Here is a 72,089-nt window from a genome sequence, read left to right as displayed (position 1 = left end):
TTGTGCATTTTCTCCATGATTGAAGCTGTTCTGAGAGCCAGGTCTTCTTAGTGCCTTTTCATCATTCATAATGGGTCTGTAAAATGTAATTTGGGAGAGTGATTGGTTTGTGGAGAGAGAGGGAAAGAACAAGAGAGAAAGAAAGGGAAAAAAAAGACCAGGACAAAGCTTAATGTCATGTTGAAGAGATGGCCTCTGTGCTCATGCTGATCCATAATTTGATATAAAGATGGAATCTCATCAATCCCGGTGGTAAGAGACACAGCAGACAGATCATACTGTCTGTATACTGAAAACAGCACACCTAGCACATTGTATAGGGGTGGTGTGGAGTTCAGAGATAACGCTTGAGGAACGGTTACTGGTGTGCATCCTCAGCCTGACAACAAGATTTAAAACAGGATACATGAATGTGAGATGCTTTTATTTGCCTACAAAGTGATATGGCACTGAGCAAGTATCTGTGAACTTGTCCTTGGAAGCCGCTTGGGGTGTGACAGGAAAAAAAATCTCTTCATGCCAAACTAAAAATTGGACCATTTCTTAGTTCGTCCAATCTGATTGATAATATTGTAATGTTTTCTGTTCTGCTACCTGCATGGTTAAGATATGGTGGCAACTAAAATGCAGGCAGCTAAAACTACTTTGTCAAGGTTAGAAAAAGATTGTACTGATGGTCAGAAAGGAACCAATTTGTATTGGTAGGATGCAAACCACAGTACCCCATGTCAAAGTCACACTATGACACCTGACCGTCTTTAGAGGTTTAAGATGTATAACACCATCACGCCACAGCTACCTTTGCTAGTTAGAGACATTGTATGTCAGGAAAACCTAAACATAGGACATGTTGCGTTTGAACCAACCATACATTATTGTTCTACTGCTAAAGAGCTAAGATATATGAATATTTTATGCCTAATAAGTCTTCCTTGAACAAAGGCTAAAACAACCATAGTACACACAGATGTTTTCAGCTAGCTTTCAAGTGATTGGCTGTCTGCCCACTACAACCTGAGCAGTGGTCTAATCAGAATAACTGAAAACATCTGTGTGGGTGTGCAAGGCAGTGTTGGGAAAGCCACTACTGCAAAAAAAAAAAAATTACTTTGGTAATTACTCAGCAGCAAAAGTAATGTATTACATTAAGTCGGACAGACGTTGTATGGATTAAGCCAGATTAAACCCTGATTTGGTCGCCCCCAGCTAATTTTAGAATCCAGCCAAATTTCTGCCAGATAGGTTGCTGTTTGATGTGCAGAAAGGCAAATTAAAACATATAGTGCGAGTTAACACAACTTATAAGACTAATAAAAATGCACAGTATCTGCCCAGCTTTACTCATTACATTGCTTTTGTTACTCAACCAAGCTCCGATGAAAGTTGCGTTAAAACAACTCTAAACTCTAAACAACTCATCTAGCAGCTATCTTAGCCCTGTTGACTCCACACAACTCTCCGGAGGCCCTTACCTCACAGTAGCTGAGTCGCATTTCTCGTCTTCTGGTAGAGACTAACCACTTGCCCCTGTTGTGGAAATTGTCTGAAAACACTAAACGCACATATGAAATAATACACAAAACATTGCTGGGTTGAAGATTAAAAAATATTATTGTACAATAAAGAGACAGAACACACAAAGATTTGCATCAGTTCGTCTCACGTCTGTTCTCACAAGGACATGCACACATTAACAAAGCAAATGATTATCCTTGCACAACTCTGCACATTAAAACGATAAGCCAACCCTTTGGTTTTTCATAACCTTTACACCCCCATCCCCTGTGCTAAGCTATCACACAGACCAGTCTGGCCACTGACCACACACAGACCAAACTGATATTAACCCTCCATCAAACTCCCAGTGAGGCAGTGAGAAAGCCAACTCAATATGTCAAAGTAACACAGTGCTACTACAAATTGTAATCCCTTACAACATGCGTTACTGAAAGAGTTATGTTATGCCCAACACTGCTTATGATTTAGTTCAGGACTCAATGCAGGATGCAAATACAAAAGGTGGTGAATTACAATACAATGTTCTAACAAAAACAGCAAAATGCATGTTTCATGAGGTTGGCCTCCAGGACTAAAGAGTGTTTACTTGATGTGGTTTGACAGCTGGAAATGTGAAAGAGCAATGTGAGCCATGACAAAAAAATAGGATTACAGTTTTAAACTGAAAGGTACAAGTTTATTACTTAACATAGCACTGAGTGATGAGTGGAGGGTGTTGTATAATGTTGAACCTATACTAGCAACACAGCTGAAGCCAACCAAACAAGAACATGGTGCTTGGAGGCTGGATGGAGAGAGAGAAAGAGAGAGAGAGGACTGGGGCAGCCAGGTCTTAAATACTCCTGGGAGACTGGCCAGGTGCTCACAGTTGCATTGATGAACTCCGCCTACCAGGGACCTGCAAGGCAACACAGACACACAAAGGGAAACACACACAGCAGACCTAGCTAAAGTAGGAGGGCCATCACTCATTGCATTAATATAATTTTTATTCATATTCCAGCTTCAATGTACTTATCAACGTAGTTCAAAGCACCTCACAATACCAATGAATGTGTTGTTTCAGCATGGGAAAAAATCCTAACCCTGGTAATGTGCAACCCAGATAGTCACGAAATTTAATCAATACATGGACACAACTGTTCCATTTTTCTGTGACATTCAGCATGACTTTCAAACTTACACAATATATTTCAATTGTGCCTGCATCATGTTTTTTTTCTGTCATTCGGGACTCGGGAGCACAGAAGCTGTACTGTTTTTTTCTCATTTGTTATTCATTTTATAACTATAACCTCTACATTACCCAACATTTAATCACAAGATTTTAATCCTTGTTTTTATTTCTTTATTTTAATTTGATCAATAGTCAATGGTCTGTGTCAGTCTGGTGGGAGGACCGGAAGACGTGACCTGTTATGTGTAGAACTACATTCAAAAATTTTGAGATTTAATATTGCTGTCCTTTTCTGAAAGTGGCTGCTCACATAAAACATGATAAAACCTGACAGTTTGACAGATCCACTGAATGTGAAATCAGAGTTTTTATGAACTGTGGAGTGTTGAGTGAATCGGGCTACGTAATATTTACAGCTTTATTTCTAGCTTGTCTGCAATGATGCATCAGCTAGTTTTGTTCCATTTCTTAGAAAGAGTTCCTGATTAACTTTCACACAGCTCAGCGGATACAGATTTAATAAGCTTGCCAGCTGTTTTATGTATTTTTCTCAGTAACATTGGTGGTAGCAGGTGCTAACAACCTAAGCCAACAGTGTGTAAGTGACAACGTATTAGCGGAAGAGCTGTACGGTTCCCACCCTGAGCGTGACATCACAGGAAAATGGTCACTGTGTGGGTCTACTGTATGATGGGTGGACTTGGCACGTTTGACTCCTGATTTGGCAAAAATATCTGAAATAAACTAACATCTTTACTTTTTCTTAACACATATCATCTAGATGCAGTGTAATTACTTGTTCGGCTATACTAGATATTTGATATATTCAGTAGATATATCTTTTTACGACCCTATTTACAACCCTAAACTGGAGGAACTACAACTGTGATGCTGATTTGTATCGAGCTACATGGTGCAGCCCTAGGGTATTGTTTTTCTTTAGAATTGTTTTTCCTAGAATTGGAAGTTGTAAATACTGAATTGAGAGTACACTGAGGAGTTTAAGGGGATGGTAAACACATTTGTGCAATCAGATTTTAAATATCTGGGTGAAAATTTATTTTAACCATATTTTACCCATATTTGACAGCACCCCTAGTTGTTGACTACATTCATCTGATAGCTGAGGTCACACAGTTGGTCCCTGCTGCCCCTTTTGTTGCTGAATTATAAGCCTTCAAACATGCACTGAGGTCAAGGTTCAAAGGTCAGTATTTCAAAGCAGGAGCCATGTAGAATCTTCCTACTGACATATGTTAATCTCCAGGCCGAGACCTTTCCAATGATGTATTTGGTTTAGTTCTACGTCAAAGTTTTAATTTTCTCATTTCATGGACACAAGCCATCCCAGGCCTAGTTTCAGAGAGCACTTTGAAGGCCCAATATATAAAATTAGGCTTTTTGTTTGTCTTTTTAGTGGAAATAGTGACCAAAATAAGTCACCTTTAGAGATTACAATACTGCTGACAGTCTAGGGCATTATTACAGGCTCGGAGGAAGGCCTGAAGGGCTTAGGTTGGGGTTAGGGCTGAAAAGACCAACCCATTCTCATTCCCAGGTCGTCAAATACTGACTCATGCATAGACTACTATTTACACAACCATGGTGATTTTTTTTGTATCTTTATGATTCTTGGTTTTAGGATTAACTGTCAGCATGACATAGTCCATTCAATTAGAATCTGTTTTATCTGCCAACGAAAGCATAAAAAGAATGTGTTTTGGCATTTGCTCCCAAAAAAATGCAACACAAAAGAATATAACTTGACAAAAGCTAATAATAATAATAATAATAATAATGAAATGGACAATCTATTTTCAGAATGGAATAGTAATAGTGTCACAAGCCCCGTGCTCTAAAGTAACACACACACACATCAGCAGCCCTCTCCTCTCTATCTTGTTGTTGTCAGAGATTTTTATCCAACAGCCTGTTTACTTAGTGTGTAGGTGTTTGCTAACATCGACTTGTACAATGCAGAGATTAAAATATTGTGGTAAAAAAAAGAAAACACATTGTAGTTGTGTTACAAGTACTCAGTTTATTGAGTTTAAATTGTGCTTCACCTGTTTTGCACTTTCTCTTCCTCTGTCAGACCCAGAACTGGCAAACTCAAGCTAGTGCAGTCCACCTGGTTAAGTAGAGGGGTTCCCAGGGGAAGAGACTAAGTGCGGTAGAGTGCCTCGTTTTGGGGATTTGAATGTTAAAGTACTCTTTTTAAGGAAAAACATGTTTTAGAGTGAACTTAAATGAATTTCTATTTGACAGTACATTGTTATTTAACAGTGCTGTCCTTGTGAGTGTTTTGTAAGAGATAATTGATATTGTCCTCTTGAGTCGGTGGAGTCCACCTGTATAAAAGGGAGAAGTCTGGGGTGACTCGAGGCTTCTGGTCATACAGACACAGACACAGCTTCAGTCTGCAGCTCCTGCCGTGGGCCTGATCTCAGGGGGCATAGCCAAAGTGCAGTTTAGAGTTGATTTCTTTTTGTGTGTGTATTCTCCTATTTTTGAGAAAAGGGTTATTTTTAGTTAGTTAGTTTTTAGGGGGGGGGTTTCTTTCCACTTTGGCCAGATATTTATGTCCACTGTAAATATCTGCACGGGACTCCACTGATGGCAAATAAAATTAACTCGGACTGCTGAACTCTGCCTGCAACTCCTCATTGGCTGCTCGGCCAACCCTCACAAATAGTTTTGAAATGGGAAATAAAATTTGAAATGAAATATTAACTGTACAAAGGAACAATAATTGAATGTGACATGTGCATAAATAATTAAATTATGTAACAGTCGAGGTTGAACGCAATACACAATCTAAAGTCCAGTTTGATGAAATATATTAAAGTGACAAGTGCAGGGATTAAATGAGGGATGTGCAATGTAAAGTCCAGTTTGATAAACCCGTCTTCAATGTGGCATTGATATGCACGCACACACACACACACACACACACGTTAGAATGCTTTGTTGGATGACATGGCTCAATATTAATTGAGGAAGACTATGTTTTAAGAAAGATGATTTCATATTGAATATTCTCAGCCACATATTCTTGGAAATATAAAATTAAATGAGCAACTTTGACGCCTTCGACGCTACCAACTTCAGACAACTGAAAACAGGAGTTGAACGCACCACATTTGCTCACAACACAATGCCCTCCCTTAGCCTAACCCTTAAAAAACTGACAAAAAAAAAAACATTATTTCTCAGAATCGAAGGAGAAATAATTAAAACTGATGGCCTTTACATTAACCTATCGTGTTGTTGAGGTTATTGAGGACACTTTTGTATTTCTGTGTTGACAAATGTTAAAGATAATAGGAAAATAGCCATGTACATGACTATTTGTGACTATTTCATGAACTGCCATGAGACTGGATTGTAATGTCATCATGCTGGGGAGGATTTTTCTTCCCTGCTTTGATCTCTTTTAGGTTCATTGAACTTCTTTCCCGTCATTTATTTGTCATTAGCGTTTACATTGATTCCAAAGAGAGAAGCTGCTGTGTGCACACAATTCCAAGAGTAATTCAGGAATACAATCTTCCCTGATGCACCATGCACTGCAATGTCTGATTGTATTCACCATCCATTATGTCACTTAACCCTACATGCCATAATACAACACTGGACCTCTGTTTGCATTCTATTCAATTTTGGTCAAAGTCGAGGAAGCTGAGCAAGCAGCCTCAACCATGGTTGATGCTGATAGGCTGAGACACCGTTAAGAATAACATACACTCCTATACAGACGGGTCAAAAAATGGCACCAAGTGACATTAAAAGCGAGTCCCTTCTCTGGAAAATGCCATCACTGAGTGCACTTAACCCACTCCTGATGCACACTGAGTGGTATTTAGGGATGAAACGGTTACAGGTGTCACCATGAACCACAGTAAAATCCCCAGTGGTTAGTATTACAGTGCTTTGAAAACTCAGGGTAAATACTGCACAGCATCAACCAAAGTTACATCAGTCTCGCAGACGCAGACGCAGCATGCAATGTGGGTTCGTTTTACATCAATGTAAACACAGCTGAAGGCAGTGAGAGTGCACCGGAGATTTTTCAGCCTTCGAAAAGGACTAAAGGCCAATTCATGCTTTCTGCGTTCTGCATCCACAGACAGCTGTGGTCTTGCGGACGTGCAGTGGTTCCAATCGTACTTTTCTCAGAGGTCCGCGGACACAGACACATTCCACATGTGCGCGCTAGTAAACAGCTGCAGCGTGATAACTTTCCAGAGTTGTAAAATCCACTCTGTGAGTATTACAAACCGCTGTGCTGTATAATCGCAATTATAATGACCAAATTATGGCGACCGTTTCATCTCTAGTAGTATTCAGAGCAAAGTGTGTCCTACCACCACCATTTCAAAATGTCACACCTGACTTTGGGGGTAATGCTCCTCAGACATGGGCAGTCAAATTTTTGAGACAAGTTTCTAATAAATCGCCTTTAGACTTGACTAGCAGCTGTAGTTCTTACTCACTTCAGACTCGTCTTGACAGAATAGGGAACATAATATCAGAAGCACCACAATAGAAAGCAAAGCAATTCAACAGGTCTCAACAACATGCTTCAACCTGTACAGTTTGGTGGCTGAAGATTATAACTTTTATGGACTTATGATTTATTTAAGACCTGTTTCATTAGACTGCAGTAGCTTTATAATTAGGTATACACAATAAATTTCTAACTGAGTTTATCTACAGAGATGATACCGCTTTTCAGTTAATCAGATTTTGTTTTCATAGTTCTCTAAACCCAGAGGAAAAGCAGAAGCAGTGCTCAATCAGTTTTTCATGCAGTAACCATAAAGTGCTTTCGAAGATAAAATTGAAGGTAATCAAAAAGAAATGTCACACCAGCATTCAAAACAGCCACATTTCACTTGAATCGCAGTAATAACCGGATTTGCTTGTCATGGTGACGACAATTTGCAAAAAAACTGTTCAACTTTAGTGATCTTCCAGATGTAAATTCATGCAATTGACCAATAGCAAATTGTGTCTAATGTGCTGACAGTGAGGGAACTTGCTGGTGAGTCCAAAATGAAGGAAGCTATTGGAGCTTATTAGTTCTGTTGCACCACCCACATTTATTTAACCTCTGTCAGAGTCCACAAAAACGGAATAATTTGCAGACAGTTATGAGACAGGAGTCAACGGCACAAATACGTCTTCCGAACAAACTGTGAGCTTATTGTCTCATTATCGTCCAAGCTAACAAGCTTGCTAACTGTCAGGTAGCAACCTTGTTCGCTTGGTCATTTGTTATCTGAGAGATAATGTGACTGACCAGCGCTTGCATATTGCCACCTTGCTAGCATGTTAGCCATTAGCTCTCCAGTTAAAGTAGCTCACCAACTAGTCCCCGTGCCACATATCCTCTAGCACCGCCTATTTTAGAGGACACTTTGAATAAACAGCGTGCTACTTTCTGGTGTGATCAGGCTTTTATTTGGCTGCTACTAATCATTGCTATACACACATGTTCTGATATTATTCATATATTGTTGTCATTGCCTTTTGTTGGCCCTAAATATATTAAGAACCTGCATCCCTTAAATTAAGTTTCCATATTTTCCATATATATTGAAAATATATGTAAATGAAAATACTTTTACCACCAATCCAAGTTTAGGAGAATACCATAGCCTATATGCACTGATTTTAGGTTGGAAAGAGCTTTACCAGTTTTCTTGTGGGCTTTAATGTGTCACTCTATCTTCCTCTTTTTTTGTCTTCCTCTCCCCTTCATTATCTGTTGCCTGGGGCTCCCGGCTGAGTGATACCGCTACAACAGTATAAATACTGGAGGAGCTGTCCTTGTTGTGTTGCTTACATTATCATTTCAAGCAGGTAAACTGTGAGACACGTGTGTATGTGTGTGTGTGTGCGTGTATCAGTGCTGTTGTACACCTCCTCCGCACCCTCTCCTGATGTGATGCCATCAATTCCAAGTTGTTTTTATTCATGTTACCTGGTGGAAAAAAAAAATATGCTGTGGAAAAATTTATGTAAACCACTAAGCCAATTTACACATTTACTAGAATTGTCAACTTCTCAAATACATCCGTACATGTTCAAGCAGAAATCCGATCAGAAATATGAGAGTAGACAGTGCCAACGACATATGGAAAACCTTAGCATCAAAGGCTATGGAACAGACGGCCATTCATGGGCATGCAGGACGAGCCGATGTCAGCTCATCTGCAGTGTAGAAAAAAAAGGTTGCAAAAGAAGCATCCAGGGCAGGTTGAAGCCCGGGTTTTTGACTTGCATGGAGCATTTTTACATATATTAACCTCAAGTTTTGGAACTTTGACAATGTTTAGCATAAGTATCCAACATCATAACAGTATATAAATAACAGAAAATCACAAAAAGCATAATATGTCCTTTTAAATACTACTAATTTGCAGCAATATTATTTTGAAAGGAACATTATGCCTGAGGAATTAAGTTTAATAAATTGGTAAATCCCTTTTTTTAATGAATGCACAGTATCTGTAAAATAAGAAAATGTTCATACTGGACTTATCTGTAACATATTCAATGACAAAGTATTTAATTGGTTGTCTCTGCAATATTTGCTTGTGTTTTCCCCATATTAAGAGTTGGTTAGAGTAATGGGCCTTTTGTTTTAAATTTGTTTTCTTTCTTGTTGTCTTTGTTTTTTTCTTTTTTGGCATTTATTTAAATTGGCCGGTGTGCAATATTTTTAACAGGCACTGTGCAGTCTTTGAGCTGTAGCTTAATTATTTGGGAGTTGTAGGCCACACATAAATTTGGAGACCCCCCTTTTGTCTGCTCATTTTTGAATCTTTCAGTCATTTGTGATTCTTAACATGTGCAGTGGTATTTGGCCCTATGGGATCTTATTTTGTTCACCACTGAGTGTGTTTGGTCCTAAATGTATCAGTAGCCTCTAATTTCTTCATGTGCATCTTTGCTATTTATATCAAGTGATTGTGTCAGTGTCTAGCCTGTTGCAGACTCTTAAGAACTGCCACTGTGTAGCTTTAGGCCTGCTCAATTCCTGCTCTTCTTTTTAATGTTTTTTTTTATCTTGTGCAAAATTTTATGTATACATTTTTTGAGCCATCAGCCTCCCATCCTGTTTATTCTGGACAGCCCTTACACAATTTTAATTTGAATTTTCTCCTTTCCTTCTCCAGCTGTTCCTGTTGTTGTTACTGTTTGTTGTTGCTAGTCATGTATCTATTGTTGTTGTTGCTGTTGTTGTTCTGCTTCTTTGTATCCCCACCCCGTTCTCTCTCTCTCAACCCAATCAGTCAAAGCAGATGGCCGCCCACCTAGAGCCAAGTTCTGCTTGAGGTTTCTTCCCGTTAAAGGGGAGTTTTTCCTTACTCCTGTCGCCAAGTGCTTGCTCATGGGGGAGTTGTTGGGTCTCTCTCTCTGTAAATTAAAGAGTATGGTCTAGACCTGCTCTATGTGAAAAGTGCCCTGAGATGACTTTTGTTGTGATTTGGCACTATATAAATAAAATGGAATTGATTTGAATTGGAAATACACGCTCCAAGCAAACCTGAAGTACCCCTGGAGTTTATGAGGAGCACATGAAGGCAGCATGTAATCCCCACTCCGAACACAATGTGGGTTGCAATGGCAGAGTGGCACTGTCTGTATTTCAGCTCATTGATTCTGCAGTAAGTGAAGACTGCAGAAGCAGCGATTCAAAGACTAACTTCACTGAAAGCTTCGGCCGAAACATGAGACATTCACAGACACTTGTTATGTTTGTGGTAAATGAAACTTGCAAGACTTTCCTTTTTTTGAGCTGATATTCATCTGCTGGCCTTCAGTAAGTTTGTTCTTGACATTTATTCAGCCGTTTCTCCGCTGTGTTACCCAATGAACGGTAAGAGACAGTGTTAATTGTTTTATCTGTGAAATTTTTGCCTTGTACTTCCACCTAAGCACTCATATTCATAAAGTATTTTCTGCACAGTTGGCGGTTTGCAGGTCAGATCGGTCAATTGTTGATTGATACACATTTTTGCAGGTCAGGCGATGTGGGTTGGCTCTCATAATGGGGTCGGGTGGATGCAGGTATCAAAAAACCCTGACCCGTGCATCACCACTAGAAAATGTCATACATGCTACAATGACTTCTATCACCATCCGCTCAGCTTTTACTTTTTTTTTTTCAAACACTAATACAGTCATCTACCATATACCCCAGTGAAATGTCAGGAAGTTATGAAGGTATGAAAAAATAAATACTACCCAAGCCTAGTACATAATGTAATTTCCAGGGGACATCATTGTCCTCAGAGGCAAAGAAAGAGAGAGAGAGATTTGGTTCAACGCTAGAAGGTGACATCAACAATACGAAGCTCTACAAGCAGTTGGAAATAAAAAATACTGTATATTTATATGGCAGTGTAAATCTATGTCTCTAAATTGGAAGAGAAGAGCAGAAAACTTTTTAGTCTGCTTTTGCTGCTGACAAAAAGTGCATCAAGCACATCCATCACTCAAAGTGAGAGTAAAGAGTAATTACCCCAGATCAGAAAAAAAGGAAGGATGACAGTTCTGAGTGCTTCTGCCTCTGACCTTTTTATTCAGCGGGATATGGAAATTCTTTTCATGCAATCATTGTCAACTTGAGTGCTTCATCTGAACATGACTGGGTGTCTTTTTGTTGCTGTATCTGCTCCAACAATAAAAGCACCTAAAAGCATATTGTTACTTTGTGTTGTGTTCCTAGGAAATACATTTTTTTGGGCACTGAAAGCCTGTTAAAAGCTAGACCTCTTCTAACAAGAATTTACATTTCTTTTTTGTATTTTATGTTGTTATTACCTGAATTCCAAAATGACCTAGTTCAGCTTTGTTTTAATAATGCTTGTAAAATGGCAGGTGAGGACAAAACCATGCCAGTGTTTGACCTGACTTTTACCAATTGTCTTGTTGGAACAAAATTTGTTCTCTGATTCCAACCCTGTGCTTGTTCTTCTCCCTGTTAGTGTTCATTTGTTGTGAGTCGTTTTACTAGACTGGGCCAGGAAAGGCCACAGAAGTTGTGCAAAAGCTTTGGAAAAGGCAAGAAGTGGTCTCCGTCCCTGACATATATATCTGGATCCCCAAAAGAAGAAGAACAGGAGTAGAAGTGAGAATACTGAAGCTGATCCAGCACCAGGATGGGTTGATGAAGATTAAGAAAAACTGGCTTCATAGACAGTTACAGTAGTACTGGAGTTAAGCTAAGGTCAACAGTCAACAGTGATGGCATAAACAAAGGAGTGAGCCTTCATTCTCAGCTTTTTATCACTTAATAGATACTTGAGTATCAATATTTGACTGTCAAAACAAAATATGATCAATGCCGAATATGAAATCAGAGACTTATTCTCACACTTTAAATTCACTAATGAAGATAGATCTAAAAGTTTCCCTTGTAATTTATACAACACTTGACTGCCAAAAGCACGTCAGTAAAGCTTCTGTCATGGTTTCAGTCCAAACACCATTAGAAAATGTGACACCTGCTCTTAATAAGTTGCCTGTGTGAAAATAGATGTCGGTCTAGTTTTAAAAATCTTGTCAATCACTGACATTCACTTAACAATTTACATGTTTCTAAACATAACAGGAGACATTTTTGACCTAGCATAGTTGTGGTGGTACACTTATCCTACCTTGATGGCAATTACAAGGCTCCCTCTTAGAAAAATTTGGTAATCTGGGGCGTTTGCCTTCATTGCTTGTAGATTGCATTTGAGAAAGAATGGTGACAACGTGTGCTTTCTGCTTCTTTCAGCTCATAATTAACAAACTCATACATTTGGCATTCACAGTACACAGGTAGTCTCTCACAACAGTGTTGTGAGAGAGTGGCATCAGTGGCTGATTATTAGATTTGTTTTAAAAACTACTCAAAGTTTTATGGTTTGTCAGAGTGCATTTCACTTCAACATGTTTTATAGTAGACTATTAATAAATATATATATGTGTATTAATCTTTTCAGGAGGGCCAAGCCCATCCTTGAAGGTTGGCAACCCTATGTCTGTGGCCAGGCTCCAGGTGCATTATGCAACAGACTTGAAAGACTGAAAGTACACAAGATAATGTCAAATTTTACCAATAATTTCTGCAAATGGACACTTGTGTTTACTAAACCTTGTGGATTTATGGTTAGGCCTACATTTGCAGCAGTATAAATATTGTAGACAGTACTGTCAACTATAACAACTGTCAAGTCATTAATATACTGAAGAGAGCACATGAAATGATGAGATGCTGTTTATTATGTCAATAGAAAATAAACATTACAGGAATTTCTGCCCATAAACCCTAAAGTAACACTGTTCAAAATGAGTTACTGTATAATTGCACATCCTGCAGAAAACTTTGGACAAGATCTACATGTTCTCTAGTCATTTTGTACTGTTACAATGCAATTAACAAAACAGTGTTACACATACAGTACAACGATTGCAAGCACAACCACATCATGAGGTCCAACAAAGTCTGTCTTTCTAAGTGGAGCAGACTAAGCTACGTGAGAGAAAATGTGAATTCAGTCAGAGATTAAAGCCGTGATTCTGATCTATAATACGCACATCAGAGAGTCAAAGAGACAGAGCAAAGAGGGAGTCAGTAATCAATTATAGCTGCTGCATGACTGTGTGTGTTTGTGCAAGTCTAGTGTATGCACACCAAGTAAAGTGTTTCTCTGCCTTGAAATACAGCTCAGGTCCTCAGTGACATAAAACAGTGAGTCTGCAGGGAAGAACTTTACAGAGAGTGTGTGTCTGTACCAAGAAAAATGTCACTCCACTTTGAAGTATGACTAGGTCCTTGGTGACAGGATACACTCTGTGCTGAAGAACTTTACTGTGTGTGTGTGTGTGTGTGTGTGTGTGTTGTCACGTTTCCCAGTATGTATTGTTGGCAGTCTACCAGCACGGACTTGGAAAGATAAACATCAAATCTGTGCTCATGTCTCGTCACTTTGTATCAGTCACTTTCACATCATACATATGTAATATAAAATTGCAAAGGTTAATTTACCCATTGATCTACAGTGATGATTATAATGGCTGGTTTTATAGCACTGGGTTATAGCAGTTAAATATTATTTTTATGTTTTGTGCATAGTTGCAGAGAATCCAGTGTTGATAGTAGAGTTGGTCTACTTATAATCAGAATTAGTTAAAGCCTGATCTGCAAACCCAGTTAGCATACGGAAGTGGGCCACTTCAGGCAATGATGCAGCACTGCTGGCCGCCTTCTGGCCCGGCCAAAATGGATGTGAGCCTAAAATGGCCCACATGTAAAATAACAAACATGGCCCAAGTATCCCAAATCAAATGTGGGCCTTTTTGGTAAAGATGTGGTGCTCTCAGGTATGTGTATTCTGGATGTGGGCCAGTTCTGGTTTATTCAGTTTGTTCTTGGTTGACATATGGCTTGCTTGTGGCCCAGAGCTGGGAAACAGGAGCGGACCACCCAGGTGGCATCATTCCACGTGGTATATGGGCGGGATGAAAGTGTCAGATGTGGGCCGGATCTAGGCCACAGCAATTTTGCAAGCCCCATTACTCGTATGATCAAACACTAAAAAAATAAGTTGTTTTAATGGACAGTATGGCTGTTGACTGAAGTTCATGTTTTGCTACAAGAGTGAATTTGGGATAAAACCATTGATTTCTATAATTTGCAATGCATTAAATGGTATAGTAGTTAAAGATTATCTAGTTCTCAAGGTACTCTCATAGACTGTACTTAAACGGTGCAAGAAAATGAGCTTCTGGTAGAAGAACTAGGGTTCCTCAATGTATGCTAAACAGCTATAACAGTGGTCTCAGTCACAGAGGTCCACTTACCAAATTTCCACCATATCGAAGGTCTAGTAAGGGTGCATTACATGATTATATTTCAATACAAAAACTCTAAACTATGTCCAGTAACTACAAACAGCATTTTTGTATTAATGGGAGAAGTGACACCTTCATTGTGTAACCAAGTGGACATAAAAAGGTGTGATGGCCAGGTGGTGACACTGGTGTAAGTGTTCATTAGTGACTTTGCTGCAGTATGACTTCTTTACTGTATTAAGTTGAAAATGTCGATTTTACAATTATTCTACTAAAGGTGTGATATGACGACCGAATAGTTCAGTTTTGTTGTTCTTACCTCTGTATTCAGAGGATAGTTTTGATCAAATTTGTCATGTTTGGTGTCATAGTGGTGTTTTACATTACAACTATTCATTATGGCCACTGTTTCATTGCAAATCAAGCACAATAGTCTTGTACCTCCCTTGGGCAAAAGTAATGCATATTTCTCAGTCCAGTCATCCTGAAATGCCGGTTTGCACTGCCAACCTCTCTTCTTCTATATTGAATAGTTCTGAATAAGCCACTTTTTCAACTGGAGCTCCAACATCAAACTGTGGCGACTAGCAGGTTGTTGAAATATAACAGGTGAGGTGGTCTGGATCAGGTTGTGGTTAATTGTTATTCGATCCGGACCCTGACCAGAGTCCATCTATTGAGTATGTATGAGCTATAAACATCCATGTATTCCTTTAGCAGCAAACCTACTTAGCGCTAACAGGTATCCTGTTGTGGCTGTTTGGAATGAGTGGATTGGATTAGACTGTGTTGTGTATTTGTGTTTGTGTGTTGCATGGGTTTATGTACTTGTTTATTGTTTTTATGATTTGCTTTGGCTTTTTATAATTAGAGCTGATCTACAGTGTGGTGAAGCTCAAAGCAAGCTTCCCCAAGGGAGCAATATTAGTTGTAAATATTTTGTAAATATTTCACTGTATATATGTATTAGCATGCAAATGGCACGCTGCATCAAATCAAAATGTGGAAAAAAGGGCAAATATTTGCACTTATCAGCTGTTTACACGGTGAAGATCTTAAAAATAAAATCACATGGTTTGTATAGTGTTCTCAGCCTCAAGGCACGATTCATACTGTGACAGTACTGTACATGTCAAACTTCTGTTCATATTGTCTAATTACACAGCTAATTCAACAACAGTTTCTAGCAAGGAACCGAACTATTTGTTGTTGTGTGTTTTTGATGATTTACTCCTACTCCAGGATGTAACAGATGTGGACTCCTATAAACACTGACACATTATTGAGTTTCACACCCCAATTTAAATTATTATAATCTATGTGAATGTGTGTATTCTTTCATGTCTAAGTTGTGTCATTTTCCTTTGTCACAGTCAGCCTGTCTGTGTGTTTATGCTTTTCTTTAACGTGTGTATGTGTGAGTTTCACAATGTACGTCTGTACCCGCAAATGAAACTGCTTCTGTGCTTTGAAGAAAAGGTTCTTAGTGAGAAAATATACTGTATTTAGAGAAGTACCTTGCTGCCTTGTGCGTGTGTGGGGGGGTTTGTGTGTGTTGGGGGAGGGAGGGTGGGGTAGTATATGAATGCATAGGGATTGTCTCCATGTGTCTCACTTATGGCTGGTGTGGATTTGGAAGGGTAAAAGTACAAACTGTTCTCTCTTGTCTCCTCACTATTTCAGCAACTCTTAACATGAAATCACAGAAACACAGTGCACCTCTCTCTCTCTCTTTTAGCCTGTGTCTCTCTCTGTTTTTCTAATTGGTTTGCTGCATCCACCCACCAGCTGTCAGAAGAGGGCCCCATCGCGAAGCTTCAAGCCAGCCAATTACTGTCTAGGCAGGCTTATGCCACGAGGACCCAGTCAGACATCCAGAACCTCCCGGAGGGCTCTGCCACGACCGCCCGGTGACAGGGAGGGCAAAGCAGGTCAAACGCCGGGGCGGCTCCCCCTCCATCCTCCACCGCGCCTTCCTCTTAATGGATCTGACAAACACGAACAGCTCACAGCCACGAGGTCTTGAGGGGGAGGGGAAGGGAGGGAGGAGAAGGAAATGTGAAGTGAGGAGGGCAGGGGAGGAGATGCGGCGAGGGGAGGGCTGAGAGTTCGAGAGGGACAAACAACACAGAGCAAAGAGAGTGCAGAGTGTGAGTGAGGAGTAATGTAGCTGATTAAACATCAAGCATGTCCACGTCCACATCCGACAAGAGAGGACAGTGAAATGAGAGGTTAAGGTTTACAGGTGGGGAACCGGATGTAGGAGGCAGGCAGCCAATCAGAGTAGGTGATAGAACAAGTAGCTGAGAAAGAGGAGGTGTAAGAGGTTGTAAGCTTTTCTGATAGGTTGTCAGTCGACACCAATTATGTTTCACTTTTCAGCACTTTGACAGCCTTATTTTGAGGTTGTTTTTTTTTTTCATTACTATTTTTTTGGGGAAGGGGGGGATTTTATGCACGCCTGTATCTGATAGATGACAGTAGAGAAATGTCAAGAAATGACAGGAGAGAGATGGGGAATGACATGAAACAAATGTTGGTGCCCTAACCCCTAGGCCCTCCAGGTCTTTGCTTAAATTTACACCTGCAACTACATGAATGTGTGTAATGTGTATTGTTGACTCTGTCAAAATGCTTGTGATTGCACAGCAGTACCGTGGCTGAAAAAGATCCACTGTAGACACAACAGATGACTGCAGCTACTGTTGTTGTGCAGGTGCTTCCACAAGTTTTTGGGACAGGACCTGTGATGCAACTCTGCCTTTTACTTCATTAATACTGCACAAAGAAATAGTCAAAGGTTCTGCATTTTTCTGCACCTTTAATCTCTTCATTATTTCTCTCAGTTCTGCACACATCCTTTGCTCTTTCGTGCACTTTCTTTGAAGTGTATTACTTTTTGGGCCCCGTCAAAAATATCTACACCAGCATGTCACTTTACAATCACTATTTGAAACGTCTTCTCTATTCTCTTTTCTAACTTTTTGTGTCACCACAAAATATGTTTAATTTGGTTTTGGAGAACTTTTCAAATCTTTTTTGAAACTGTGGTAACATTGAACAGAAATTAAAAATGTAACATTGGTACCTGCATGAAGCAGAACAAAGAAGAGATGACTTTGATGCTTCCCTGCTGTATCTCAAGGAATTAAAAGCTAAGCAGCACAAGGAAATCAGCAGCACACAGCAGGTTCAAGGGGAAGTAGCTTCAAATTGATTTAATGAGACATAATAAATGTACAATCATACACTTTTTTGTGTTCACACACTCCCAATTTGCTTTCCAGTGAGGGGAAAAGAAATGATGCATTATTAGTATGAAAAAAAACCAACTGCAGACTCACAGATGCAAATAAGGAGCAGAAAGTGAACAAATTAACAAGACCTACTATGTCTTTAAAATATATTCCTCTTTGAAACTGTTCTGTATTTTGCCACAAAAGGAACAAAACATCCAATTAGGCAGAATTCACAGTGGTTGTACAGAAAAAAATGCAAATGTTTTGTGGTAATAAACAGAACCAACTTTCAGAATTTGTAATTTGAGGTTGTAATTTTGCAAATATGTAGTTTCTGCGGTTCTAAAAACTTCTTGTTTGCCCTCAAATGTTTGAAGAGGAGAAAATACAGCAGCGGAGGATGTGGCTCTTCAAACAGCTGTTTATTTTTGCCTGCTAGAGAGGAGTGTGTGGAAGGTTCATGCCAGGAAATATCCCCACCTTCTGCCCCCAACTCAAGACAGTTGAGCAAAAATTAAGTTGATCCCTCACTGGCTTCCCATCCATGAACACTTATGAATATATTGGAAAGCATGATGAAACCCCGTGTTTCTGCTGTGGACACATTTAATTTGAAAAGTGCCATGTCAAGGATTATTGTCATGGGTGGAAGAACAGGGAAACTTACTAACTAACCTAAGAGAGCTCGTCAGTGTGAGGACAGAATGGGGAGTCAACTTCTGTCAGCAGATAGTTACTTATATTGTGAAGGAATTTTTTCATATAGCCAGCTGTCTGTCCTTTGAGTCAGGCTGACTTCTTTATCTGGTTGTTCTCATGGGAACCTGCGCTAAAGTAAATTATGTTATAACTCGGGCCGACGCCGTCTGGTAAACAAAGCCCTATCTGAAGTTTAACTAGACATTGCTCACGGCTTTCTGGCAGCCTTTTGGAGTTGCATTCACGGTGTCAAAACTGCACTTAGACTGAACCCCAAGTATCTCCTTAATTAATTAAGTATAAATACATTCTTGGCTTAAGACATCTGAAATTCCTGGCGTTTTTGAATTAACAAGCTCAAGATTTCCATAACATACAGACGATATATTTCAAAATAGGTCAATGTCCATTCCAGTCAATAATTCTAGTTATTTAATGCAGCCTCTCTTCACAAAGACCTGTGAAGTGCTTCACAAGCAGCTGTCGACTCTGCAGGGCACAGAAACATTGCACAACAAGTACATACAGTAAGTGCTTTGCTGGCTTTCTTCTGGCTAATTGCCTGATTATAAATGCTGGCATTTATTCAGCTGTAAACAAGTGGGATGGAGAAAAATACAAAATCACAAACATTGTTCTGCATGTTTTGAGACATGTCATTAACAGGGCAAATAAACTATTTTAGAGACATTATGGGTTTAATTAATGTAGCGACGCCTGCGAACTAGTTCAGGCAGCCCAACTAGTGTGTCGGTCGCGAATGAGTTGGCTCTATGAGTCGGCTCCTTTGAGTAAACAATGGGAGCCGGCTCCTGTTTGAGAGCCAGTTTTTTTTCTTTCTTTCTTTCTTTTTTTTTGTAAATTAACACAAGACAGAATAATAGGATGATCTTTATGCCACATTGCTCAGCCACGTGCACTCCATGCACTGATTTAACATCGTGTTGATGTGTTTGTGTGTGACCAATGAGTTGTGATGACAGACAGAAATCATACCATCAGGTTAAAAGCAGGTGGGGGGGCTGACGGTCTACAGTTCTGAAGCTACCCTGTGTTGTTTTCTCTTTGGTTTATTTAGTTCATTTACCATTTTTAACACTGGCCTGACAAACCAGGCTGAAAACTGTCAGATGCTGTTGTTTGTGTTTTGGATAGTTCAATATGAATAAAATGTTCAATACACATGTGTAATAGTGTTTGATGTTTTTACATTATTTAAGGTTTTCATAGCAAACATAATGTAAAATTATGGTATTCTGGGGTTTCAAAAGCAAACCCGCTGCATATCAGCCTGATCATGTTGCTTTGTGGAGGTTTGATGGTGCAGCCCCACTGTAAGCAAACTGACTGAACTCATTTGCTGCACAAAGCATGTTCGGATACCTGGTGATGTGGACCAAGCTGGTGGTGCGACAACAAGGAAGGAAAAATTCTCACATCAAGATAGCCAATCAAGCTATAGCACCGGCGACTTTCTGAACAGCTGTGTGTACAACCACAGCCCATGTACAGGAAGTTATGTAATTAAACACATGGAAGGTATAGATATTGTGGGCACAATGGAGGAGAGGTTAATCAAAGCCATTTCTGGCTTTCTTGAACTTTATGACCGCACTCTCCCCACATACCAGGATAGAAACCACAGAGAGGAAGGTGGCAGCTATTGTTGGTGAATCCGGTGGGTAAATAAGCAGCAGAGATGAGCTAACCAGACCTACACTGCACTCGAAATGTGATTAGTTGAGTTTGTCAAACTCCATGCCCCAGCTAAATGTCTTTAGCTGTTATGGGTTTCACACAAAGGGTTTATTAGCTATAAAATACCACAAACAACAGCCACAGAAATGACCAACACTTGTTGACACACTAAACAACTGAACATTATGAGTTACACAAAGCTGGTAATTATTGCAGAGCTCTGGCATTTTGCATATTGTTTATTATACCAACTATACATACTAATAAATCATTGAAGAGTCAAAACAAGCACATGTTTTTATATTTATTTATCTTATTTTCCAACATTGTTTCCATCCAGATGAAGTATGTAAAAGATGGAAAGATGGAAGAACCTCAGAGATACTTGAGAGAAAGGAGGAAAGAGAAGGAGAGGAGCAGAAGTGGTGCTTGTGCCACTGCCAAGGTGCCGTGAAGCTGTGATGGGGTTTCTTGCTCCCCTTCAGCTAGCCAGATGGGACCCTACCAGACAGCCAGCAAGGTTCCACCCAGCCATCAAATCACATAGCAGCTGCAGCTGAGAGAGAAAGTCAGTCAGTAGCTGGGTCAGCCAGCCAGACCGATGCTTTGTATCAGCTAGCAAGCCAGCCTACCCGCTAGCCTACCTCCCAGCCAGCAAAACAACCAGCAGCTGCATCTGAGAGAGCCAGCCAGTCAGTAGCTGGGTCAGCCAGCCAGGTCTGTGCTTTGTGTCAGCTAGCAAGCCAGCCTACCCTCCAGCTTACCTCCAAGCCAGCAAACCAACCAGCAGCTGCAGCTGAGAGAGCCAGCCAGTCGGCAGCTGTCAGCCAACCAGGTGATGTGTTGAGAGGTGCTCCGGTAACACCATGTTCAAGACGAACGCAGCATCCAGAGAGTAGACCTCCTGTGGGCAAGAAGAGAAGGTCACATGCAAATGAAATAACAGAGTTTGAATCCCAGCTTGTTAATGCCCTACTAAAATCTCCTGCTACAAAAAACAACCCCCCTGCTGCCACCAATACTGCAGTTGATGAAGATGAGTTGTATTTGAAAAGCTTGCTTCCAGTCCTGAAAAGCCTGCCAAAACCCAAAAGGCATTAGTGAACTTAAAGATTCACCAGCTGATCTATGAAGCAGGGTAAGAGTTGCAATGGTTATGTTATAGTTATAATGGTAACCAGCAGTACTTTGATTTTGCTTACAGCTTCATGATTGTATAAATTATACTGTGATGTCTGTTCCCCTGCTCACTTTTATGGATAACAGATTAGTTGCACTGAAGCTCTAAAATAACCATCAAAGTTAGACAAAAAAGTGGGACTGTATTGTAGTGTGTCCCTGCTGCGTCCGCACTACAATGGCTACCTAACACCACATTAAGTTCACAGTAAAATCACTTCTAAGCATGTTTGCTTTAAAAGTTATGTAAGACATCTTACTTCCTGTGTTTAATCTCCTGCAGATTAAACACAAGAAGTCAAAGCTATTAAGAGGGAGTAACAGAATAACACTGGGACAAAACAGGCAAATCTATTACCCATAGGCTGTCACACACAGCAAAGACAATTACCTATATAACCCTCCTTTATTCACTAATACAAAGTAGTTTCATATTCATAAACTACATTTAATTTAATTACATTTAATGTATTAGTTTCATATTCGCTGACCACAACCAGACCACCAAAATGTCAAGGAGCATGTACTTTTAACTCCCTGGCTGGCTAGTGTTTCAACCTAGACAGCTATTCTATACATTCTTGAAACACCTTGCTGCAAACAACTATATTACATGAGTACTGTGTTGAACTGTGATTGGAAAGTGGCTATGTTATAGAATATGTTCTTTAAATGAACTTGCTTTGTGGAATTTTGCTCTTTTAAATTATGTGGGTGGCTTTTAAAAGAGCATTTGGTTATCTAAGGACAGACTACAGCAAGTGCTGTCATGAAATGGGACCTTCTTCATTGAAGTAAGACTTGTAGGCCTCCCTCACCTTGAGAGCCTCCCTGGTAGCATTGTTGTGGGAGGTCCTGCAAACATCACAAAGAGCAGGAGGCTGCACTGCCAGTTGTTGTGTGGCTGCTCGGTGGTTGTCTCTCATGGCTGACTCTCGCAAAAAAACACTGTGTAGGACACAGGTGGCCTTCACATAATGCTCCACCTTGTCAGGGCCCACCTCAATGACTCTTCTGTACATCTGCGACAGAGAGGAGAGGATCCTGAAGCTCCATTTACTGTCAGCCAGCCTGGCACAGCTGAGGCCGTAGTTGTAGATGCTGTCCTTTTTAGTGATGTTGGAGCCAGGGAAAGGACAGAACAGGTGCCTGCAGAGAGGAAAGGCCTCATCTCCCACCAGAACAAACAGCATTCTCCCACAATGCTCTGCTCTAGGGATCTCAGCATCTTCAGAGAAGTCGAGGGTGCCGTAAATGAGACCCTCACTGAATCTGGAGTAGGTGCCAGGTGCCACTGTCACTATTCCGGCCATGCCAACCAACATCGATGACCTGGAAGCAGTATTCTGCATCCACAGCTGCAAGCAGGACGATGGAGAATGTCCCTTTGTAGTTATTGAACAAGGAGCTATAGTTGGGGATAACCTGGATGACCCCATTTGTCATTGATGGATCCAAGGCAGTTGGGGAAATTCCATCAATAATGAAAGCCCTCAGCAATGTGTAGTCTGTCCTCCTTGGTTGGCTATGGCATGAAGTCATCCACTGGGCACTCAAAGATGGCATCTCCCACCTGACAATGTGTCCAACTCTGTAGTTGAAGGATATGGTAGGTTGAAGGAATCTACGGTGGCAAGATATCTGTTCAAGCAAAAAAATAACTGTTGCCATGTCTGCATTATTTAGGCAAAACTCAATATAAAATCCCAAATCCTTTACAATGCTTGGCTTATTCCTTGTTGCCTCTGTATTAATTCCTCAGCTGTGCACAAAGCACAACAAGAGAAACACCACCACAGCTAGAGGCAAAGGGAAATATGAAATAACCAAATTATGCATTTTGTTATTATTAACAACTGTAATATATACTATTACCGTGTTTTATGAGAAAGTATTAATACCAAAACCTTTTTACCACCGCCACCCAAAGTAGAGCCATGATTGGTACCAAAACAGAGATTGATTAACAAAAAAAGAGAGAAAGAAAAACAAATACCCCCATGAATTTGGGATTTTATTATTTACTGCATAGCTGACTGTATCAGCCATTTGCTGCATATCAGGTCGATTGCTATATTCCCCTCATAGTTTGAGGTGCTTAGCAGGGGAATGGCCAAACAGCAACGGGTGCCTAGGCCGACACATAGCAGATTCACTAGACAGTATATTCCCCTCATAGTCTGAGGTGATTAGAAGTGGAATGGCCACACGGTGGCTGGTGCCTAGGCCCACACATAGCAGACTCCTCATAATGGGTGGTGCTAGGCTCTGAATGTAATGCGGTTTTAGTATTGTTCCCCCCCACTCCCTGCTGTGTGAGATAAATGTTTCCTTGCGGGGAACGATGAGGTCAGAGCCTAGACGCCAAACACTATTGTTGTACATATTCTACATTTAAATAATAATCTACTCCACATGAGCTGGCTGTCAGAACTGTTGATATGAAATCTTAAGTAACCTTGAATATTTCAAAGTAACGCATGAGATGGGATTCTACTGTTTGACTTTTAGGGAAGTAGTACAGTTTTGATTGGAGGACGATCTGCTTTCCCATCACCAGAATCCTGCTGCCCATTGTGGTTAACACTACACCAGCACCTAGCCCTTGAGCTGACTCTGTGAGCTGACTCAGTTTGGAGAGGCTATTAAAACAGGACTGACCTCCTGAATGCACTGTGTTGCTCTGGAGAGCCACCAGGGACAGCAGCAGTTATAGGAGACATGGTGAGAGGACCAAAGGGAAATTTAAATGGAAATCACCAGGCTGCGTCATGTCTCAGCGCAAACACAAGCTCACACCAATGCTTCACCAAATCTGACATTTTATCACATTTGTGTTATTGTTCAACAAAGTGCTTGTTGTGTTGCTGAGTAGAGGTGTGAATTGAAAATGTCACTCACTCTGTAATTGATTTATTTATGTGTAGAGTTTTACGCATGATGAGTACTAAAACATATTTTCATTCTGGCTGACTGAGCACAAAAAAGAAAAAAGAAAAAACTACAGTTGTTCATATTATACTATGAAATGATGCAGTAGTGAAGGATTCTTCTTTTCAACTTAACTGAACTGCCATCGTACAGAAACAGATTTTTTTTACACATAGAAGCCATATGTACCGTAAGTATTAAAATCAGTACAACAAACAATCTGACACTGGACATAGATGTGAAGGAGAAACTAATTTTATATCCAAGTCAGATGTTTTACTAAAAAAATACTTCCAAAGTTCCAATATGGACTTAAGTTACAATTTAAGACATTTCACTATAAGATAGGGTAATAGTTTCCATGAAATACCTGTTTCCATAATGTTGTATGGATGCAACAATTCCCCCTTTTCTCTTCCACAGAAAACAATTCTAGATGAATCTCACAAGATGCTGGTGAAATTGGACTGAACTTTTATGTTGACCAGGGGCATAACTTCAGTTAATTTCCTATCTTTTTCAATTTCAGTTAATTTCTTCTCTACGAGACTGTTTGTTTCAGTACCAATGGGTCACTGAGAAATGTGAGAACTTGTGCAACCTGTAAAATCAGCAAAATTATTGATAAAAGAGATAAAAGATCCATCATTTTGGAATGCAATGACGTGGTAGACATGCTAAAAAAATCAAAAACAAAAAAAGAAATATTGAAAATTGCTAGAGTAATGTTTTAAAGTTTAGGCATCCTGTCAACAGCCACACATATTCTTGTCATGGGTTCACCATCTTAGTGACTATTCATGTTGTTCACCTGCCTGATCTCTAACTCTCCTGTCATTGCAGATCCTGCCACACCCATCTGCCCTGCAATCACCTCATTCCCCTCACCTGAGTTCCCCCACCCATCTCCTCACCTGGATCCCATTAGGCTCATCAGTCATTCCCTATATATACTGGTCCATACTCACATGCTCATTGCCAGATTGTACTGTAACAACTCAGAACCCAAAAGCACAACCTCAGAGACAGGAGCAGAGTCCAATGTTCTTTAATCAGTCCAAAAAAAACAAGCAGGGGTCACAAACCAGGCAGACAACTCCAAGGGACTAGGCAAATCTCAAGACCGAGAAACAGGCAGGATCTCAGGTAACAGGCAAGCGAACAGGTAGATATAGAAATGCTGGAAAGCTAGGCAAACACACTAGACAATCTGACAAGGAGCATATGAATATGGACCAGTGTATATATAGGGGATGACTGATAAGCCTGATGGGATCCAGATGGGTGTGGCAGGATCTGCAATGACAGGAAAGTTAGAGATCAGGCAGGTGAACAACATGAATAGTCACTAAGACAATGAACCCCTGACAATTCTACTGTTGCAGCATGTATCTATCACTGCCCCACCTCTGGCACGATACAACTAGCAAGTGGTTTATGTTCACCATCAGACAGCAGCAAAGAGGTGGCTGCTGGTGGTGCAAGTTTCCAACTGAGAGCTAACAGTTTAGCACAGTATTTATTTCTGAGTCTTCAGCTTACAGCTCCAGGGATATGAACAACATCAAAAGCCTTTTTTTGGCACAGAGTTCTCTTACAAGTTTTCGACATGCTTTGTCAAGGTTTGTTTGGCTTTGGTGAAATTTTAAAAAAGGCTTGGAGGTAGATTGTCCTTAGAAGTCGCCAAAGGAAATGGTTGTATTAAATAATAAAATAACATATTGTTTAATCTTATGTTTAGCCTAGTAAAATATGTTGTGCATCAGGAAATTAAGTATAAAATGTCTGTGTACCAGTATATATGTATAAATAAGTGTCTATGTGCTCTCATGTCTTTGTGAGGACCAACTTAAGGTTCTGATGATATTTATAAAAAAGACTTGGATTTAGGGTTGAGGTTTGAATTAGGTTAAGATTAGTTCAAGGACTAGAACAATGATATAGTAGAAAATTGTGTGTGTGTGTGTGTGTTTAGGTACTTTATGCAGAGGGAGTTTTTTGCTGAGAAAACCGTGACTTTATGCCATAAATAAAGTCTGATTTTGAACACAGAACTGCAGATAATTACTAAAATGTTCTAATTTCAGAATCAGAATCATCTTTATTGGCCAAATATGTTTACACATTCAAGGAATTTGACTCAGGTTTAGTGGCTCTTAATGTACTTACACAGAATAACAACACAATCTTCAGAAATATATACAAGGAATGGCTATATACAGGTGAAGTACTAAGATAAATATTAAATGTTAATTAATACATTACTTTATATACATATAGTAGGTGGTTATGTACAGTATATAGAGCCTGTTCAGATATACAGTAGTGAGTCAATAGCACATTTTGTATTTTAGACTAAAATAAATATATAATTTTTAGGTACAGTGGGTATTAAAGTGTTTTAGGGTTACTGCACAGTTCCCGGGCTAACTGTTCATCAGAGTGACGGTGAGAGGGAAGAAACTGTTCCTGTGTCTGGTGGTTTTGGTGTACAGTATTCTGTCCTACCAGAGGGCAGAAGACTGTTCTGTCATCTGTAAATTTCAGAAGTTAAACAGACGGGTCTCCTGAGGTGCAGTCGATGGTGTAGAGGGAGAAGAGCAGTGGGGAGAGCACACATCCCTGAGGGGCGCCAGTGCTGATTGTTCAGGTGCTGGATATGATTTCAGCTAGCCTCACCTGCTGTTTCCTGTCTGTCAGGAAGTTTGTGATCCACTGACGGGTGGAGGGAGGCACAGTGAGCTGGGTGAGTTTGGTGAGGAGAATTTCTGGGATAATGGTGTTGAATGCCAAGCTGAAGTCTAAGGACAGGATCCATGCCCGGTTGTATAGGATCCTGTCCCCACTCCTGTAGTACTCCTCTTTGGCCTGATGAAGCTGCCTGAGATTTGCTGTGAACCAGGGCTTATTGTTATTAAAGGTGCAGAAAGTTTGGGTGGGTACACACATGTCCTCACAAAAGCTGATGTAAGATGTCAAAGTGTTTGCCCAGGGCTGTGGATTGAGCCTCAAAAACACTCCAATCAGTGCAATCAAAGCAGGTCTGTGGCTAATTTCCTGATGTTATTGTTCCATATTAATTAGGTTGTATGGTAATATGTTTTAAACAGAAACAGTTCCTCTTAAAATAAATAATGCCAATCATACAGTGTTTTTGATTCTTTTGTTGTTGTTTTTTTACAGCATGTGGCAGGGAAGGAATATCCGTCACAACAAATTTGACATATTTTTCTGTTTGCAGCAAGGGGGCAATGTGTTTGAACGTTAACTGGCAAAATAAGGGCAATATCTTTTACACTTAATGGGCTACCTGTATAATTCTCCTGTTCACTCTTTGGGATGAAGGCCTAAATGTCTGACCAAAGGGGAACTCCGCCAATTTTAGACATAGTACAAACCTGTCTGTTCATGGGTTTTGAGGAGTACTAATGCATATGTGAAAAAGTTATATAAAGCATATTGTGGCTCCAAAGGGAGCTGCAAGAAGTCTGATAAATTGCCTCTGGTGATGTCACTTGAGGCAGTGTTGGTTGGGACTGAAGTTCAAGTTTGAAAATGAAAAAAAATTCTGGGGGTGTGGAGTTAGAAAGAAGTGTAGCCTGCTCCTCATCTCTGCTTGAAGCTATCAGCTCGAGGCTACATCAGTGGCTATTAGCATAACCCGCCTGAATCTCAAATTAAATAGTTGCATAGTGGGTAATGTAGGCACCAGGTTTTTACAGGGACAAATAATATGTGTAATAAAGAAAACAATAGATCGATTTTGTCCACTGTGAATCTGACAATGTTATAGGAGTGCATATTTTAATATTTACAGATTTTGCACACACACACACTAAAAGTCCTGCATTTCCAGCCCTTTTTACCTGAGATAAGGGAGTAGATCTCAGCTATAATTTCGGGTCGGCCTACTGTAAACACCAGGACCTCAAATCCTTGCAATCATGTATGCATATGCACACAAGTATATAGGTATATGAAAGTGTGCTCACACAGAAAAACAAAGGAACAACACAGACACACACTGTGCTGCTAACTCACGGGAAAACACTTGTAATAGTTGCAAAGCTGGTCAGAAGTGCCAGCTTTTCATGAATCACACCTACTGTCCTCCTCCCAAAGTCTGTCCAAGTCATTCATAAGGAAACATCCCACCTCAACTTACCACACACAGCTCGGCAACATCACTGCCATGTTGGCCTGCACAGCTCCCTGGAATCACTTACCTTAACTTGAATTTAACCATATACACATTAGCATACCACAACGAAGATTAGCACATTGTAAATTGATTACCTCCACGGATATCTTGCGGTGATGCCCGCTGAGGCTGGCGGCGTAACTGAAATAAATGTCAGAATGAATGAATGCCTTTAAGACGCTCATTCTTATGCTCTTTCTCTTTCTCAAATGCGCACACAAAAGCATGGCTCTGAAAACATGGCAGAGGATGCCCCACATCTGGCTGCATGGTGCCTGGGCTATGATGAGGGAAGCTGAGTCTTTTGTCTGCTTAAACAATAAACCACCTGTTTTCAGAGCACATGTTCATTGTTGGATATTTGTGGATAATTACTCATGCCACTGGCTGTTTTTTTAGTCACTATTGGTGAGTGGTAGGCAATATCTCTCGCAATCAAGGCCTGATTATCTTCATGGTGTGAGAACATTTCAGGGAAATTGCTCTTGGATTGTGATGCACACAGCACCACCGTGGTCCCACTCAGAGTCAACGTTAGGCTGTGGGCGGTAATCTGTCATTCAAGGGGAGAGAAGCAGACAAACTTGTGTTTCACCCAAGAAAAACACATGCTTGCAGTGCTCTTCAGAAAATAAACATTTATAATCAGCAAGTGATTACTATTTTAAAAAGAAAACCTGAAGACAAAGACCATGAACTATGTCTTCAAGTCTTTGGTAAAAAATGTCAAAAATCAGTAAGAAAGAGAGATGATGATTTTCTCTTGGCTAGTTTGTTTCCTGCTATCTCTCATTTCTCCACTTACCACAGTGTCTATCACTCACCTGCTACTACCTACGACTATAGATCTTGCCAACATGGCAGTTTTAGTATTGACAAAAAAAAGAGCAAAAATTGCCAAGAATAATGTTTTGATACATCATTTTTCCCCGTTACGTGTTGCCAGATTTATTTATAGCTTCACACCAGATAATACTCCTTTCAATGGTATTTATTTTTCAACATGTTTTTTGAGCATATTCATATAATGACACAAGTTTCTCCTCGGTCCAGTTTGGGTTTTTTTTTTTCTTATTTTTTTATCTTGTACCAGCTATTTTTAATAAACACTATAAAAACAATAGTTTTGGATTTAATCAAGATTTGATCAACTTGAGTAAGAACATATCATTGCTATGATATGCTATTAGCTATTGCTAAATTAAGAGGTACAATACTGGTCAATGCTTCCTAATTGCATATGTGTTCAATCAGCATTTTTCCTGTATCAGTTCTAATTTAATTTCTAGCTCTGTTAACATGGCCTTTAATTTTATTTGTCTTGTCACAGCTCTTTTTAATTTAAGAAAATATCTTCTATTGAGGTCTGAATGTCACTGACAACTTAAGAGAGAGCAGTGATCCTGGAATTGATGGGATTGAAACTAAATTCATTAAATTAACGTCTCATATTCTTATGTATCAACTGAACTGAGTTACCAGCTATGCGGAAATTTCCATGTATTACTCTTTCACACTTGATCCAAATTAGAGACCTGTATCAATTATATGTTTAATTGCAAATTGATTTGAAAAGAATACCATCAATTATCACAGTACCTTAATAATAATAATAATAATAATAACATCAATCCATCTATCTCAATTTCAATGAAGATTTTAGATGCTTATTGCAAAACCAATAACTGCAACACTGTGTCTCAAGAGAAGTTGATGATTGATTGATGTGTGCTTGAATCGTTATACAATATATAACTCTAACCATAAACATCACCCACATGTACATGTGCCTTGGGTAGTAATGTGCTAATGGTAGCAAAAAGCAGGAATTGTGGATTATTGGACACGTCAGGTGCGCTTCAAGTCCACCTCAAACACAATCCGGACACACCAACCAGGGTCCCTTTTCCCAATAACATTAGATCTTAGTAGTTAAGAGTGTTATTTAAAATTGCTCTTAAAGTTTTATGCATTTTCCAGAGCAGAGTTTAAGAGTCAATGCATACTCACAGCTGCTTCCTTCTGGGTTTTTCTGTGTTTTGCCTTGTTCTTTTTGTTTTAATGAGTCTCTCCAGCAGCCTTTCTTTGAAGCCTTAAGCCAAGCAATTAACATTCAACAGAAGCTCGGCTAAATTCCTTATGAAGAAATTGGCAAGTGTATGTCAAAAATTACCTTCAAAACAATCCACACAACACAGCAAGCTCCCTTTACTTTTGAACAGTTTTCAATTATGTGATATTTTCTTTGCACTTGCAGACTTAGCTGTTTCACAGGAGGTAACCACAGCATCAGAGGAAGGATGCAGTTCTCGGAGGTCTGCGGCCTTTGTCATGGAAAAGTTTATCTTCAATTGAGTAATACTGAGAATTGACATAACTCCAAAGTTCCTAGAATTCACTGCACTAAAAATCAGTGTAGCCTTGCTGCTCTCAAGTGGATAATAATGTCTGTCTCTAACACAGCTTGTCCTCATACAGTAAGTCTCTATCTTTCTATCTCTAAAGCCCCTTTCACACATGCAGTCTATCCCTGAAATGTTCAGGACCATTTCCTGCATGGGGTCATGTGTGAATGCGAGCAGGGATCGATATTCAGGGAAATCTGTACCGCCAGTTTCCCACCTCAAGACCTAGTAACATTTCAGGGACAATGCTGGTACAGCTGTATTGTGAATGCATGGACAAGCATGTAAAGGGTTATGTTCATCTGACAAAAGACGCTTTTAGGTGAACCAATCACAAGACTTGACGTTTGGGTGACGTACTGTGATCCCAGCAAACATGCCCATAAGGCCCACTGTGGGTATATGTGAGTTTACTGTGGGGAAGTGTGGGATGGGTAAACCCACCCTAATCCCACATGGACCCCATGTGGGTAAAACTATGCAGGTCCCACAGCAGTTTTGCCCTTTGGGGCCCCTCTGTGGGCTTTCTGTTGGCAAGCCCACAGTTGGACTTGCCCATAGAAAACTCACATGGGCCCATGCAGGGCTCACAGCGGTCTTGCCCTTTTGGGTCCCCATCATGGTTTTCTGTGGGAAACCCGCTGCGGGCTTACCCACAGAAATGCAACATGGGCCCCACTGTGGGATGACTGGCAACCAACTGTGGGCTTGCCCACAGAATGCCCACACAGCCCCCCCTGTGGGTTAGCCTCTGCAGGGCCCACAGCAGTTTTACTTCTTCAGGCCCCAATGAGGGTTTTCTGTGGGCAACCCACTGTGGGCTTGCCCACAGAATGCCAACACAGGACCCCCGTGGGATAGTCTGTGCGGGGCCCAAAGCAGTTAACCAAAAGGACTGGAACGTAAAATTTAAATCTGTATATGTGGTATGAAACATATTGGTTTTTGTCACTTTACTTGAAGAGAATTGATTGGCTGTGGTTCCTGTCACTGTTTATAAAAAGTTTTGATCTGCTGAAGACCCAGTTTGATTTTTTGTTTGTTCTTATTTACTTTGACAAGTATTTAACATTGTGGTTCCTCATGAACAGAAGGACCAGAAGATAGAGATCTACTGATGCCCCTGAGGAGATTGATTTATTATGTACTTATTGTGCTCTAATGTGGCTCTATGTGGTCATTGTTCTGTTTTATAAAAATAAAGGTGTTTTAGCATTTTATTCAGGTTTCAATCCACAAGCTTGTACTCAATTTTCAATTTATTTTCTTCATTTTTTTTCTTCTAACCTGGCTGTGAATAAATGTAAGTGTTCTAAACATAAACTTAAACAGGGGCAGCCCACTGTGGGCCCTATTACTGGCCTGAAATGTGGGGCATGTGTGGGCCCACACCCAGCCGAAAGTTTGGGCTGAGTGTGGGGCCCATTTTGGGCCCACTTAGGGGCATACTGCAGGCACACTGTGGGCCTACAATGAGACCCAGTGGGGACACACACCCAGCCCACACTTTGGGCTGGGTGTGTCAATTAACAATCTTAATTACATGTGTGTTATAGTTAAAATCACCGATGCTGAAATCATTTTAAATAGGGAAATTATAAAGCTCTGAGTAATTTAGAATTAATCAAGTCATACTGAGCTGATATTGGTTACACAACACAACTGCAATTTGCAACCACTCTAAACGGCTTCCAAATCCACACAGCTGAGTGGCTCTACTAGCTCTGCTGATATTACATAGTACTTTCTTGCTGGAAGGAACCAGTATACTATATTAAGGCTAATTAAAAACACTTAATGTGAAAATAGAATTGAATGTTCTCTAAAGCCATCCAATCTCAAAGATTTGAGGGGGCACGATGCCATTGCATTGAACCTACTATTATATAACAGTCTACATTATGCTTCATTGATGAATGAATATGAGTATACTGCAGCATACAAAGTGAATTGGGAGTACTGTACTGGATTTAGGAGTTTTTTTATCGCCCAAGCTTTATTTTTTTTAATCTATTTTACAACACCCCAGAAGAGGACTGCCACCAACAATTTTAACTGTTAATTTAAATTAATGGTTAATTTAACAATTAATACAAATGGTTTAATGGTTAAATTAAATTAAATCATTAATTTAACCATTAATACCAACAAACAAGTAAAATAAAAGAAGCAGTTGGTCAAGGCGAAAAACACTGCTGCTTTCTGTCATGGCATGTCATGTCCATCTGCACTTACACACACATAGCTATTGCTGGTATACAAGTTTACATTGATTTCAGTAGAATAGGTTGTATTGACACGTGTCACATTCCTCCGAAGTGCCACTGATCCTTGTCATGTCTAGAAATCACCTCAGGTGTCAAAAGCATACAAGATTGTGTTTGGTGGTTTTCTGTCACAGTTGAGCATTATCCTATGACACTGACTGCTTTGGCATTTTAACATGACAAGTGAGAAGGATGTGAGTGGGAAGTGATTAAGTAGAATGGAAAAAGAGAAGAGGTCGAAAGAGAGACAGATTATGTTTGATTACCCGTGTCAGATCCAATCACATTCATATCATAGAGCTGATTAACTCATACAGATATTGAAGGCAGTGAAATTACATTTTGAATGTATTATAGTTTAGAGCTGAGGGTTAAAGTGTGTGTGTCTGCACATTCACATGTTTGGTCATCTTCTGTGAAGAGCTTCCCAGTGACAAATGTATGTGATTACTTTGACTTTGCTGGAATGTTTTAATTTGTTCTGAGATACACTTGCACACAAACACACATGTCCAAATAAACACAAACAACCTCGGAGGAACTGACTGAAACCCCCCCCCCCACACACATCTAATTAAAATGTGTGAGTCTTTAGGTGTGTTGTGCACAAAAAGCCCCTTCTAACCTACTTCACTAAACAGGTAGGGCAATGTAACTTCCATTGCTGCTTTAATTAGAGCACTTTTTCTAATTGTGTTGCAAACACCAAAGAGTGAAGTCTCCAGAGATGCTTTGCTCTTTTCATAGTTGCAGGTGAGAATTGAGCTAGCTGTAATACGCCTGTGTACTTTTACTGTACATTTGACTGCACTCCAAAATTGTGCATGACAGTTTGTCAGCAGCCATTTGGCCTTTGCTTCAGCTCTGTGACTCACAAAAGCTCACAAGGTTAAACTAAAAATAACACCTTTCCCACTTTTTTTCTCTCACTCTTCCTCCTTTCTGCTTTCCTCTTGCTCTCTGTCTCTCAAACTCCTGCCTCCTCCTCGATTCCTTGTCCTCTCTTCTAATTAGCTTTTTTGCCATCCACCATTCAGAGATGGGAGAACCAGCATTTAGCATTTGTGAGACTCACAACAACAATCATCTCTGGCTGACTGTACCCGACCCCTGCTTTTCACTGAATCGAAGTAGCTTTTCACATAGAATTGGAGAGTGTAACCGCTGCTATGCCCTTATGCACACATTCACAGATATGGAGGAATATAGATGCGGTGGATATATAGCACATAAATATGTATTTTCATACACAATGGACTCTTAAACATTCACAAACATACACACAGGAATATAAATGCAAGGTTGGTGTGTAAATATGCACACATAACCACAGACACTACTCTTGGCTTGCACTCACCACTTCACCATAATGTGGACAGACCTTTGGCCCTGAGGGCAGATGATTGTGTTAAATAGCATCACTGTCAGAATGCAGCCTGCGTTCTACATTCACTTTTCCAGCACAGTCACACAGTGCTCGTGCAGCAGTAATATAAATGCCCCCACACCCCCACCACCCTCACCGCTCAAGGCTATGTTCTACATGCTATCCTTGCTACGACCTCCTGTTCTGATTATGTCATTGTACGAATGGCTAAAGAGGAATGGCTGGAGAGTTATGGGTTGAAAAAGTAGAAGTTTGACACCAAAAGGGAATAAAACTTGTTTGAGCTGAGATGGTGAATGACATGATTTTCTGTAGTCAAGTCAAGTCAGTTTTATTTATATAGCGCCAAATCACAACAGAAGTTATCTCAGGGCTCTTTTCACACAGAGCAGGACTAGACCTTACTCTTTCATTTACAGAGACCCAACAATCCCCCATGAGCGAGCACTTGGCGACAGCTGCAAGGATACACCCCCCTATAATGGGAAGAAACCTCGAGCAGACCTGGGTTCTAGGTGTGATCGATAACCAGGTGGCCCACGACCATGATCCATAGAAACCTGTGAGACGAGAAAGCACAAAAACTCCAGGGAAGAAACCAAGTTAGTACATTCATTAATGGTACATGAATGCATACATTGGACTTAAACCAGCTTAATGCAGTTCATTTAATGCCAATTAAATGTTCCAGTGTCTGTAATAGGATGTGATGGTCACTGGTGTCAAATGCAACACGAAGTACAGAGAGAAGTCCTTTGTCTGATGCAATTAGGAGGTTGTTTGTGACTTTCACCAGTGCTGTCTCTGTGCTATGATGCACTCTAAATCCAGACTGAAAATCCTCAAATAAACTATTGTTATGTAGAAAGTCACAGGACTGATTGGCAACTGTTTTCTCAAGGATCTTAAAGAGAAAGGGAAGGTTATATATAGGTCTATAGTTGGCTAAAACGCCTGAACCAAGAGTAGGCTTTTTAAGAAAGGACTGTGGTTCATAGCCTGTTACTAAAGACACATTGGTCATATCTAGTAAAGAAGTGCTAACTAAGGGTAAGACTTTGTTAAGCAGCCTAGTTGGATGGAGTTTAAGAGACAGGTGGATGGTTTAGATGAAGAGATTGTTGAAGTTATTTCAGGATGGTCGATCTCAGTCTGCCAATAAAACAGTCTAAATATATATCAGGTTTTGCAAAGGCCATGTTAAAACTGAAAGCACTGTGTTGAAAAAAATGCAAGGGGTTGTGTTAGTAGTACTGAGATGAAATAAACTGAAGACAGGGTGAAGCTAAATGCCTGTAGTGCTTCTTCTAGACTGGATTTTATGCCAAGTCTACAGGGTACAGGCTACTGGGTTGCACCAAGGCAAAAGTTGCTGCTTGAGTGTATGCTTTTCTGCCAGATTCCTCTGTCCACTGTCACGCTCTCTGTGGCACTGGGTGATCTCAATGAAATGAACTAGCACATGAGAACATTCACTCCACTCGTTGGTGTCTCATATGTGTCTGGTGGAGGAGCAAGAATGTAAACACAGGAAGTAAGGTTATGAAGAAGATCATATCCAAATATAAAGAAGGCAACATATTTTGTTGGTAGTCCAGGTCAGATATCCAGCCAGTCAGGTCATTATCCAACTAGCTGCTTGCAACTGTTGATTTTGCTTATTCGCATCACAGTATGCAAAGCACACCCGGCTACAGGAGTGTCATGGATCTCACCATGATCCTAGTGTTTTCTCTCTGTTTCTGTTTTTTCCCTGTCTGTTTCTCTGTGTTTGTGTTTGTTCTTGGGTGTCCATGGTCACGGCCTCCTCCTCCTGCTCCTGATCAACCTGCGGCTGGCACACCTGCTCATCATTACCTTATCAATTCAACAGCACATGCACAAGTCTGTGGCTCTTGTTAGATGTTTACAAAAACAAGTCAATGTGCCTGCCTACTATAAAGCTAACAACAATAATTTAAAAAAACTCAATAAAATATATTTTCTCTTTGCAGAAAATGCTCCTGGCTACAAAATGATATTTTACAACATCAAAATAATGAACTTGAATTGATTCTTTACGTTGTGTAGCCTGGAAGAATCAAGCTAATTAGATTTAGTTAATGAGAATTAGTTAATAACAGAGTGACATTGTTCCACATGAGTTAGTTGGTATCACGCTCAATTTCCAAGCAACTCTTTCCCTGGGCTGTTACAGATAAGAACATGTTTATAGTCAAATTGAAATCGGTGTAAAACCAAAAGAAAAAAAGAAAGAGATGGACTGAGGATGTCTCAGAGTAATAACAACAAAATGGAAATTAGGGAAGAGGGACAAAGAGGGCGTAAAGAAGGAAGGAAGCAACAGAGCTGACATTAAGAGAGACAAGGATGGATTATAACAACAACAGCAACAAAAGAGACTGTTACACCGGCACAGGAGAGGAAGAGACAGTGTGGCTTAGTTCACCTGGATTCAGAGTTCTGTTCTTAACCAGGTTATTGAAGTAAACCAGTTTCAGGAGAAAGCATCTACACACCATCTTGAATAACCCAGTTTATTACTTTTGTTTTAGTTGCACATATGCCCTTAGCTTATGACATATTAAAAGAAAATTATTTGCCAAATACTTAAATTAGTAAATAAAGAGTGCACAGCACGACTTAGTTTTGCAATAAGGCAGCTGCCTTTCACTGATGAAATCTTTTTCACAAAATTAATTCTAACCTACAAAAAAAGTACTTAAATTGAGTATATCCCATGACTAGCAAACTGAAATTTCTTGAACAGAGGCTCAAGATATTCAATTTAGTGTCAAAACTTTGACCTTGAAAAATATCCATATACATATACTGTTTTGTTTTTGTTATTATTCAAATTAAAAGCTTTTAAATGACTAACTAATTGAAGACTTTTATTGTGAAGAATTTACAGGAAGTAAAAACGTGTTCCTCACTGACTTAGTGGAGCTTCGTTAGCGGCACTAAAATCCAGTCAAAACACATATGAAACATATGGAGCTGTTTGGAGTTATGTGTTCAGCGGATCAGTTAGACATAATGCAGGGAGGAATAGTACAAGCAGAAACAGCCACAGTGATGATGATGTTTTATGAAGAGCTGCAGACAACCAGCACACCTCCAACAGGTAAACTACTTATTTTACTTTTCTGTGTTGTGTAATGGCGTCGTGGCTTGGCGTAACTACTCACGGAGCGGATCAGCGAACTTGCGCGCTGTACACATAGCAGATGTCCATATAAAGAAATCTGAACTGACATCAGCTTGGGCTGAAAGTAGAAAAAAACATTGAAAACCGAGCGTTCAGAGCAGTCTGAAGCTGCTGCTTTTTGCTCACAGGGATTACTGCTACATACGTTTACCTTGTTATTTGACACGTCAGCCACTTTTAACATGAATATCCGATATTGTGACATTGTATATATGTCTGAAAATAAGGAAAAGCATAATACCTCCCTTTTAACATAAACTACACTAATGCTAAAATGGAGCGGTAACTGTCACTAATTTTACTTTCCGCATGTCACATAAAATGTGGATATACTGTACATAAGTTGTATTAGTATTTAGATGATGTTTCGGGGTATATTTGTTAGCAAATCCAGTGTTTGTTTTTTTCCCCCATAGCATTGGACCAATATTAACACCAACTATGAAATTAGCACATGGTAATCTGTAACTTAACTACATTTGTAACATGCATATTGCTGGTATCAAATATTTGTATTTAAACATCTTCAAGATGCAGTTACTACCCTTTAGCACAGGGTGACCACACTGTACCTGCACCCATTCTACCTTTGTATCTTTTTTGTGATTGGTGGTGCAGGTCATTTTTACCTTGAAAACAGTTCTATTTGGAGGGCAGTTCTCCTCTAAAAACAAATGTGTCTAGTTGGCCTTTCTTTTTTTGAGCCTTGCAATGTTTGGTATATGTCTTCTGTGACTACTTGACCTTGCACAGAGGTAATAGAAATTCTAAAAGAAAGTCTGATGGTGATCTGAATTTCAGTCTAAAAGGGATTTATTAAATTAGGTTGAAGAAGATGTTACCCGGTGGTTCCTGCATGTTTTATTACTTTTATTGTAACCAACTGGTCATGGGGCAGGGTTTGTTATGAGGGTTTTCAATCTCAGACATCCTTAATGTCCCACTGAAATTAAATTGCTTTTTTTTTTGTCTGCTGCAGCGTACATTTCTGCTCTGTAAATCACATGCCCTGTGTTCTCGTCTGAGAAACCAAAAGGCAGAAATTTATATTTGGTTGGTTTGGTTTTATGCTTGGTTTCATAATGGCACCCCCTAGTTTTGCATCAATTTGACAGAATACAGGTAATTATCCATCTACATAGATGGAGACCGTATTTTGATATAGAAAATCAAACTATGCATTAAGCAGTAATCTCAGCGATTTACATTTTATGTAGTCTTTAGGTGTGATGCTTTACTTAGCCTGATTGAGTTGTATGCTGTAGACTGTATTCCCATATTTTGTAGGAAACACACAGGTCACTGTGAGCTGTGACAGTGACCTGTTGATATTATTGCATGCGCTTGGTTATTGCCAGAGTCTGATAAAAGATGAAATTACCTAAAGCTTCTCTGACTGTAATAAAACCTTAGCTGGATAACAATCAATATCCAGGCCGTTCCATCATGCTTGAAAATGATTCATTCTGTGTATGAGAAAGAAACTGTGATACCACTAGAGAGAAACTGTGACAGTGGGTGTGAGTATGCACTGTGTGTTCCAGAGATTGAAAGAGAGAAAAATATCGAGAAAGAGACAGAGACACACAGCACAAGATCATGACATGAACACACACACACACACACCTATAAGTCGTTCCACCTTTATGCATCACAACCAAGTTGAAACTGACCAAGCATGGACAAGCCTCTTGTACCACCTCTACCATATAACTCCCATAATTTAGCATAAATAAAGCAAACCCCTTTTCAAATAATATTCATATGGAGTAAAAATGTATTTGCAGGTAATTTGCTTATTTTATTTAAGAAGAAAAATATATATAAAAGTGAAGAATGTCCTGTTTCACACACAGTGTGTAATGAGGCTGCAGTGGAAAGCGTTTGCACTTCCAAGATGTCCTTAACTTCAGCTCGACATTTTCCACCTGTCACATCGCAAAAAGAATTAACCTTCTACATTTCGGTGAATTTGCTCTATGGGAAGTCATGCTGTGTTAGCTGCAAGTAGTTCCTGTTTGCACCTATGGATGTACAGACAGCAATCACCTGGCTTACTTTTGATTCTGAAGAAACAGTCTGAATCCGATGATCATGAGGCAAGATCTTAAATTTCTAAGCAGATTTATGCAGATACCGCTATCACTGGAAAGAGTGAGTTCAATTTCCGAAGTGTGCAAATTGCTTGACGGGCAAGTAGGAAGATGTTCAAAGTACATTATCTGTTCATATCTGAATGATGTTTCTATATTAGGTTACATCCTGATTAGAGAATGTTTTCCACCGCCATCGTCAAAACACCAAATGAGCGAATATATTTTGGAAGAATGGAAAGTTCCAGAAACTTGTACAATATGACAAGGAGCACTGAAGCTGTTCTGCAGGCTTGTGGTTAAACAACACGGCACTAAGACACTTTGTTGTTTTTTTTCCCATTTGACAACCATCTGTACTCCGTCTGGTTTGTCATAGCTAATGAGAAATAGAAGTAATTTACTACACAACACAATGCATAGTAGAAAACTTTTAAAACCACAGGGAAATATTTGATAAGTTGAAATGTTATCTTCATTATTGACACTATACGTTATGGTAAACCTCATCCACCTGCTGCAATGTACAGTAAAATGTAAGACAATAAAAATGACTTAGAAATCACCTTGAATGTGATATATCATACATGATACATCACATATAACTGACAGGGTGTTCCCAATATGCAAATACGAGCTGAACAACGTGCATTTTGATGAGTTATGAATGTTCTTATAAACTAATTAGAAAAGGTTAATTTTATACAGAAGACTCTGTTTGACATGACTCCTCAGTGAAAGCACAACACATAAAAGCCAAACAATTATGCATGAAACAGTATCAACTAAACCAGAATGTTAATGTTGCATTACAGATGAGACATTATGCAAATATTAAATTACAAATAAACACAGTATGTAAATGTGATGTTATATTTAGAAGTACAATATCATCGGCGCTGTTTGGGGTGAGGGTGTTTGCCGACCTGGCTTGGATGTTTGTGTGAAAGAGAAGAGGGAAGGTGCATCGGAGTGTGACATTGGGGTTATGAAACAACCTTTTCCCATCACACACACTCTGTAAGATGAATTGCACACATTATTCATCCAGCCAGCATTACAATAACTTCTTGTATGTCACCGACAGATTTCACCAACTGTTTTATATTTTCGGAAATAAATAAAAGAGATGAAGTAAACTTCTGTGAGCCAGAACTGTCTGTGTTTTGTCTTGCAGTTATGACTTAACCCTCCTGTTATGTTCATTTGTCAGGAACAACAATGGTGTTCCCGGGTCAATTTGACCCAGTGCATGTTTAATTATCCAAAAGATGTCGGAAACCAAAAAAATCCTAACAAGCAGTGTGAATATTTCATTACTAACTCCATTACTAACTATCCTATCAATATTTAGTGCAATGGTGTTCCTTACCTCTAACAGGTAATGGTTCAATTAGGATAATTCACTCGTTTTTCATTTAAAAAAATGCATGTTCAAACTTTTTTTTTAAATGTTTCACCACTTTATTGCTTTTGAAAGACCAACATATGAAACACAATAGTTTTACATAACATTGAAACATAACATTTAAATTTTGTTTTACATGCATGCACTGTTTGTGAACCAGAAAGGAACAAAATCGCAATACAACAATACAACAAACAAGCAATCGCAATATGAACGTGTGTGTGTGTGTTTGTCCAGGTGTGTGTGTGTGTGATTGGGATGAAATATGTCTCACAGTTGCAAAGAAAAAAATAATCTGACATTTCTGACACCCTTTTACCTCCAGTTTGACTGCTGGGTCAAATTGACCCGAACAGTATCTATGTGATATAAACATGCAGGGGGTGGTTGCAAATATGTGAGATGAACCATTTTCATATTATATGTTGATTACACTAATTAAGGCAAACAGAAGTTTCATACTGAAAAAATACTTTTAACTGTTTTTCCTAGATCTTCAAACTTTAAAACAGGTCAATTTGACCCGGAACATAACAGGAGGGTTAAATGTTTGGTCCAGACCTCTTTTTTTTTTACCTGACATGAGTGTAGGCTCTTGTCTTGTTTTGGTTTTAACACAAGTAGTTGCACAATATGGGTTTTAAAGTCTGCAGCCTTTCTAGCAACCCCTTTAGGTTGCATTTTGCGTTTGAAATTTAACAAGTCATAGCCATACCATATTTGATGTGTAATATTTGGTGTGTAATTCACATTTGTAATCGACATAAGCCCTGCTGCTAGTAGGTCAAGAACATTTTTTATCCTGAGCTTTTGTTGGGTTAAAAGGCACTTACTTTTTAATATTTGATCTATGGAATGTCTTCTTCTTCTTCTTCTTCTTCTTCTTCTTCTTACTATTATTATTATACTAGAATTGTATCTTTCCCGACTTTATGGAAGTAAAACACTACCTTTCTGGAGCACACCTTGAGTCACAATTTCACATTGAATACAACACATAAAAACATACAGGGAAGGCTTTGCCAAAAAATCACCTTGGAACCTGCTCAGACAAGAATAATGACTGTTTTCTGGCAAATAGAAAAACTTTATTTATCTATCAACTGCAAAGGTTGACATATCATTACCATCCTGTTGCATTACCACACCAGTCTCCCTTGTATAAACATTTTTCATTGATGTAGGCTAGTAATTTATCTTGGCTCACACTGGCCAAGGAACGACTGCATCAACAAGTTATAATGTCTTTTCATAAATCTATACTATATGTATAAGTATATCTATATATTCCAAACACATATGGAAGATATTAATCACTTAGCCCTGAGTCTTATTGTGCTTAGTGACAGATCAGTTCAACAAAATTTACGACATTACGGTCTGTGAAAGATAAAAGTAGCATAATTAAACCAGACACAAAAAAACTGCAGTGAAGTTTCTGCATAAATCCTAAATATATCTCATTTCTGTCATCTGTCTGCAATTTTGGTTTAAAGAGGCACATCTGCTTTAGTAGTGCAGCGTATAAAAAAACTCTTAATTTTCTTTTTTGTTCTTTGATTTGCTCCAATATAGCAGTTTGACACTTCAAGATTTCTTCAAAAAAGAAATGATAAAAAAGCCAACAGTTGAGAGGGGCTGCAGAAGTACTGTACTTAAGATGAAAAATAGAGAATTTAAGAGGAGTTTATCTCGTCACATCCTATATATACTTACACTAGACAGCAACTGTATTGCCTCTGACTGTAGTTGTATGTTCTCTGCCTGAATCTCTTTTCTTTTTTAATATCTTTTCTTTGTCCGTCCGCATGCAAAATAAGCCGTTAGCCCAGAGATAGAGCGTAATTACTAGCAGAGAAAGTGCCTAAATTGACATTCTCACCGCCTCTCGGCTCGGAAAGGTCCTCCTAAGAGGCTTACAGCATGACAAACCTGCTGCGTTAATAGGTTAATCCTTAAGCCTCCCTGCCGCCTTCACTTCCTCCCCACCTTCATGTATTTGTTTTGAATGCATTCAGTCATTTTCCCCTAGTTTCTGAATACTTCCCCTTTCTTTCATCCTCGCTTTCATAATGCGGTGCCCTATGTGTTGCTTTTTTTGTCTCTGGTTAATTAACATTTAACTAACACATTGTTTTCTTTGCTTTCTTCTTCTTCTTCTTCTTCTCACTTACCTTTTTTTTTTTTTTGCTTCCTCATTACGTTGCCTTCCTCCCCTTCCTCTCGCCTCTCTCAGTGTCGTCTTTGATTTGAGCCCTGCGGCGAACTGGTGAGTCCTTGCCGTCCTCGAATGGATAATTAGAATTACACCGAGGCAATGTATAATTGTGGAAATGTTTCATATATGATTAATGTACTGCAAAGCTGCTTCTGTAACACTCATGCATGCAAATATTCACACAAACATGCTTTAACTTTGGGATTTCTCTTTACTTTTAGCCAAAACTCTTACATTACTTTTTCCCCCTCCATCTCTTGTTCTCTTCTTTTTTAGTTCTCTTATGGGGATAGACTTTACCCCTCCTTCACACATACACACACTTTCCATCACCTGCCTTGCTTTGTCTTGTCTCTACCTCTCAGTCTCCCCTCAGAGAGTCGTCTTTTCTACTGAGAGTAAGCTGCTAACACACATAAAGGCACTCACTCTTCCATGCATGTGCGCAGTTACACACATACACAAATGGTTGCTGTCATTTTTTTACCGATTGTTTCTTCTGTGCCTTCTCTCGATCTCCCGCTTTCTCATCCTCCCAGAGTTACTCCCAGAGTTCTCCTCTCCTAAGAGGATACGCCTCCATAAAAACACACACATACAGACATTCATGCATAGGCTTGCACAAAAACACAAACCCCTTTCTCTTGATGGATTGGCTCCCTCCATTTCCTTTCCTTCATCCTCCCCGCCTTGCTTTTTCTTTCTCCAGCTTCTCCTCCCAGATGAGGACTTACAACCAGCCAGCCTCCTCAGACTCTTGTTTCAATAATGTGATATCCATGTTTTGTAGCATTGTAGCCATTCCACAACCCCTGAGGAAGCCATCTTTCCGCCATCATGCCTCAGAAATCATTACAGCATGTTAGCCACTCACATGCGTACCCGTCTTATCGCCTTGCTCCGCCAAGGGCAGTAATGGCCAAATTAGTCTTTTATGAGGGAGCTTTTAGTTCCTGGAGATAGACGAGTTTCCAGACGTGTCTGTGTGAATGTGTGGGTATAAGTTCCACCATGGGACCTGGTTTCTAGTGCCATTTCATGAAACGATGCACTTCTGTTATTACACAATACTTCTCTCATGGACTTTCTGAGACATGCACCATTTCAAAATAGTAATGTTCTTTGTTTTTTTGTCATCTTTTCTCCCAGTTTTGTTATTGCTAATGCTAAATCCCTTGTGTGCTACATATCAGACTACTATATCATATGATTCCTTGTACATACAGTCTTCAGTGGCTTTCATTTATTTTTTAAATGAGAATGACAGATCACCAGTGCAGTCTTATGGTGCACTCCATTTGCAAAGGGAAGTAGGAATTTCTGAGTTCCCAGTTGGAAATTTCAACTGGAATGCCCCCTATAGTTGGATATCCGATTCGGAAAGTCAGAAGAACCTCACCAACCTTGTCTTCAAAATCCAAGATGGCTGCTCTGCACATCTACAGTAAGTGAAAGCTGTAGTAATATACTTATTATTGTTTGTGTCTCATTAAATCAGTAGTACACACAGTAGTGTCCAACTTTTACAGTATCTGTGGACATGTTGCCACAGTGTTTGTATGCACAAAATACGGTGTAATGCATTGTTATCTACTGGTATTACTAACAGTAATACAGCAAACCCCACTTCACCTACCCCGTGAAATAAAATTTTTCAAAAACTAATTGGAAGTCGAAAATCACGTCTTTAGTTATGTGGAAAATGTTTTGAAATAGTGTACAATTTATCTGTGACTGACTTTTGAACATGGAGAGGTAGCCTACTGTATTGTTCCAAAATATTTTTTTCAGGTAAATAAATAAATAAATGAGGTAAATGAATGACTGGATTAACTTTCCCAGAGCTTTATCATTGCTGTGGTGTTAATAATGTGTGTGTGTTTTTTTAAAAGTTTATTTGGACCTGAACATGAACATTTCGCGGATCCCCAAAGGAGCACTCCATTCCCCAGTCCATTATACCACAATGCAGCAGACTCCACCACGTACTATTTGAATGAGGACTTCACATTCATGGCAAACATGGTTGGAACTGGAGACTTTCACACCATAACAGGTTAGATAATAATAATAATCATAATAATAAGAATAGTAATAATGTTAACAATGTTGTGCATGCTAACCTGTTACTTTTATGTGTGTTTTAGACAGGAGACCACTGATGCCACATAAAGCCCAAAAACTCTAAAAGACCTGAATGCACAGCTAAAATCTGCCAAGGCCAATAAAAAACAGCTATGGAAAGATGCAGCAGAAAAGTTTGGCAGCCATTTCACACAGTCTTTCTGCCCTTATATGGTGGCCAGGAAATGGCTTGTTGATGCATACAAAAAGTGAAAGATAATAATAAAAGTAGCCATATGCTTCCAGTTTTATTCAGAGATAACTGGATGACTTTCTGGGAGGGCAACATGATGTGGCCTTCCCTGCTATTGGGACAACAGAGGGGCTAGAGGGGTGCAGACCTGAGGCACCAGGACATTGTATCAGTGTCACAGCATTTGCTGATACTGCATGTAGCCCAGCAACACCAATTGCCACACCGATGTCTCCTTAGAAGGGTGGATGATGAATTGATGAAATTCCTGCGAGAGTCAGAAGAAGCCAGACAGCGGCACCCTGAGGAGACTCCAGTACAGTTGAAGTCTGCTCAGCAGGCTTTTGAGGCTCTGATGACTAAACTGTTGGACAAGCTGTAATCTGGTTATAGAGCTAGGGTTAAAATGTCGTAACCTTTGTTCTATCTCACACAGGCTCTGCCTGATGAATGTTCGCCCTGCTGCGACATGTCATCACACTGCCTCACTGAGCCAAACCAGCTATAGGTTAGTCGCCGTGGCCCTCCTGCCACTTTATAAACTCAGCTGCTTAAGTGGAGCAGTAGGGGGCTCAACCCAGTAGCATGAACATGAATTTGATGAAACCATGGCCTAAGCTCGCAAGGGTCACAGGTCAAATGCCAGACACCCTGTACACCCCATTCCCCGAGTCATTACCTGAGTTATCTTGGATCACGGGAGAATGTGGGTGTATAATTGCCCGGGGGGGTGAGGTGTCCCACAGATGACACACACACCATCCTTTTCACAAGTCCTGAGTCGCACCTGCAAGCACAGACCTTGAAAAGGAGCCCATTATGTCCAAGAGATAGAACCTTAGGAACGGACAAAGTGTAGACCAAGACACTGTCATGCATATGTCCTCGACACTCACCCCACTGAATAAGGCTAAAGACACTGCCACATCACGTGTGGAATGTGCTCAGACCACAGTGGGGGGGTCCTTACCACCTGCCTGTAAGCTTGGGAGATGAACTCACAAAGCCAACTAGCTAGGTGCTCCCTCTCCACACACGAACAGCTGTTCAGTGCGCCGAAAGGAGGCCTTGTGTACAGCATAACATGCCAACGTACGTACAGGGCACAAGAGGTGCAGTTTTGCCTCCCTGGCATCCCCATGGGGTGGAGGACAAAATGCCTCTAGCTGAATAGTTCTCAACCTAAATGAACTCCTTATGTTCTAAGGAGCAAAGGAGAGGTTTGATCTGAGAGTAGCACCACTGTGGTCACCACAAAGCAGCAAACAGCTGGGGTGAACCGACAGGGCATACAGTTCACTCACTCTCTTAGCTGAGGTCAGTGCAAGTAGCAAAGCTGTCTTGAATGACTCCTTCAGAGAGGAGAACTCTAGAGGCTCACAGGGATCACTCACTACGGCCTTGGACTTTTATGATGTCAGGTTTTAAAAGGTTGCATTATTGAAGTACCACTGACATGTCTGTTTGGCCCTAGAGATATATCATATGGCCTGTCTTTATCATCTACGATACATTTTTTTTAAACTTGTGCAAAGGTGAGTCTGTGTTACTGGTAAACATGCTCTCTCTCAAATTTTACACACTTCCACTTGCCAAATGCATCTAATTACAAGTAACCCCCACTAAAATTACCAGAACACAACAAACATTGAGTCAGCAGTACATGTGCTACTGAGCTGCATAAGAAATGAAAGGGACAGCACACCTCACCCACCTCAGCACACTGCTGCTCAGCCTACTGCTACTGGGCCTACCAGCAGCAGACCTGCAAGACCAGCCACAGTGCAGCGGGAGATGCAAATGTAAGTGAGTGTTACAGTAGGGCTGCTTGATTTTGGCAAAAAACATAACCACGATTTTAACAGTGGATTTCAAAAACAATAATGGACAATACAAGACAAAACAGGAGAATCTTTGCAAAACAGAATGCAATGCAATAATTGTTTTACCTCAATTATCTTGTTTTAATAATCATTAGAAACCAAATTTTATGTTACAGTAAGATTAGAATAGGTAATGTCGTATTACCTTAACTTAATAAAAAAAAAATCAGTTACAGTGTGAAGTTTTCCTCTTCAACAGCTCAAAGCCTTTTTATAATCGTAAAAACATTTATTAAGGAATGTTTTGAGATTATAAGACATAGACTCCTTTTAATGGTCATGCTCAGTGTGAGCTAAATTAGGAAACCCAGTGCTTATCATTTATCCATGCCTTTTTTTTTGTTGCATACTTTGTGCTATATTCCAACTTTTCCAGGATAAATGGTTTGCAGCATGTGTGTGCATCAGTGAAGGATGGTACTGTATTGATCGTTAGAAAAATCATGTAGTTATCCCCCACTCCCACTAAAAAATGTAAACACATGGCAGCACCATTTATATTCACAACATCATTACACTGCATGTATATAAACTGACAGTGGATAAAATGCTCCTATTTACAGGGGTTTGGGGTAATGTAGAATTTTACAATGTAAAATATTGTAAAAGTTGCATTTATTTAAAAAAATTGGTCCTTTGATATTTAGATATTCACTAATTAATAACTTTCTGTGCTTCATCCAAGATGTTTCCCATTATTGTATTCTGGAGGCCAGAAATACAAAAGGAAGTCAGCAGATCCTCTATGCATGTCAGTGGTAAGGTTTATGGAACTGCAGTTCTGTCTGCAACCAGTAAACACAGATAAAACACCCAACAAAGAGGCAATGCTCCTGCAAGCAGGTCTTGGAAGGAGGAACATAAATGTGGCTGACAAATCAGATCACACAGACATAAGTCAACAATCAACTCAGGAAACATTATAGAGGTTTTTCAGCTGACATTTAAAATCACATGATCTCTGTTGTGGCCACCATACTGCCGGTCCAATTTTTATGGTCATGTCTAGAGCACAACCCCAGACTCGCAGTTTTCTGCAAAAGATCTCATGAGAGTGATCATTTTAACCCAAACCACTGTCTTTCCCTAACTCTGTGTTTTTGTGCCTAAACCTAAGCAGATCTTAGCCACAGTGTTTTCACATCATAAAATATCATTATTTTGTACAACACATACAATGAAGAAACAACACATACAAATCTCTCGAATCCTTTGGTGGTGAATCACAGCTCTGTGGTAACCTTCTAGACACAACCAACTTTTACAGCTTTATAGTGTGAGTTAGTGGACACACCGCTATGTTGGCGATTGATTTTTAGAGTCTTAAAACTCTGGTTATTCTAGTGTCCAACAGTGAATTTGATTTATTTCACAGTCCTTGGGTGATTTTGATGACAGGCTAGCAGCATACTAAGTATGAATACATAACTAATAGGCTACACTAATGGTTCTATCATCCTTTTTGATAGTTACAAATTGCTGAAATTAAGATTAAAAAGATGGGAATAACTAAAAACATGGTAAACAAAAACAAAGTAAAAAGCTGCAGCGCTTTTGGTATGGTGTTATGTTACTTAGAACAAACATACCCTCACACATACTTGTTGTACTCATCTCTGCCTTCAGAAAGAAGTGATCTTTGTTGGGTGTTTTCCGTACTGAACCACAGTAAATCAAACCAGCCTTGCAGTCATTCTTGGTGTACGGAGACGGAGAATCAGTCCGGTCGTTTCAGCTATCATTGTACACAGTGTCAGTAGGGCAGTGACCTGCAACTCGGTGGGTGAACCAAACAAACTTCATGGCAGCTGGTATGGATCAGACAGACTGTCAACATCTAACTTCATCTGATAACTGGCAGTCCAGTCATCATTAAGCTATTTCACCTCATCTAACACAGAAACACCGGTCACAAAGATATTAAAACCTGACTGAGTGTTGAGTGCACATGGTCCATGTGGTCATGTATCGACCACGTAGACTCATAGACTCAGTGTTGTTGAGTCTGAGTCTACGTGGTTTACATTTACTCATGTGGACTGTATTGACTTAAGTGCACTGAGTGCGCAAGGAATGCAGACCACGTTGATTCTGACATCTTGTTACAGCTAGGGTGTAAGTAAGAAACATGGATTATGGATTTAAACAACTTTTCCTTTTTCATTTCCAGCTTAGAAAGCATAGATCCAGAACTGGCAGCAGATCAATACAGAAGGCAATGGCTGTGGAACAAAGAAGATGAGCCAAGCCAAAAAATTAAAATAGACATCAGAGAAGATTTAGAGGGCTTTTTTTTCCCACTTCTTAAGACGTACATTTGTCATCTTTAATTTTAGAGTGTTTACATCCATAACAGGTGAACTATGTAGGAATTTCAGCGCAATTGATAGGATATTTTAATGGAATCTAAAATGATGCCATTATATCTAGGACTGCTTTGCATTTGATTACTGCCTGAAGTGTGAAACCCATAGATATGACCATTTGCTTCTTATCTTCTTTGGTGATGCTCTGCTAGGCATGTATTACAGGCATCTTCAATTCCTGCTTGTTTCTTGAGCTTTTAGCCTTCTGTCTTATCCTTGGTAAGCCAGATATATGTTCTGTTGGATTCAAGTTGCTTAGTTGACTTTAGAAGTCCAGGACATTTCATGTTTCTTGCTGGTCTGAGGGATCACACTGACAACCTTCCAGTTACAAGCTTACTTCTCCATCATTTAGGCTGCAGCTGCTCCATATCACTTGTTACTGAACTCTACAGGCTTTTCATAGTATTAACCAAAGTAATCTGACCATTTTGTTTTTGAGACTTAATCGTCATTTGCATCATCTGGTGAAGCCTCTGAGGATATACTATTGTAGTGTTGTCTTCATGTTAGTCTTTTACACATCTATACCTACATCCTGGAAAGTGTTCTTGATTGTTTTGAAAGTTGAAAATTATTTTTCCTTAACAATTGGCAGTATTGTAGATACTTAGGGCCCTATTTTAACAATCTAAGCACACAGTCTGAAGTGCATGGCACAAGTGCACTTAGGGTGTGTCTAAATCCACTTTTGCTAGTTTAACAGCAGAAAAAATGGTTGTAGCACCAGGTGCATGGTTCAAAGGGGTTGTACTTAGTCTCTTAATTAATCATAGGTGCGTTTTGGGAATAACATGCAATAAAAAAATCACAGTGTCATCTCCCATTCCCTTTAAAAGCCAGGTGCACTTGCAGCTTGGCGGATTGCTCTTATAATGGTGCATTTGCCAGGTAGTAAGAAGGAGGCTTCTCTGCAGAGGAATCGGATCTGCTTGTGCATGAAGTGAAAGCACATGATCCACAGCAAGAGCACTGGCCCCTGCTGCTCCCAGACCCTACCGTGGCCAGCCACATACCACCAGTTTAAGATCCTGTTCATTAATTTGTTGCAAATTTCTTTTCATTTTTTTTAAATTTTTTTAAATTTGAAAAGGTTTATTGTTTTAATTAAAGCTTTGCTTCTCTTTAAAATAATTTTGTTCAGTCATGGAGTAACAGGTAATCTCTAGTGAGCATGCCCCATGGGCACATGCGACCAATAGAGCATGTGCAGTATGTTTTCATCCAGGTAATTTCTTCACAGCAGGATGTGGCTTTTTTGGCTTCATGTGCGACTGAGCAAGTTTCATAGGAATGAACAGGGCCCCGCCTCCAACGCTGTATCCACTTCCCTTCATACACTTCCCTTCGCTGTGTCTAGCACACACATGGAGGGCTGAGCCCTGCCCGTTGGTGCTCCTCAGAGCAGAGGAGAGGAGACAAAGTAGAGGAGAGTAAAGTAGCATGGCCATTAATGACAGCAAGACACAGTAGAGACTCTCACACTGAGCTGAAATGAAAAAAGTGTACATAAATTAGGTAAATAACATAAATAAACATAGTCTCTACTGAATTTTGCTGTCATTTAGGGTTGTGCTATATCCTCTCCACTGCTCTCTTGTGTTTCAACGAGGGCTCCTTGTGTGTGTCTGTGTGTGCAGAGGACAGTGAACCAGGTGAAGTACTCAAGTTGACGACAACTACACTTGTTATGTTACTGTAAGTGCAGTTACCAATCAGTTCCTCTGAATATCACCATATTGTACCTTAATTGAGACGGGGGGGAAAATTAGGTGCAATTATCTATCACCTTATTTCCTACATTGTGAACAAGTCCTGCAATAGGTTTCTATTTGACAAACACAACCAACCGTATAAGTTTGTGGTTTGTGTCGATGTGCATCAGCGATCTGAGGCCTGGGACAGAGTGTGTCCTGCGTACTACACACTGCAACTCTGACATTCTTGACACAGTCCCTGCCGTGTCAGCTCTGTGCATTGATGCACAAATCCTCTACCACTGCACACAATGTCCCTGTGCCCACAGCAATCCCATCATCATTTGGTACCCAGCATGTGGGTTGCTGGAGTGAATGGCTGACACCAGGATGAAGTTCATCATCAGTTAAGTCATTGTACAGATCCCTCACACAGAAACCCCAAACAGTCATACGTCTATGCAGCGTCCACCTAGAAACCCCTACGAGCCTGGCAATGCACTTCATAGACAGGCCCATATTAAGAAGCTCAGACACATATTTCTTACATATTATAACTTTTGGGTGGCCACTATTTACCCTCTCCAGGGAAACTGCTATCTATGTTTCCTTGTCATTTTGCCCAGAGACTAGGCAATGCACCTCAGTAAGGACATCATACACTGCTTGAGGGATCCTTAAGTTGGTTTGATACTGCACTGAGTACATCAAGCTTCTGTGAACATATAAACTCTAGATAATCTAGGTCCAGAGGGGCACAATCGAGGAAACTTGATAGTCTGTTGTAGAGTCTGTCCAGTAAATGATTCAGTGGCATTTCCTAGAGGAGAAAAACATTCTGTCACAATAATGTCTGTAACATTAAGGGATAGGCAACAATGTGTCATAAGATGTCAAGAGTATGCATGTTTTAATTAAAATCTCCATACACTTCTACTGGCTCCCTGTAGAAGCAGCATTATTGTATCTACTGACAGCACTTTGAGAGTTGGGGGGAGAGGCTAGTAGTACTGAAAGAGCTTCAGAGGTTGAGACGGTGCAGAGAAGGCATAAAATGGCATGAAAGGAAGAGGAAATAAAAACCTGCTATGCCTATTATCACGAGGAAGTGGTTTCCAACCCTTTTGGCATTTGACATCTTATAAAAAAGCAGTGTGTAGTCAGATGTCTATGGGTTGTTAACAGCTCCACCAGATAGTGATTTTTCCCTCAAACATCTCACATGGTTTAATTTCAACAAATGTTCAAAAGATCCAATATTTCACCAAAAATCAAAGATTAGAGAAAAAGTCCAAAAACTGAAAACAGATTTTTGTATCAGAACTTTGCTTTTTCTTATTTCCTGTCCCATTAATCATCTCATGACCCCTCAGATTTATCTGGTAAGGGGCCCTACCCCTACGTTGGGGGCCACTGGACTAAACTAGCTAACTGTATATAAAGTAGTTGAAACTAGCTCCACCTCCAGCAGCTACAACAATAACATGCTGCTTACACACTGATGCTTCGGTATTAATAATCTAATGATGTTTGAGCTTCTTAATATGGGCCTGTCTATGAAGTGCATTACCAACTGTAGCAAGAATGTGAACTCATGAGTTTCTTAATTTGTAGAATCATAGAATAGGATTTGTGCACCTCCAACGACATCTTTGAGAAAGTGTAACTTCTTTTGTGTTTGTGTGAGAGAAAAAAAGAAGATTCTATAAGTTTGCAATTCCTAAAGCATTTTTCTCTGTGACTTCAGATTTATAGATACATGTCTGACTATTTTCTACAGCTACAAATTCCTGTCCAGGATGTTCAGGGTGTTCTGCTCCAATAATACCTTCATAAGTGTGTCCGTCACCCTCCATATTTCCCACAGAAATAACTGGAGGGGAGCAAGCTTGGTGTCTCCTCTCCCAAGTCTATGAGCAGACCCGGGCCATTACTCTCTAAGGAGGAAGTAATGCCACCGGCCACGTCATCGTGAAACCGAGCAGTGAGCTGATGGTACCAGCGAGTGATGCTCTAAAAACCCACTGTACACTATACCAATTGGCAAAAAGACAGTTAGTGACTAGCTGGTAAACATAGTGGAGCATTTAGCAGCTAGGGAACCAGATATTTCCTTCAGGAGTTGATAGAGATCAAGTAACAGAAAATTAATATAATGTTATTATGATAATATTGGACTTACATTCACCAGGTTGACAGAAACATGACTCCAAATTAATGATAATGTTACTCCATAACTGCTGGGTGTGTAAATAACTATTTGCTAACAAATTCACCATATCAACTTAAAAGGTGATGATGATGATGATGATGATGATGATGATGATGATGATATGTCAGTGTTGTGTTCACAACTTGTTTCCACTGCCCCCAAGTGGCCAAAAAATCAGTTAATGCAGGTTTAAGCATTACAAATGGTTACGTTATTTTGCATCACTGTTTGATGTTTGAAAGGCAGTATGCGGTTAGTGTTAAATCACTTGGAACATAGCTCTACTATGGTCATTAGTCAGATATGATGCTGTCAGTGTTGTAAAGTTACAAAGTAGACATTTAAAAAAACAATGTCAAAGTAGCTCCGTATATTTGTATGCTAGCCAGCAAACAGCTGTTTCTCTGACTGCTACAGCCCTTTGAGCACCAGTGTGGTACCAAGCAACCAACCTCAAAGCTCATCATCATATACTATAAGAGGAATATTTCATTACAATACAGTAACACATTGTGGGCTCGTTTCAGTTTTAATAGTGAAAGTCATCCCCCTTTTGTGCATTCTAACATTTATTTTTCATTTTTTAATTGATGGTTATTGTTTTATGGGCGCTATGCGGGAGATCATGTGGTCTCTCTGGGATTAATTAAGTGTTTCTCCTCTCATGTCTTCTATTTAACAGCAGCCCCTTCAGCCATTGTCAGATGATACCCAGCAGAAGTGAATATTATTGATGAAAATCACATGCCTCCTGATCAGCAGTACATTATTGGTGCCACTTGTCAACTGAACAACCATTCCTTCAGGAGTGTACTGTACCAGTACTGGAGCAGTGAGTCTCTGGCTGCCATGAAGGCAATTACGTACATGACATAAAGTGCATATTGAGTTAATCAAAATAAAACAGTTCAGGATTTCCTGGCAGTTGTCAGACACAAAGTGGTCTCCTGATGGGACCCTTACAAACTGTGTAGTATGCTCAATACTGTTACATGAGATCATGTCATGATGACCCTGAATAGGAAAATTAGATCTGAAAATCACTGAGTGGATGACAACAATAGTTGAGGAGGACACAGGGAAGTCTACTACACAATATGTGTAGTGAACTGATGCCAATCATTTAATAAAAAGTGAAATGTAAGATGATAATTTGTGACTGCTCACAAAATATGTGAATTCTATGATGATATTAGTAGCTAGCCCTAAAAATCTCAACATTTTGATGTGTAAAACCTTTTTTACACTATACACTGAACACTCATTTCTTTAAATTTTTAGAATTACCATATGATCAAAAGTTTCATATGGGTGTTTTCCAGGTTCCCTCACCCAGGCCCAATAACTCAAATATGCTGACCATTGTTTATATTTCATAAATATACACAGTCTACAGTATATCCTTATATCTCTAAAACCATTTTCTTTAGTTGTTGCAGCACATTTATCTAATGACACTTGAGATGACACCTCAGCTCTCACCTGGCCTGTCTCACCTAAAGCAGTTACCTCTCCCCCGGTGCTGCCCCTTACTCCCCCTGCTGGCCATCTTCTATTTCTGCTATCTCTGTGATTTGCAATAAGTTTTTAAAAAATTACGTCCTATTTGCTGTATGCTCGTTTCCTCTTCCTCTGCTCTGTCACCAAACAATTTTGGCCCATGGAATATGAGATCTCTTAGTAAAAAGTCTTTTATCATCAGTGGATTTTATTGTTTCTAATAATCTGGGCTTTTTTATGATTAACAAGACCAGTGGACACTGTTCCCCTGATTGAGGCCACGCCCCCTGATTTTGTATATTCTCACATTCCCAGGTCTTCTGGAAGAGGGAGTGGTCTAGCTGTTGATAAATTAGGTCTTAAGTGCCATCGCCTTACTTTTGGTAATTCTATTTCCTTTGAAGTGTTAAGGTTCTTTATCACTGCCCCTTTACTCTGCATCATAATTTATAGGCCTTAAAAATATGTTATTTTCTGAGCTTTTATCTATTGTTGTGCCTAAATATAACAGGGAGCTTATTCTTGGTTATTTTAATATTCATGTATTTTGTCCTTCCCACTCCCTCACCTCTCACTTTTTTAGATTTTATAGACTCTTTTAACCTTATTTAATCTGTTAACGGGGCCACACATTCTAAAGGTCACACCGTAGATTTCTCATCTGGTCTCTCTCTCTCTCTCTCTCTCTCTCACTCGCTTTCTATTCCTAGTCTCCACCCTGCAACACATTCTCACATTCTCAATGCTGGTTCTGCAGCCGAATTCTGTAATGTTTTTAATTCATCTTCCCTCAATTCCACTTCATTTCCTCTCAATCCAGATGCTGTTAAATTCAATAAACGACCAGTGACTATCCATCCTCGCCCAAATTGCACCATTTAAAACTAGGAAACAAAAATCAAATAACCTTCCCTGGTAGAACACTGTTGAAAACCTGAACCTCATTGGTAGGTAAAAAGTCCAAAAGAGCACACAACACCCTTAAAAACCAAATGTTAATTTATCAGAAAGCAGTTAAGGATGCGAGATTGGCTTATTTCTTCAAATTAATATCCAGAAATCACCACAATCCTAAAGTTCTATTCAGGGTAATTGATTCAGTTATTAATGGTCCCTCCACTTCTCTTTCTATACCTGACTCTGAGCTATCTGAAAAATGTCATGCTCATTTTGTATCAGATCCCTAATCCAGCCTGATCCTTGCATTCTTTCTATTTCCCATGTTAGTTCTGCCTCTTTTTCCTCGTTCTATGTCACAGAGGTGGAGCCCTCTACTGGACTCTATGGGTAATACTCTGCATTTATGTAGCTGGTCAATCAGGAAGCGCCTACCGATGATGTGTGTCTCACACAGTATATAAGGCGGCATCTCACTGCCGCTCACATCCTTCTCACTTCAGTGACTGCAATCTGCTCACCGATCTTACCTCTCCACAGATGGAGTCGACGCTCCAGCAAGCTCGTTCCTGCCTGTCGTGTCCCGGCCTCATCGCCGCCGCAGCCAAGCATCTCTTCGCTTTGAGTCCTTCAGACAGGTCTGTCCTGATTGGCTGGCTACGTACATGCACATTTCAGTGGGCAATTGCGTGTGATTGGAGGAGAGTATTATTATATTAATATTACTGTTTTTATAGTACTATCTATTACTGTTATTATTATTATTATTATTATGACATGTATGTATTATACTTTTTGTCATCTTTGAATATTGGTCTCTTTACTTTATCTGGCGTGCAAGATAAAATTCAGGAAAATGAAATAGTAAGATTTTAAAAAAGGATAATCTGTAATGTAGACATTTGTTTTCCAAACTGTAAGCATCTAACATGTTGACATTTCTACAGTAAAAGCCATACATTATGTCTAATTTATATTGTGTTCAGTCTCACTTCTTCTGGGCAGTACTGCTGTGAGTGTGTGTGTGTGTTTGCAGGCTTGTGAGTGCACATGTGTAAATCGAGGCGCGAGCATCACTACGACCAAGGCTAAAACCCAAACCAATCAAACTCTACACTGTATTATAATACAGTGTAGAGTTTAAATCCCTATTATTCCATAGGATTATGAGGACATGTGTCCAAAGAGTGGGATGACAAATAACAACAGCATCTGCCTTGTGTTGTAAAAATCCTGCTTTGCCCAGCCGAGACTCAAGTGGCTATCTCTCTCCTTGCACTCATTCTAACGCATGCCATTAGCTTAGCACTGATTCAAGAGAGCATGCCAGACGGGTGATAATCACCCTTGGAGAGGTCAATAGAAAATTGGCATGATGGGAATTTTGCACTCATGGGGTCATTACCAGCACCAGTCAAGTTTGTGTGCGCAGACGAGACAGGGAGATGAGCAGAGACATGTGTAAATCACGAGGATTCATTTGGTAAGCAGTTAAGAAACACATAATTAAATGGTTTCTATACACAGAGATATGTGCACAATAACGCTGCTATTTCTGAGAGCCTCCTAGGCAACCTACTAAAAAACTACATACTATCAATTTACTTGAAATTCAATGAAATTTACAAAAATAGAGACACAAAAGAGCTTAGATAGGACACTTTTAAAGAAGTAGTAGTCATTCTCTATCCTGAAATTAGCGACACTGGTGGCCATAGTCAAATGTATGCCTAGAATCTAATTTAAAACTGCTGGCTAAGGATAAGCATAAATATGGTAAAATCATTATTCACGTTGGTGGTAATGATTCCTGATTGGCTACGTCAATCGGAGGTCACTAAAATTAATGTTGAGTCGGTGCACATATGAAAAGACTGTTGAACTCCATAGTTTTCTCTGGGCCCCTGCCAAATCTGACCAGCGATGATATGTAAAACTGCATGTCATCATTCAACTGCTGGCTGTCAAGGTGGTGTCCAGCAAACAATGTGGGCTTTAGAGATAATTGGCGGACTTACAGGGGAAGACCTGGTCTGATTAGGAGAGACGGTACACATCCCACTTTGGATGGAGCTGCTCTCATATCTAGAAATATGGCTGAGTTTATAAGTAGACCAGGAGGCAGAGCTACAGTCCTACATGCTTCTCTGCGCTTCCATTAGAGCAGTTACCCAACCAAAACCCTGTAGAAACTGTGTCTGCCCCTGTGTACTGCAATAGTACAACAAAATAGGAGAATTAATTGTGGACTCTTAAACATTAGATCTCTGCCATCTAAAGCTGTATTAATAAACGATTTAATATCAGATTATCATATTGATTTATTTTGTCTTACTGAAACCTGGCTGTGTCATGAAGAATATGTCAGCCTAAATGAATCTACTCCCCCCAGTCATATTAATACTCACATTCCTCGAGACACCGGCTGAGGAGGTGGAGTTGCAGCCATTTTCAACTCAAGCCTAATAATCAACCCTAGACCTAAATTAATTATAACTCATTCGAAAGCCTTGTTCTTAATATCCCTCACCCAACCTGGAAAACTTTATGTCCAGTTCTATTTGTTATAGTGTACCGCTGAATTCTCTGAGTCAAACTTAGTCCTAAGTACAGATAATAATGATTAATAATGATAATGAATAATGATTACTATAATTATAGTAGTAATTATAGTAGGTGACTTTGATATTCATGTGTATGTTGATAATGATAGCCTTGGGACTGCGTTTATCTCATTATAAGACTCAATTGGCTTCTCTCAGAGTGTAAATAAATCCATTCACTGTTTTAACCACACCTTCAACCTTGGTCTGACGTATGGCATCAAAATTGAACATTTAATAGTCTTTCCACAAAATCCTATTTCATCAGACCATTGCTGAATAATTTTGTATTCCTATTACTGGACTACATGCCATTAGACAAAAATGTCATCTCTAGATGTCTATCTAATAATGCTGTAGCTAAATTTAAGGAAGTGATTCCTTTAGCTTTGAATTCAAAGCCATGTCTCAGTACTACAGTTGTGTGACTTTCTACATAATAGTTTAATTGAGGATTTTCAGTCAGGATTTAGAGTGCATAATAGCACAGAGAGAGAGCACTAGTGAAAGTTACAAATTACCTCCTAATTGCATCGGACAAAGGACTTCTCTCTGTACTTGTCTTGTTAGATTTTAGTGCTGCATTTAAACCCCTTGACCATCACATCCTATTATAGAGACTGGAACATTTAATTGGCATTAAAGGAACTGAATGAAACTGGTTTAAGTCCTATTTATCAGATATCTGATTTCAGTTTTCATTTAATGATGAATCCCCCATGCATGCAAAAAACACAGAGTTCCACAAGGTTCTATGCTTAGACCAGTATTCACCTTATATATGCTTCCTTTAAGTAATATTATTAGGAAAAACTCCATAAATTTTTAATTGTTATGCAGATGATACCCGATTATATTTATCAATGGAGCCAGATGAAACCAATCAGTTAACTAAACTCCCAGCATGCCTTAAGGACATAAGGACCTGGATGACCTTCAATTTTCTGCTACTAAACTCAGACAAAACTGAAGTCATTGAGCTTGGCCCTAAACCCCTCAGAAACTCATTATGTAATTATATAGTTACTCTAGATGGCATTACCCTGGCCTCCAGCACCAATGTAAGGAATCTGGGAGTTATCTTTGATCAGCATATGTCCTTCAACTCCCACATAAAACAAATTTCAACGACTGCCTTTTTTCAGCTACATAATGTTGCAAAAATCAGGCACATACATCCTGTCTCATAAAGATGCAGAAAAACTAGACTGCCAGAGATGCACTGAGCTCCTCTCTCATCCCCTCCCTCTCCATCTGTATGCATTCATGTACCATTAATGCATGCTACTAACTTGGCTTCTTCCCCAGAGTTTTTGTGCTTTCTCATCTCGCAGGTCTCTATGGATCATGGTCGCGGACCGCCTGGTTATGGATTGCATATGGACTGTGGCTGTGGACCCCGTGCTGCCAGGGTCCTGCTTGACACCCACGCCTGCTATTATTATTATTCGTCCTATTTCTATTATTGTTGTTATTATAATTGTTGTTTTTGTGCTTCTGTGTCTCTTAAAGATTGTGATTTGGCACTATATAAATAAAACTGACTTGACTAAGCAACTACATGACTTATACTTAACAGAAACAATATAGAACTTCCCATGATGGATGTAACATCATTTGTAACCTCACACAATTGGAAAATCTGAAGATGGGGAGGAGCTGCAGCCCCCCCCCCCCATCTTTAATGAGATTCCAGCTACATGGTGCGTAATGCTGCCTTGGACGAACAGTGCCCAGATTCTGAGGACAACGACCGACAAGTAACCTCAGTGAAGTTGCTCAAATCTGATTCTTTAATATTTGATAAAACTTTGCCCTGTCAGAGATACTTCACTACATTCAGTCTTGTTTTTCTGCTTTATTCATCTCTTCTTTTGGGTAGTGCAGAAGAGAGATAGATAGATAAAGAGAGAGAGAGAAAGATAGGAAAAAAAAAACTTCAAAGATGGGAAGAAATTGATATTTGATTTTCAGCTGGGCTGGTTCTGAGTCCTCTCCCATCTTACACCATCTTATCAGCTTAGCCTCTTATCCCGCAATGGCTACAGCCAAGAGGAGAGGTCAGGTCACAGTGGTGCATGCATGTAATATCATGTAAGTTCAAATTCTGCAAGTTGAGTCTCAGTCATTGTGGAAATTAGCTGAATAAAAGTGGAAAAAGAGGAAATAAAATAACTACTGCAGCGGACAAAGCTGTATGTCTAGAGTCTTGAGATTTATTGTATTATATCTACCCTGATGAAGACGCTTTGAGGTCAAAACTAGTCTTGCATTTTTAACAATGAATATGCTTGACTGAATTCATGCACATTATGTCTATTTGCTCTACCTTAAGAACTTTTCCTTTTGTTGACTGTATTTTCATCTTAAGAAGCATCTTAAGAGGTGTTTTAGAGGAAGTCTTTTCATGTCGTGACATATTTATGGATGACCTCCAGCTATGTAATCCACTTATCGACAATAGCTATTGCATTTCTTAAAAGACGTGGGGTTTCACATACGGTGAATTTTAAAGAGATGTGTTAGTAATGATGCAAATCATTCAGTGGGTTATAATAATATAAAAATACTATAAACACTATACACTATACTATAAAACAGCTGTGTTTTTTTCATTAAACACACTGGAAACATCGGATGAGAGGAGCTAGATAGATAAGAGAACATTAGATAGGATAGAGTTCTAAGAGAGACTGGGGAATTTGCAGCATTACAGCAGCCAAGTCACACAAAAATCATAAAAAACATCAGAGGTAGAAAATAAATCAGAAATAAAACATATAATTACACAACAATTACTAAAATCTCAACTAGAAGGTGAACTGAACAATATTCAGGAATATTCAGAAAGAATCAGATCATTTTTCGAATCAATATGCACGAAAAAACACACCTTTTACCACATACCTACTAGTATAAGCAGGTCAAGTCAAGCACAGAGAATTTCTGTTGCTATTCACATCAGTCATGGTCTGGTAAATCAAATCAGTAAACCAGACAAAGAAATTCTGCACAGTCTATTGTTTAAGCCAACTAAGGCAGCAATGACAAAGAAACCTAATCAGCGGCAGTCCCGGCATATTCATGACGGGTGATATCATCATCCTTTGACATTATTTCCGATTCAGAAGAGTCAAATAATGAGATTAATAAAGTAGCTGTAAATATAACATGCATATTGTAGACTACAGATGGAGAGTATGGAGATAAAATTGTCTACAAAAACAAATGTTCTTCAAACCAATATAAAGAGACAAGAGAGAGATTTAACATTGTTTCTTTCTGTCAAAGGTAGAAAAAAAAAGTCGATATGAGATACATAGATATCATTTCAGTGTCACACTGAGGCTGCTAATTAAAAAGTCTCATGGCTCACGTTCCCAGGGTGTGTTGATGGCAATACGAGTGCAATCTATTGCACCATTCACTTTCTGGTATTTCAATGCACTTGTAACATGAAAATTTCATCCATTATTTATGACTACAGTCAACTAATAAAAGAAACCTTATACATGATAGGAACCCTTTTCTAGGGTGGGCATTTGTTCTTAAAGCCATGAAAACATTTGATATATGTTTTGATGATGCCTATTTTTTCCAGAGACGTGATTGTGCCAAAGCAGGTTACACAGGCAGCCTAAACTCACTTGGGTAATCTACCTCTTTTAAAGGACCAGTGTGTAGGATTTAGTGGCATCTAGGGATGAGGTTGCAGATCAAGACTGAATACCTCTTCTTTCATCTTCCCCTTCCAAGCATGTAGGAGAACCTACGGTGGCTGTGAAACTCATGAAAAACACTCTATAGAGTCAGTGTTTGGTTTGTCCATTCGGGGCTACTGTAGAAACAGGGCAGTGCATCATCCGTGGAAGAGGCACCCTATGTAGATATAAAGGACTCAATCTAAGGTAATAAAAACACAACAATTCTTATTTTCAGGTGAGTATACACTAATTAAAACATACTTATGGATATTATATTCCATTTCTGCCAAGTCCATTTAGCTAAATGCCACTAAATCTTACACACTGCACCTTAAATCTATACACAAAACTCTTTTGTCATTGGTTGGCTCCCTAGTTATGTATGAATATTACAGTAGAAAATTGAAACATTGAACCAAAGTATATTTTTTTCTATTGAACTCAACTGTCTACTATCAAAATGTCTGTAGTAGGGAGGGCAAAGTAGTCATATGCAACAATGTGCAATGAATTTATTTTGCATATAAGCACATGGAAGTTGGCTACATCAGCTATTTTATGTATTAAGTATTAATATACGTAGCCCACTCACAATATTTGGTCTTGCATTTCATATTTCATAAACTTTATCCGCCCACATGAGACCTGACAGTCAAATAAATAATCTCTTTCAGAGTTGTGTTTTTGATTTCAGACTGCGATTGAGTATATGAGTGGGTGCTTTGAATAGTGTACAGATCTCCAGAGAGTTTCATCAGTATGCACACTGCCCGCCTTTTTATGCTAATCCCTTACACTGGAAATATATTTCCTAATAACCCCTACATCTCAGGCATTTCATTCACATTTGCTTTGGCCATGTCCAGCAATGCAGAGTACATTTATTCATCATGAAGAAACATATTTATTGCCTCTATATAACCACCGTCATCTTTTCCCCTAGAATTATATCTGTGCTCATCTATCTGTCTGAATAGTAAACCACTGTAACAGCGTGGCAAGCAGTACCACTTTCAGCATGGATAAAACATGACCTTGCATACCACAAACATGGAGGTAAATAGGAAAGAACTATCAGGGCCTTGGAGCATCTGTGTATTTATCTCACAAAAATAAGAAGCTGATAGTTGGTCAAATAATCAGTAAACAGAGATGGATGTTTACAACTGACACTAGTAAAAAGAGCCTTCGATTTCTCTTCCAAATAAGTTTGGTTGACTGGGTGCTCATGTTTTTTGCCCCAACTGACCTATATTATGGTGGTGTTGTCCCATTCCCAAATCTCAGCCAATGTCTTGGTGGATGCAGTGGTGTTATTGCCAACAAGGATGATGGTCAGAGCTACAAGGGTATGATCCAGGCTGCAATAAAACACAATAACACCCTTTAAGTGTGTTATGCCTTTGTCAGCTTCTATGTTTTAATTTTTTATTACCCTTCCAAGCAATTTGAACTGCATTTGTGACCATGAAATGGTGATATGAAATAAATTTGAACTTGGAAAGATAGTATCCTATAGATTTGTTGGAATATTGCAATTAGTTCACCTTGAAAATATACAAGCTGTATTTCATATCCAATGATTAATGTACTGTAATAAGTGTGCAGTGAGCCAGTTGCTTCTGCAAAAAAAGCACCGACAGTATAAATAAAGACCATGATGCAAAGCAAAGCAGCGTGTTGCATGATCCTGTACTTTTTTCATAAAGAAATGCATCAATAACAAAGATGATGTATATTAGAAACAGTATTTCATGCATTCACTGTAAAAGAATTATTCCTTACTGGAGCAAAAAGTGTTATACCACATTGGGCAGTATTTTTTGTTATCCTCTGTACACCAAGTTGTTAACAACACAACAACCTGGCTGAAAAAAAGTTGAAGAAAGTGTCCTAAAATATAGTCACTGAACACACATACACACACACACTGTAGACACAGGATCTTGGACACACAGTGATGCCATAGACTCATAAGATTTAGACTTATAGCTTCATGAAGTCAGATTTTCAGCAGAGTTGTAGTACCCAGATTCATGTGATATCCGTGCCACTAATGCTATATTGTCAAACATTACAGTAGTTAGGGTACAGTTAATGTGTGAGCTTGATAAAGTATGAGTCACAGTTGTCATTAGTATCCTTAGACTTTCCTCAAAAACACTGACGTTGCAGTTACAGTTAAAATTTGTTTGTATATTATAAACATCAATGCATTATTGTTTAATCATTAATTCATGAAGGAAACAAACATTTAATCATGATGACCAATACTGAAATTGTATAATGTATTTTGTGGTAAAAGTATGTATGTATGTATTCTTTATGTAGGTAGTTTTCTGAAGATGGCCACCATCTTAGTTTATTAGCCTTTCTTGGTCATTTTCAGAGAAGATGAGAGACTGTTGGAATCCTGTGAATCTCGCAAACAGATTAAAACAATATGAAGAATTTACTTTAACTGTGTTATTAAATTGTCATTCTTGAAGTATTTAGTTTACTCTCTGAAACTTAAGCTATAAAAACCACTAGAAGAGTACACAAGAATCTGCCCTGCAACCAAAGACACTCAGTAATTCTCATCAGGCAGTCAGACAGCAATAACAATAATACCCAAAGAAGGCAGATGAGAGTGCCAAACCGAGACATTTTACCGGAATACCTTTCTCCCATCAGCTCGCTGTGTGCATTCCTGGCCACTGGCAGGCATAATAAAACAACACACACAGCTCAGGGAGCTAATTATGCTGGTGCTGTTAATCTGTCTGGCTGCCTGTCTGTGTTGGACTGTCCTGTTTGTTTGGACCTGTGCTGTCTGCCCTTTGGCTTCGGTCTTAGCATTGATCTGAGTCGTAAATGAAATGAAAAACATTTCTTTCATTTCAAGGATTTTATAAGGTCTTGCGAGAGAGATAGAGAGATCATATTGTGGATTGCGCAAGCATAAAAAGCATTGGGTGGAGGTTTTGGACGCAGAGACTGTGTGGGTGTCTCCAAGCACACCTGCTATTTTGCTTTATGTATATGCAGCAGTGCAAAGTGCAAAAGGGTATGAATATAAACAAGAAGGTGTGGTGATGGATAAATACACTCTCCAGCCAGCCACATAACTGGTCTCATAGCTCTGTGACAGCTGTGCCAATCACAGTGACACATGACAAAAACAGCTCAAAAAATGGAGAGAGCTTCTTCAAGAAATCATATCATTGCCTGAACGGTGCAGAGTGGTACAACATGAATACACAGCAACACAAATCTGAAGTAAATGGCAGATTGTGTGTTCAACAGTTCAACGGTTCAATGATAGAAATAAATAACTAAAAATATATTTTGTTGAAGCCATTAATACAACTGCATATTAACACAGGGTCATTACAGGCTGGTAAAAACACTATCAAATCCATCACACTGAGCACCAGAGCCCTGCAGGGCTCTGTCCCGAGTCCATTGCTCTTCACCCTGATGACCCACATCTATTGTGCCAAACACAGCACAAACCACATCATTAATTTTGCGGACGACACAAAGGTGGTAGGCCTCATCAGGCGACAGTCATAATCGAATTATAGAGAAGAAGTAAAGCAACTTGTGAACTGATGCAACACCGACAACCTGCTCCTAAATGTCAACAAAACAAAAGATTCATTGTAGACTTTAGGAGGAATCGTCATCACACCCCACCTCTACATTAACAGCACATCTGTAGCTTCAGTTGGGACCACCAAGTTCCTGGTGGTGCACATTACAGTCAAACCTGGACCCTAAACACCTCCTCCCTAACCAAGAAAGTCCAGGAGCACATGAGAGCAAACCTCCCCCCTCCTCCTTAATTTCGTACATTACACATTACAGTGATCATTCGTGTTGATTCCTGTGGAACTGAATCATTTAAAAGTACTTAAAACTAAATGGAGGACAAGCCAATTGTTGTGGTCAGTGAGTTCCCTGTTCAGTATGAAATAGAATAAAAAACTACTGTGAAGAAGAAAAATGAACTTGGCTTATACTTGACACATGGGGTTAAGAGGAGTCCCACCTGAGATACCTACAGGGAAGGTTTTGATCTATGGTTCAGTATTTCATTTCTCCCATTCATAGCTCCACCAGAATGCTAGATAAATCTATCATACATGAAGCTGCATTGTGCTCTTATTATATTATTGTGTTTAGATTCTTTCATTTACTTTGTGACACAAGTGATGGTGGGAAGGTGAAACAAGGTGGACTTTTTGTCACACCCTGCCTGGACTTTGGGTGTTTTTTGGTCTTTTTATGTTCTTGTGTTCTTTGGAGTCTCCTGGTTTGCACTTCTGTTTAGTCCTTCGGTTCATATGGGTTTTCTTGTTATATTTGGGTGGTGGGTTTGGACTGCCTTTTGTTGTTTAGCCTGGTGTGTTGTATACTTTAGTTTAGGTTTATGATGGTTCTCGGACAGGTTGGTGTGGGTTGTATTTAGAGTATTGTGTTTTCTGGGTTTTAGTTTTGTTACTGTGTTTCCCTTGTGTGTTCATGTACTCCTCCTCACCTGCCCTGTTTCACCCTCGTTAGCCCTGCTCTGCTCTGTGTCTTCCCCACACCTGCCCTGCATCAGTCTCGTCAGCCCTGCCCTGCTTCCTGTGTTTCCCTCAGCCAATCACTCCCAGCCTGCCCTTGTGGCTCGTCACCTGTTCCCCATTCCCTGATTAGTTTAGTCTGTATTTAAGGTCTGGTTTTGAGTTGAGTCTTTGTTGGATTGTTTTGTTTCGTCAAGTTCTGTTCAGCTCTGTTCGCCTGTTCATGACCATCCATGATTAAAGGAGAATTTTTCATCTAATCTGCATTCTGGCCTCTGTGTTTGGGTCCATTCCTGCTTCCCCACCTGACACTTTTATTATGTTTATGTTGTTTAATTTATTATGATAGAGGTCCCAGTGAAAACGAAGTTTACCGTAGAAACATCACAGAAATGAAGACGATAATGGAGCCTTTCTTCAACTTCCTTAATATTGTATTCATTATCAACAATCTTCACCACCATCAGAAATATGTAGGTGAAAAGACAAGCAGCCCATGCCAACCAATCACAGTTTTTGCAGTCCCTGTGTGGTATAGTAACTGTATCCCCAACATGTAGTTATGTTTTTGAGGAGATGCACGACAGCTAGCTTCAGAGCCAATATAGCTATAGGCTATATAGCCTACATAGCTACAGTAAATACAGCGTAACACTTTAACACAGAAGTACAAATTAAGCTTTAGAGTGCAGACTTAAAGGAGTTCCAAGTGGCCAAGGCCTCATGCAGGTTATCAAAGACTAGATAACAGCTGTTATTCTATCAGACGAGATACATACTGTATGCCCCTGGTGTCTAAAATGTCAATCAGTCCCTGATTAGATGGGTGGAATGAAAGCTCTGGATCTTGATTGCCATGATTGAGAATCACTCATATTGAATGTGACTAGTAAGTATTTGTTGCTGGTCTGAGTGATTCTTCTTGTAATAATCAGAGGAACGTGCTTCATCACCTCCAAGTTTGGTTGCATGCACACCCTTTTTTCCCTCGCTTGTGGTCTCTCATTTAAATTTAAATAGTGTTAAATCAAACAAGAGGGGAAAAAAGTTCATCTCAAGGATGTTAAATTAACTTTTGTCATTTTTCTTTCATTCTCTCCAACTCTGCTCACTGCCATCGCAGACCGCTGCCAAGGAAATCCAATTAGAAAAGTTTCAACATGGCTGACAAACGACTCCTCTCACCAGCCTCCCTCCTTCCTTTGTTGGATGCAGCTCCTATATGGATGGATGGAGGGAGGAATTAAGCGAGAAGCAATTACCCTTCTTCCGCTTGTACACACCTACTCACATATGATCACGCGTACGCATGTTTGTGCCCACGCACACATAAAATCACACATTTGTACATTTAAAGAGATACATAGATGCAATTAGAAATATATAGACTCACACTCATAACCACATACACAAGCACACTGACATACACTCATCTTAACCTTACATGCATGCAATTACAAAGAGCACACCCACCAACATAAAGGTATACCTTGCAGTAACCATTACAGTGTAACTGCGTGGTGGAAAATCCATTTTCTCCACATGACCGATTCTTTTTTTTTTTTTATTATAGATTATCCTCAAGCTACTGTAGCGGCCAGGAGCTGTAGTTTTCACACGCACACACACACATACGCACACTGCCTATGCATCTCTTACTTGAACCCTGATTAGTTTCCATGAAATGTTTGCATCTCTCTCCGCTATGTGTGTCCCAGTGATTTACAAAGTGAATCGAGAGACACTTTAATGGCCTCCTACCACACAACTCTCTTCTTCTTTGCAGAGGGATCGATGAACTCTTCATATAGAGACTATGCTCTCAAATACAAATATAAAGACTAAACTGGGCAACTCGTTAGAGACAAGGCTCTTAGACATGTTGGGGTAAGTGAGGTATTGAGTTTCTGGATAGGTACAAAGGCTGAATTCTAAACAAAAGAAAATTGTATTGGTTTGAGTATCTCAGAAACTGCTGACCTCCTGAGATGTTCATGCTGAGACTACAGTTGGCAGCTGCTGCGACCACAAAAACCAAAATGTAACTCTTGGAAAAAGAACAGTCTGAGCCAGAACACCTAAGAGGTCTTATTGGTTCATATTGAATAAGTAGGTCTGAGAGGTATTGTGGAGCAAGGCAGTTTATGGTTTTTATAGACAACATTTTGTTAACAATTCTGAAACTAATTGGGAGCCAATGCAGAGATCAGGTGTGATGTGCTCAAATTTGTTCTTTCTTGTTAGGATTCTGGCAGCGGCGCTTTGGATTAGCTGCAGTCTGCTCACAGTGTTTTTTAGGTAAACCAGTGAGGAGGACTTTGCAATAGTCCCAGTATAAGTTTCTGCATCTGCCTGAGACAAGAGGCCTCTTACTCTGGATATATTCTTCAGGCGATAAAAGGCAGTTGGCCAAGAGATGTTGGCGATGTAGCTATGCAATGTAAGGTTTGAGTGATGACACCTGTGTGATATTTTTCAGGGAAAAATAGGCTAAATGCATATGTTCTGCTGCACAGGTACTAGTAACAAGGATTTCTACTTTGTCGTAGTGAAGGTGTTTATGTCTTTGATGCAGTAGACCTGTGATTTGACAGGGATGAAGTCTCCATGGTACCGGAAGAGGTATAACTGTGTGTGCACAATGACTAGCGCAAGCAAATATTTTCCTGACCTTGTAAATCGCTTTTCCCATGTGTGTGATACTTTGGTGCCAAGCACAGCACGCATGGTGCACAAGTGGGTGGAAAAGTGCAATTATTGAGGGATATTCACTCATATGAAGCAGCCCAAAGATAGTTGTTGGTGTTTCAATGGAAACTGGGTCTTTGGCTGACGATAGACGTCTCAGAATCGTGTCATTTTTCTGTCATCTTACTTGACGCAAATTTGCAGCAATAACAGAATGATGCTTAAAATAAAATGAACTATTTTAATTGAACACTTTCCATTCCATGAGTGTGTTTAAACCAGCATTTAAAAAAAAAACATTTAATGTGGTAAAAGCAGTCCGCATTTATCTATAAATCAACATGGGTGAGTTTTAAAGTATCCGTTGCCCACAGCTGTTATATGAAGAGCTTTTCCTTCAGTTCATTAAATCTTTCCAGCATCTGAAGCCAGCAGGACAGATATGTTGATCAATCTGCAGCATCCGATTTAAGAAGATCACAGTGCCATTACGCATGGCTGTCCACTGCTTTTACTTTAATTAAATCACATGCAAATGACGCCAGGCTGATAGAAAAATAACCACCACAGGCGCCTCTACACACATCAGACCGGTCGGTATAACTCATCAATCATCTGTGTCATTGCCTTCTTACCAATTATTTTCTTATCAAAAATGTTGTCTCGTGTTTTATTCTTTCAACGCATCACAGCAGAAACACCTCTGTCACATCAATTACAATATGATGTAATCATTTACAATGTGAAATACAAAATAATTCATACTGAAATAGTGTCAGATTGATGTGATCATATAAATGGCTTCACCAACATTTTAATCACTTATTTCTGTCATCTTTTGAACTATTATTAACAGTTAAAATAACTCAAACATCTGACTGTGTTCACATCTCAACGCTTCATACCTTCCAGACAAAAATATGACTGCCGTCTTTCAATTTGTTGAGCTAATGTGTGCATTTATTAATCGCCACACCCTCCAGTCTATATTCTTCTTCACCCAGCCTTTTTGCTGCTGCACATACAGTACATGAGCCAAAATAGCCAGCGTACTTGGAGATGCCCACAAAGTCCTTGCACTTGTCATTGTGCTCGTAAACACAAGTGGCCTTATGATTAAAACAGAACCACTTGTGTTTCTGGATTATGTGGGCAAGAGGTGGCATGTACAGTGCAGTACTGAAGAGCCATTGACCAGGTATTGACTCATGCATAGGGATTCTGCATACAATGTCAACATTCTTAGAGATGAAGTTACTAAGAGACACACGATAATTTTAAAATCACGGGAAAAGCTTCACCACTATTACTCAGCATCACCCGAACCTCAGCTGAGTTGTTTCGAGCAGAGTTAGAGCTATATTAGAGCTATAAGTATACAATACTTCAAGCTTTAATAGGTTATCCTACTAATTCTGCTGTTAAATAATCAATTATTTCCCAAGACACAGAATCTGATATCAGTCCTCTTTGCGTGTGAAATTCCTTGTGGAATATTGATTTTTTTTTTTTGGTTACTGTGCTCAATAAGTAACTTTTTTTTATGACAACAAGGAGAAGTCTGAACTCACTTTGGGTTGGTGGCCAATTAGGCTCGGCTGTTCCAGAAAAAAAATCCATCAGGTTGTCATGAGTTTGTATTGTTAGGCAGAGCTAAGAGCTTGAAGATTATTTGAAGAGGTGTAGCTAGTGCTCTGTGTAATGTACATTATCTATTATAGCAAAATACCCAAGGGATTTGTTCTTCTCTGTGATTATGAAGCTCAGTATAAGAATAGTCAAACACTGTTGTATCAGTTAAGAAAGACCTCAAAAATAAATTTTAATGCATAGGAACTAAGTATGACTGTGTACTGTAAAGTATTTTGCAAAGATCTCCCTCATTACCACAAGACTTTGCTTCGCAACCAATTACACATTCATAGCTTTATATTCCAGGATTGATTAACACTGATGGATTGACTGTTTTAGAGATTAAAGTGCTTGACCGAAACTGCCCCTTGTGCTCTTTTTTATACACTTAAAAGAATATGAGCCATCACACACTGAGCAACTTTGTGAGGAAACAATGGATTTTATTCAAAGCAGCTCTTGCAATACTGATGCAATATTCAGTAAATTCTATCTGAAAAATACAAACACATTTCATTTCAGTCATGATGGCATCTTGAGATACTTTTGT

At 39.5% G+C, this 72,089-nt stretch overlaps 1 protein-coding gene and 1 long non-coding RNA gene across 3 annotated transcripts; one reads left to right on the top strand and one right to left on the bottom strand.

The window, feature by feature from the left end:
* Positions 1-20,544: 20,544 nt before the first annotated feature.
* On the bottom strand, positions 20,545-27,211 carry LOC121884387. 2 transcript variants are annotated; one of them, XM_042393177.1, is made up of 4 exons: positions 24,668-24,687; positions 24,028-24,049; positions 22,185-23,007; positions 20,545-21,091 (listed from the first exon to the last, which is right to left on the bottom strand). In XM_042393177.1, the coding sequence occupies exons 3-4, from the start codon at positions 22,803-22,805 to the stop codon at positions 21,011-21,013; spliced, it is 702 nt and encodes a 233-aa protein (XP_042249111.1). In that variant the 5' UTR covers positions 22,806-23,007; positions 24,028-24,049; positions 24,668-24,687; the 3' UTR covers positions 20,545-21,010. The 2 variants fall into 2 exon arrangements, with proteins under 2 accessions (XP_042249111.1, XP_042249119.1); XM_042393185.1 differs by lacking the exons at positions 24,028-24,049; positions 24,668-24,687 and adding an exon at positions 26,977-27,211 and having other exon boundaries at positions 22,185-22,957.
* Positions 27,212-44,405: 17,194 nt separating this feature from the next.
* On the top strand, positions 44,406-45,927 carry LOC121887493. The gene is made up of 3 exons (XR_006092985.1): positions 44,406-44,931; positions 45,380-45,543; positions 45,635-45,927. It is a non-coding gene; the product is annotated as an uncharacterized LOC121887493 (long non-coding RNA).
* The last annotated feature ends 26,162 nt before the right edge of the window (positions 45,928-72,089 follow it).

Source organism: Thunnus maccoyii, chromosome 2, assembly GCF_910596095.1.
Source record: "Thunnus maccoyii chromosome 2, fThuMac1.1, whole genome shotgun sequence".
NCBI classification, from domain to species: Eukaryota; Metazoa; Chordata; class Actinopteri; order Scombriformes; family Scombridae; genus Thunnus; species Thunnus maccoyii.
This window is presented reverse-complemented; position numbering and strand designations above follow the sequence as displayed.

Bases quoted from the DNA above. Each gene is read 5' to 3' on its own strand.
- LOC121884387 (XM_042393185.1), bottom strand. From the start codon at position 22,805: ATGGGGTCATCCAGGTTATCCCCAACTATAGCTCCTTGTTCAATAACT. The intron at 21,092-22,184 runs GTGAGGGAGGCC...TCTTGCCCACAG, and splicing joins CTACCAGGGAGGCTCTCAAG to GAGGTCTACTCTCTGGATGC.